The 72,089-nt window shown below is 33.7% G+C and overlaps 2 protein-coding genes across 2 annotated transcripts; both read right to left on the bottom strand.

Annotated features, from left to right (window-relative positions):
- Positions 1–31,914: 31,914 nt before the first annotated feature.
- On the bottom strand, positions 31,915–33,542 carry LOC115992398 (senescence-specific cysteine protease SAG39-like). Its single transcript, XM_031116587.1, has 2 exons — positions 33,027–33,542; positions 31,915–32,680 (listed from the first exon to the last, which is right to left on the bottom strand). The coding sequence occupies exons 1-2, from the start codon at positions 33,460–33,462 to the stop codon at positions 32,088–32,090; spliced, it is 1,029 nt and encodes a 342-aa protein (XP_030972447.1). The 5' UTR covers positions 33,463–33,542; the 3' UTR covers positions 31,915–32,087.
- Positions 33,543–39,037: 5,495 nt separating this feature from the next.
- On the bottom strand, positions 39,038–57,580 carry LOC115992863 (uncharacterized protein YNL011C). Its single transcript, XM_031117096.1, has 14 exons — positions 57,287–57,580; positions 57,091–57,207; positions 56,882–57,014; positions 55,168–55,264; positions 54,620–54,663; positions 47,931–48,087; positions 46,511–46,582; positions 45,679–45,762; positions 42,389–42,490; positions 42,018–42,065; positions 41,611–41,736; positions 40,209–40,301; positions 39,461–39,668; positions 39,038–39,327 (listed from the first exon to the last, which is right to left on the bottom strand). The coding sequence occupies exons 1-13, from the start codon at positions 57,492–57,494 to the stop codon at positions 39,546–39,548; spliced, it is 1,404 nt and encodes a 467-aa protein (XP_030972956.1). The 5' UTR covers positions 57,495–57,580; the 3' UTR covers positions 39,038–39,327; positions 39,461–39,545.
- Positions 57,581–72,089: the final 14,509 nt, after the last annotated feature.

The following is a 72,089-nucleotide window of genomic DNA, read 5'->3' on the forward strand; positions in this document are numbered from 1 at the left end:
CCTTGGGCCCAAGAGGAAGGATTTCTTTAGGGATTTCCTCACTAAATTTCTTAGAACCGGACTCTGAAGATTCATCAATGACAACATTCATAGTTTCCATTCCATTACCTTCTTGGTTCTTTTGTTGTATACTCGATAAGCTTTGCTTGTAGAGGAGTATCCCAAAAATATTCCTTCATCGCTTCGGGAGTCAAACTTTCCCACATTCTCTCTGAATGTTCAATTAGTGTATAAAACACCTTGAACATTTAGACCCCCAATTTACAAATTACCAATTCAAGTTTATTATCAAACAATATATGTGCGGAACATGAACATAAGCTAAAATAGAATTGATAAAACAATCTAAACCAAATAAAATCACATCAGAAATTAAATGGTAAAGATTAAGGGAAGAGAGATGCAAACACAAGGACAACACAGCAATGTGTTATCGAAGAGGAAACCGAAGTCCTCGGCGTAAAACCTCTCCGCTGCCCTCCAAGCGGTCAATAATTGACTAAAGAATGAAGTTGGGATACATGAACAGCAAAAGACCCTCCGAGCCTAATCTATCCAATGTACCTAAGCCCTCCAAGCTTCTTGCTCCAACGAGGTTATGCCGAACCTTTGTCTTATTTCGCTTACCGGATTCCACTATAGCCCATAGCATCAACCAATATCAATTGGTCCTTTCTTAATTGCTTCCCAAGCACCAAATAGCCTTCTCAGAGATATGGGTATGGTGAGAAAAGGTTTTTGCTAATGTACTTCTCAAGAATGTAACAATGGAAAGGGTGAGAGTTGAGGAATTTTAAGAGTGTAAAGATTATGGATAAGTCAATCTTGTTTTTCTCTAGGGTTTTTCTCTCAAAATTCTCTCTGAAAACTCTCTACATTTTGTGGGTATAAGGGGTATTTATACTTGTGTGAGAATGGAATGTGAAGAGTCAATTTTTCAAAATAGAGCTGGCTAGCGACTTGGCCTCACGACTTAACTGAGTCGCGAGTTCAAGTTGTGAGCTAACTAAATGGCTAGTCTTGACTTTTTGTCTTGTAGTGCTACAGCTGGCATGACAATTTAGCTTCTCTGCATGCTTCACTTATGTGCATCCTCTAGCAGCTTGCCAGTCGCAAGCCACCCGCGAGATCCAGTTGCGAGTCCCTGCTTCAATGCACAGTCTTGAGCATTTCTTCACACTCTCTCACACACTACCCTTACATGATTCCCACCTAAATACAAGGTTTCTAAGTGCTGAATTACAAGCAAATTGGCAAGGAATAAAGCCAACAAAATGGTTGATTAAATTCAACCTTACACTCTCTATCCTTGAGAATGAAACATGTACTTCCAAAAATTTTGAAATACTTAACATTTGCTTCCTTCTCTTCCAGAGCTCATAGGGAGTCTTCTTGGTATCGAGTCTAAAGTACACTCTGTTAATTGTATGACATGCAATGTTAACAGCTTCTCCCCACAAGTTTCTAGCCACATCCTTGTTGTAAAACATGGCTCTAGCCATCTCTTGAATAACCCTGTTCTTTCTTTCTAATGCACCATTCTGCTGAGGAGTAATAGAAGCAAAGAATTCTTGAGATATACCTAACCTAGTGCAAAAGGATTCCATGTATGAGTTCTTGAATTCTTTACCATGATCACTTCGAATTCGATCAATCTTTAAACACTTCTCATTCTATAATCTTGTGCACAAGGCTTCAATGTGCTCAAGAGCATCAGAATTGGATCGTAGGAGGATGACCCAGTTGTACCTAGAGAAGTCATCTACCACAACCATGATGTATCTCTTTCCACCAAAAGACTTGGTTCTTGTTGGACCCATGAGATCTAGATGTAGTAGCTCTAATAGTTTAGATGTAACGGTGTCTAAGTGCCCAAATGTTTAGCTTTTGTCTGTTTTCCAAGCTGACATGGTCCATACACCACATTATTCACTCTACTGAGTTTTGGCATCCCCAAGACTGACTCATGCTTAGATACAATTGAAATATGTTTGTAACTAGCATGTCCCATCCTTTGGTGCCATAGATCTTCATTTGGTAAACGAATGTTATTGCACAGAATATCGGTATCAGGAACCAAACCATAACAATTGTCAAGAGTACGAACACCACTTATGAGTTTCTTTCCAGACTCATCCATGACAAGGCATTTCCCTTTTAAGAATAGTACCATAAAGTCTTGATCACATATTTGACTTATGATCAACAGGTTCACTCTCAGGCCTTCTACATATGGAACATTTTCAATGTCTGGCAGTCCAGGTAGAAAGATTATTCCCCTTCCTTTAATCTGTGATTTTCTCCCATCACCAAAAGTGACATTGCCACCTTTCTTAGACTTGAAAACCTTGAAGAGAGATTGGTCTCTAGTCATGTGTCTTGAGCAGCCGTTGTCAAGGTACCACAAACACGTGTCCATAACCTTAAATGCAAACTTCATCATGAAGCACACTTCGTGCTTAGATGAAAGATCAGTGGGAATGGTGTTTTCTCTCATCTGCCTTTTATGAACAAAGCCTTTAACTTTCACTCTTCTCAGACGAACTCCTTTGCACATTTTCATTCTAAGACAGTCTAGTTTCTTTTTTGTCAAGCTGAGATCTTTTCCAATAATCATCATGATAGAATTCAAATAACTTTTAGACCTGCATTTTTTGATACACTCAAATAGGTAGAGATTAGAAAAACAAGATGTATTTGAAAACAAAAATCTTTTCAAGCCGATTGCATCCATGACAACAGGGGTCAATAGATCACACAGCCAAAGTGTGCCTGCTTTGATACCACTTAATAGGCCAGGAATGTATTGACCCCTTGTAATGAATTAACCAATTAATTAGCCAAGTTAATTAATTAATTCAATTTGCATGCAATAAGCGTGGTACCACAAACAAATCACCAACTAAGTTAAAATGCAGTAGAAAGTAAATTGACACGGTGATTTGTTTACGAATAGGGAAAACCTACATGAAAAAAACCCCACCGGGTGATTTTAAGGTCACCACTCCCGAGAATTCACTATTATCACAACAAGCAGTTACAAGTAAAGGAATCCCAGTACCTTATACCAATCGACAGCTGAATCCTTACCCCAATACCCAATTGGACTTGTTCTGTAATGATAATCTCTTCTTTCACTGCACGGCTCCCAGTACATGACTAACCAATTTAATATGCAAATCCCAGTACGCGGCTTACTCAACAACTTGAGAAAGATGTTGGCAACAAAGTTCTTCAGTTCATCAACATGACGAAGATCATGAAGCTCCTTGGTTACAAAACCCTACGGTGTACAAACACAGCAGCTTCTTAAATAGAAAGATGAACTAAGGCATATGTTTCCAGTTCACAATATGCTTGTGAAAAACTTTTGCATTGAGTTGCATCAACTATGACGACCTTTAAAACAATCCTTATATATATTTAGGGTTGTAAGAAAAGAAATCTCAAACATCTATTCACAGATTGGAGTGAAATCAAATCTGAAAAACTGATTTTCATAAACCTCGACAGATACCCTATATATCAAACAACTGTCGAGCCTCAGGCTTAAATAGCTTTTTAAACCCCGATAGATACTAGCTATCGAGTTAGCTCTCGAGTTTTAAAATCCAGCACTTCTTCACTTGATTCTTGGACAGTGCATGGCTTTAACACTTGAACTTGAAACCTTATTTCTTGAATCATTAAACACATCCTAAATCTACCCAATTACAAGTAAAGTGTATTTTGTCAAAGGATTAGCCAATTCTATATTGACATATGTTCCTAACTTGATTCACATATGTCCTAACAACATGTTTTATTTTCTTGTGTGCTTTTAACTTGTTAGATTAGGGTTTTCTGGTTTAAGACACTATGTACATGCATTCACATGCTCATACATGATGCCATAGGTGCTGAGTTGCTGTAAGGTAAGTAAAGGTAGGTCATGTAATGATATGAACATGCATCTTTTGTGATGAATATGTTTGTATGATGTTTGGCTTTGAGTATGGATATTTATATGATCTTAGGATTGCCATTATTAAATTGCTACCTTGATTTATTGCTGCCTTTGTTTGAGATGAATGGTATGATAGGGTTTCACATGCTAGGGTTTTTTTTTTTATGTGCGTATGGGTTTGACTCTCTTTTGTTTAAGGGTAGATATGTATGTGTTTTGGGATGAATGATGCCATGATTGTATGCTTAGATGTATGCTAGTGTGTGTGTGAGTTTAGGACATAAGTATTGAACTTGATTTTATCCAGGTTAAGACGTAAAACACAATGATGGGAGACCAAACTTAGAGTTGGACAATCTTATGTGCCTAACACCTTCCCAAAAACGTACCTAAACTCTGAACCCATATCTCCGGTAGTAAGATCAGTTGCCTTTCCTTGAAAGAACGCTATATATATATGATTCCTAGACCATTGTAAAAAATAGGTGGTGACTCCAAAACTCCCTTGTGTTCACAGGGGGCATGCTTGAAAAAGGTGATTGGTGTACTTCCAACAAGAAGTGTGAAAAACCATATAAAAGAACAAACTTGAGATGTTTTCGATTTTTAAGGACTCTAACTTCAAGTTTTAAGGACTTTACCTTCATGACACAGATACATGCAAGCAATCATGCAAATAAGAAACACATCATAAGGGACATGAAAGAAAATCTAGGATGTTTTCTAGTTTTAAGGACTCTACCTTCTAGTTTTAAGGACTTTACTTGATGTTGGGGGACCACTCAAAGTGAGCAATTTACAACCAAAGGGACTACTCAATCGAGCAATTTACGTTCAAACACAAACAAGCCACTAAAAAATGAGAAATTTACGCTAAATGGACCACTCAAGCGAGCAATTCATGTCTAAACACAAACAGTCATATATGACTCACACAATCACACAAGGTTTGCAAAAACAAACACATAAGACTCATGCAAACATGCAAGAATACAAAACACAAACTCACATAAGCAAAAGAGCACACAATCACACAAGAGTTAAGTGAAATAAGCCCACAAGACTCACATAAACATCAAAGAAACATGAGATCATAAAACATACTAAAAACAATCACACACAACTTACGTGAACAACGAAGATGTATGCAAAAAGTTTAGTAACAAAAAAGATGATCAAACACCAAAGATGCATATGTTCACAACAGATAAGAACAAGGATGGACACAACAACATAGGAGTCACACAAACATAACAATGCATGCAAACACAAAAGATACTAAACAAGATGGGCCTAGAGCCCAAGACAAAACGAGGATGGACCTAAAGCCCGACACATAGAAAGGAGAGGCCTAAGGCCTAAATGAAGTATGAGATGTTCCTAAGACCCAAGATAAAACAAGGACACAAACAAACACACAAACACATGAACAATCACACGAGAAAACTAACATGCAAACAAACACACAAAACAACAAAAATAGACAACAAAAGATGACAAACCAAGGCAATGATTGCAAGCAAACATGAAGACACCAAAGACAAGGATAGACACAACAACTTCTAAAGAAGTAACAAACGCAAAAACCACAGAGAACAAAGATGACACAAAGGACACAAAACTTAATTACGTGGGTTGGCCTACATTATGTGTTGCTAGGCCATATTGGAACAAAGAAGTTATTAAAAGAGCCCTAATCCTTAACCTAAACATACATCATGCACTTAAATAAAATAACACACGAAACATGTTAAAGATCACACTACAATATAAAAGGAAATAAATAAAACACAATAAAATATATATATATATATATATATATTAAAAAGGAAAAGATAACAAATAAACAAACACAAAAGGGAAAATATGACAAATAAACCAAACATGGCAAAAAGAATCATGCAAACATGGAAAATAATCAAACACAATTAATTAACCTAAACAAAGTCAAACAAAATCAAATAACATGTGAAAAATGATTAAATAAATAAAAACAAGATTTTTGCCCTAATTTGGGTTTGGGGTGTGTACGCATACTCAACTATGCATATGCATGGTCAAACCATGTGCATACATACTCGATGATGCGTACGAATCCTCTAGCACAGAACTAAAAAATCACATTTTTATTGAATTAATCATTCAAAGATATTAAAACACAAATCAAACAAGCATATTAGAACCCTAAACACTTGTATAAAAAAAAAAGAACCCTAAACACTAAACTAACTTAAAGAAAATAATACAAAGCATCAACATAAACAGATAAACAAGAAACAAATCAAATAAGTATACTAAACTACATTAAAATAAATAGACAAGTTAAACTTTACATAAAACTAAAGTAACAAAGCAAGAACAACAAGAACAGATTATAACCAACCTATGATCAGATTAAAACATGTCAAAAGAAATATAAACAATAAACAAATCAAATATAACAAATAGAGAAACTATATCAAGAACTCATGTGAATCGTGTTAAGCAATGGAGGAGTTTATGAAAAGAACACTCACCTTGCTTAAGATTATAAGTTTGGAGTTTGTTTAACCGACCCCTTAGTGCCTACATTTTAAAGATTATGTGTGTGTTTGGGAAGCGCGTTTTGCGCTTCCCACGTTTGCGCTTGCGTTTGTATTTTTTTTTTTTTCAAGCCATGATTGTTGACTTTTCCCATGAACAGTGCACATCAATGGGTCCCGTGCACTATTCACGGGACCCACAAACTTAACTTTTCAGCAATTTTTTCATTAAAAATTGGTCACATAGTACTATTCACACATTTAAAAAATATTTTTCTACAGTGTTTTTAGTTTTTAGTTTTCAGCAGTATCCAAACAGACCCTAGATTGATAGAACAAAGGAATTATAGAACACAATAGTTTTTGAGGAATCACAACTCACGAATAAAATTTAATTGAAAAGGGCTTTGAGAAATCAAATTAGAACATTAGTTTTTGCCTTAGAAATAACTAAAGAGAGGTTTTTAATTTTGTAAAAAATGTGCTAAGGTGCTGTATGGGAGTTTTAGAAAAGAGGATTAGGGCTTTAGAGAAGATGGAGGCCAAAAAATAACTCTCTCTAGCTAGGTTTTTGATTGGAGACATAAGGTGAGTATTTATAAGTTAAAATTAGGAATTTCAAGGCTTTTTAATGGTTTTTGGACGTTCCCAAAAGTCTAGGGGCCGTCTCAAATAAAAGAATGATGTTTTGGGCCCCTAAAATTGAAGTTTTGGGCTTCTAGAAATGACCCTGCATTCGCATGGTTGGGGCATGGGTACGCATGCTTGATTCATGCATACGCATGTGTCCCCAAAAACCTTAATCTGACAACTCTGATAGCCCAACATCAAACGGCCATTACTCACTCAATATAAATCCAAATTAGGCATAATTTGTGTCCAAATTGAAGCCCAAGATGTCTAATTTCCAATGAAGCAAGCCCCACTCCAAAATACTTTGTGGACCAAAAGTTATGGTCAAAACAATGAGAAAATGTCATTTTTCAGAATTGTTTTCAACGCAATTTAGGCACTTTTAAGTTGTGATTACTTCCAAACTATAATGAACTCTTTAATTACCCTTGGTTGACATATGTCAAGCTCATCATTGGGATTAGGGACCAAAAATTATTAACGGGGTACAAAATGAGGTGTGTATAATTGACTCACCTATACTTATGTATGAGATAATAAGGAATAACCCTTGAAGAATATTACCCGTATCATGGGTATCATGGGTCGCAAGGACCTTGTGACCAGCAAAAGGCAACTTAGTTTCAAATCTTCCAGATAAGTGGCTGCTATGTAGTACAAGGAAATGAGGAGGAGTTGCTTCAAGCAGTGGCCACCCAACCAGTTTTAGTTGACGTCGATGCTTCTAGTCATGAATTTCAATTATATGAAAGTGGAGTTTTCACGAGACCATGTGGGATTAATCCAAACCATGTCTTCACTACAGTTAGGATGGAACGAGTGAAGGTGGTACCAAGTACTGGACAATGAAAAATTCATGGGGCATCGGTTGGGGTGGGGATGGCTATATGAGAATTCTTAAAGACAACGGTTCTTCAGGAGGTCTTTGTGGCCTTAATCAATAATTTTCCAGGCCATATGTTAACCGACTCGATTGATGGCAAAGAAAATGCCTGTTCTGCTACTTGTAGTGTCAAAATATGAATATTGTAAAAAATAACCTGGCAGCTACTGCTAGTATTAAGTAATGTAATGATAGCTTATAAAAAGCTTCAGATCTCTTTCACTATATGTACGTTAAATTTGTTATGGCTGTGAAAATGTCTGTATTGCTAGTTGTAACGTCAAAATATGAATGTTGTAATAATAAACCTGATTGCTACAGATATTATTGGGTAACGTATTGACAGCTGATAAAAATCTTTAGAATATGGCATATTAAATTGGTCGTGAAACGTAAGTTAGGTTTTTGACAAGATGGCAATCCATTTGATAATTCAATAGTTAGGGGTAAACAAATATGAACATTGCGATGAATAAACTTGACATTTTGACAAGATGAAACTCTAAAAAATCTTCAGCATTTGGCATATTAAAGTGGTGGTGAGACCTAAGTTAGGTCTTTTAACAATATGACAATTTATTTGATAATTCGATAGTTGGGTTTGGAAGGGATTTGAACTCTGAATGTTTTTGTTTGAAATAGTAAGATGTGCTAACCAATAGATCTATAAGGATCTTGATGACCCAAAAATAAAACTTAGGTGCAATTTCGTAGTACCTTAATTGTTATACCTTAAATTCCCTAATTAAATTCAATCACATTGTTGTAGTGATCAATTAAATATAAATAATGTCATCTTTTTCCAAAGACAATAAACTCTCAAGGCAAAATTTGCCAAACAGTGAAAATTTTGAAAAATTTTAGCCGGACAGCACGCGTTGAAACTTATTTAGTTAGTTAGACTGTTTTTGAAAGTCGAGTTTGGCAAACTCGACTTTGGGCTGGAATACAGACACAATAGTGGCGTTTTTTTTAAAAACGCCACTATATGTCACCTATAGTGGCGTTTTCTATAAACGCTGCTATAGCCACTAAAAAAACGCCACTATAATGTTCGTTTTTCAGCCCAAAGTCAAGTTTGTCAAACTCGACTTTCAAAAACAGTCTAACTTACTAAATAACTTTGAACACGTGCCACGCGCCTAATTTTTTCCCACAAATAGTCTGTTTGGCAATTTTTTCCTAAACTCAATCATGTGGTTCATTGATCAATGCAATCACCTTGTTGAATTTATTTAGGAAATTTAAGATACCTAAAGAGCTAAACGGACGTACATAAGTTTTGCTCAAAATAAAAACATAATAGTTAATGAAATGGCAAGAGTTAACGGATAATCAAGAAAAGACAAAGCCCTGATACAAATCCTAACAACAAAAAGAATTCCTTCAAAGATTTGAAGCCAATAATCTAAGAGATATCACTGTTTAATATCTACGTAAATAAATTAATTCAATCAAAACAACCAACATTTAATTAATTATTTTCTACACTAAAACGCTTAATCCAAAAGTATCTTTCAAAGTGATTTCCAAACTTGTTTTCGAAAGATAAAAAGGTTTTTCAAAGTATAATTTTTTTGCAAAAGTGTATCCAAAAAGTGTATAGTTTAGCCTTGTTTGCTGCATTTATTTTTTTCCTAACAAGATTTCTATTATGATTGATTCCTATTTAGGATGCTGCTCTTTACAGCCGTGGAAGCAGTAGAGGGGTCACCCAAATCAAAAATGGCAGCAAGAGCTCCCTTTCAGAGCAACAATTAGTGGACTGTGTGGAAGGCAATCATGGCAGCAATAGTGATTTCCTGGGAAGCACTAGTGCGGCTAACTGCATCATCATCATCATTATCCAAATCAAATTCATGTTTATGTAACTATGCATGACTTACCTCACTGCATTATCATCATCATCTCAACACCTATGCATCAATGCATGTTCAAATGCATGTTTATGTTGTTCATCAAAGCATATATACCCTAATTATCAATCTATAAGTCAAGGCATGTAAAGCATGTTATTCCATTGCCTAAACCTAAAATGTGAAATCTATACTAAGTAGAACCTAAATATACAATTAAAACTAAGCAAAATAGTAGAACAATAAAAACCCTAAAATCTAGGTTTTTGGGCACGAGTATGTATGTGCATACACGAAGTATGTGTACACCTTCCTCAAGTAAGTGTACGCATGCATGAAGCACGCGCATGCATACCTGCCCAGAAACACAGTTTTAACGAAACAACAAAACAACAATGTAAATAGAACCTAGCATGCTTCTAATATGAAAGCTATAAAACCTAATTATAAAGTCGAGATATCAAAGCAATAAATAACAAAAATGAGAGAGACAAGGTTAGACCCTTACCTCAAACACAAGAACTCCTTTGAGCTTTAATTTGACTATTCCCCTCAATCAATCTAATCCAGATGATACCAGAAGATTAGTAAGCATAAAACTCAAGGGTCAAGATCAGAATAGGTCCCAACTAAGTAAACTTTAACTTGATGATGTTTTAGAATTTAAAAAAAAAAAAAAAAAAAAAAAAAAAAAAAAAAACCGTCTTGGTTTCACCATTTTCCAATGAATTCAGTGTGTTTTGGGAGAAGATCCTTTAGGGCCTTTGTAGTGATCAAAGAGAGGTGCAGAGCAGCTCCTAGCAGATGTGGGATTATCTTTGCATGAATTTTACATCAAAAACTTTCCATATAGGTTTTTTCAAACCTTGTGTTCGTGTGCATGCTCGAAGTATGCATAAGCATGCTTACAGCATGTGTGCACAGACGTAGGGTTTCTATATGCTTTTATTTCACCAAAATATCCTTCAAGATAAAGACTTACAAGATTGAGCCTTAAACTAGCCCTAGGCCTCTAAGTGATGTCATCATTGGAGAATAAGGCTTGGATCGTAAATAGTACAAAATGAGGTGTCTATATTATTGTGAGAGACCGAACTCTCTCTCAAAAGGAGTTTAGGTATCAGCACCTCTCTTTTGGGGTTTTGTGGAGTCGTCACTTGTTTTTTATATTACAAAAAATAAGAAAAATTATTAAAAAAATACAAAATCAAATATTTGAATTATCTCAAATTTCATTGATTGAATATGTACAATATTGTTGGGTTATAGATTGATCTTGGTTATTAATTCAATTTCCCAAGTTGATTAATTATGTCAAATTACATGCAAATCATAGAGGCACCAAAAAATCGCCAAATAAAATAATATGCAGCAGAAAATAAATAACATGGTGATTTGTTAATAAATGGAGAAAACCTCTCGCAAGACAAAAACCCTACTAGGTAAATTTCAGGTCACCACTCCCAAGAATCCACTAATCAAGAACAAGTGGTTACAAGTATAAGAAATCTTACCACTACTTAGGACTATCCCAAAATACCAACCTATAGTTGAACCTTTCCACCAATCCCCAATTGGACTTGTTCTTGTAGAAGACTTCTTCGCATGCACAAATTCCAGTACGTGACTAACTCCAAGCAATTGAAAGATTGTTGTTGACTACAAAGTTCTTCACTTCAAAGCACGTTGAAGATCTGCAAGCACTTGGTTACAAAACCCTAAAGCGCACAAAACGTAGTAGCTTCTCACAGAATATATGAGTTCTCTAATTGAGTCTCTATGTACTGATGACTTTAAAATAAGCCTTTTATATGGTCTAGGGTTGTGAAGGATGAAACCATAGCAATCCAAGTCATTATGGGCCAAATTTCAAATCTGAATTTTGAAATCGTAGATCTCAACAAATCGAGTTTGTGTTGAGCTTCTTCATTAAACTACGATAGATGCTAGTATCGAGACTAGTGTCGAGGCTTGCTAAAACTATTTTTCTTCACTTGTTTTTTGGATCAATCTTCATGTCTTTAATGATAACACTTAAAATGGAGACTTTACATACTTCTTGATACATTAAACCCAACTTAGAATTACCTAATTACAAATAAAGTGCAATTGGTCAAAGGATAAGCCAATACATAAAAAAATATGACCCTAACAAATTTGGTAGAAGAATATTACATTGCTTTGATCCTAAATACAATCTAAGTAAAAAGATACAAAGCTATAGTCCTAATACAATCTACCAAAAGAAAACGATGAAACACTACTCTACGAACCAAAACCGATGGTTCAAGGACTAGGTTACAGAATGAGAAGATGTTAGGCACCCATTAGGCCCGAACAAAGTACAGTTTTCTAGACTCTAAATGATCATTAAGCACCCATATGCAAAATGTTAGTGAGATGCAAAAATGTCATGTCAATTTCTAGATCTAGGGTTAAAATGCTATTTGAGAATCCTAGATCTTCAATCTTATTTTGTATAAAAAAGGTTTGATGAAATTTTTTATTAAAAATTTAGATCTGACTTTTCCGGATGAGAAAGAACAAATTCTGAATAGAAAAAATAAATTTTGAATATAAATTCAGATCTACATTATATATATATATATATATATATATATATATATATATGAAAGAATAGATTTCTTATGAAAATGCAGATCTGGTTTTTGTATGTAGCATACATATTAGGTTTTTGTATGAAAATGCAAATGAGATTTTTGTTATGAAAATACAAATCAGATTTTTTACGAAAATACAGATTTGTTTTTTGTATGAAAAATACAAATCAGATTTTTGTATGAAAATACAAATAAGATTTTTTGTATGAAAATACAGATAAGATTTTTATGAAAAATGCAGAACTAGTTTTTGTATGAAAAATATAGGTCATTTTTTTTTAATGAAAAATACATATTTGGTTTTTGTATGAAAAATACATGTCAAATATATATATATATATATATTTTAATGAAAATACATATTAGATTTTTATGAAAAATACAGATTTGGTTTTTGTATGAAAAATATAGGTCAAAATTTTTTGAAAAATACAGCTCATTTTTTATGAAAAACACAGATCGGGTTTTTGTACGAAAATTATAGATCTGGTTTTTGTTTTAAAAATGAAGGAACACTTATACACATAAAATTTCAGATCTATTTTTATTAAAAACAATGAAAAGATCATTTTCATAATGAAACTTCTTGCCTAAGATCTTAAACAAAGGTTTAACCCTAGATCTATGCATGTTAATTGATCAACAAATTAAAACCTAAACTAATCATGTGAACATAAGAAAAGCATGCAATAAACACATCATGAACATGGTTATATAAACGAACAGAAGAAAGAAAGACAGATTTTTGAGAAAGACAGAAGAAATAAATGCATGTTTATGAAAAACAAAAAAAACAAAAAAATACTTGCATGAACGAATTCTACAAGAAGGGATTGCTTTAGAGGTCAGAGAGAATGGATCTCTCTGAGATCTAAAGTATGGTTGCTTAACAGAAAAGAAAATCCTAAAACAAAGCTTCTAGAATTTCTTTAACATTAAGGGAAAGAGGGGTGCTGAATGGTAGGAGGTCTCCTCTATAAAGGTTGTTCGAAAAATAAGAGCCCGTTTGGATAGGCGGTTCACAAAACCTTAATGCGCGTTTTAGACAAAATGTGATTTTATAAACTGTTTGGCTTCACAAAAATCAGCACGTTTGCATTTTCAAAATCCAGATTTTTCATGTTTTCAAAACATTGCAAAGCTCTGCTTTTTCAGAAACGCAGATTGGGTTACCTCTATTTTTTTCTTCAAAAAATCAAAATAGCGCCAAAACATTAAACGGTTTTATTGAAATACCAGCTTTATCCCTTCCCCATGTATATCTCTTCCTCTATTTTTTTTTAGTCAGTCTATACTCCTCCATTTGTATCTGCTACCCTGTTCTCTCAGTCTCCACAGGCTCTCTTCTGCTTTGTTTATGGTCTTCATTCTTCATCTGGCTTGCTAGGTAACAATTCTCCGTTCCTCTTTTGCTGAATTTATGTTATAGATTTGGGCTTTTTGCATGGTGGGTTACACATTGTTAGAAATCTAAATGTTAGAACTTATTTTGACTAAAGGATTTGTTGCTGCTATTGTTTTTGTTTCTAGGTTGTGGATTTATTTGGGTTTTTAGTTGCTTTTGATACATGCCCATTTGGGTTTTGGTTAAAACTGCTTTATATTTGTAGACACAGATGTCATTGAAATCAGAATTTCATTTTTTTTTCTTTTTTGTGTCATTGAGAATAAATGGATAAAGGAGTTTTCTTTATTCTGTTTCTCATTCAAGAATCAAGATTGTGTTTATGGGCATTTAATAAAAATTCAATATTTAACTTTCTTTTGTGATAAAAAGCTTAATGGGTATTCCTTGCTATGTGTGTTGTTGGATGGCCATATAGGAATAAGAAAAAGGTGAAATAAGAGGATATTCACCATAGTTAGTATGTGAAATTTCCCAATAAAGCATGGCTTATGTTGATTCAAGGAGATATAAAAGCCTATATGGAGGTAAGTATGATACCAAATCCATATCCTAATTGGTGGTTAAGGCAATTATTGATGGTATTAGGAACACGGTGACCAAGTGCAAAGCACCCTCCTTCAGTTGGGTTCCTAGAGAGATGAATAGAGCTGCCCATGAACTAACTAGGTGGGCAATATGCTCAAAACTTGATATATATATATATATATATATATATATGTAAGGACTGAAATCAGATCGGACCCAAAATAGGATTGGATTCTAGCCCAAGCGGCCCAAACAATAAATTTGTAGAGCGTGGATGAAAGAACTAGATCTATTCCAGAAGAAAAACGATAAAATTTGGTAATTTAAGACTGTTAGACACAAGTACGATGAGAAAATCTGTCCTCGAAGTAACTCGAGGAGTTTATATTATATTGTCTTGTTCAACAATAAAATTATACAAGAGTTTGCCGTTTTGTTCAAAATTACTTGATTTTTCCTGATCCCCTTTTTTAGTACATCTTCCCATGTTATATACTACAATCTTGGTATCATCCCTACTACACATGTGTAGGTTAGATTCGGGGAACTCCTTCCTGTTCCATCCGGCACCTTCCAAAACCATCAACCAGTAGTTGTAAGGCTGCTTGATCACTGTTCAGGCATCATTTCCACATTAATGCAGCCAGAGAGTTGGTTGAGAGGCATTTAATACAGAGGTAGCAGCTTTTGGAGATATTTGTTTGCCCTTTTCTTTTCTTACCCCTTGTCCAATGTCCAACCCTTAGTTGTGATGTAATTTCGAAGAAAGTCCATGATGATATGGCACTCTTACTGACCTCGCACACTTGTTACCGAGATGGCTTTTCTCCTCGGACATTCATTGGACTTATCTCTTATTATCTCTACTCTTTTCTTTATTCTGTTCCCCTTATAATTTCATCAGAACATCCTCGGATGGTCCAATGTCCTCGGATTGGGTCATAGGCCCAATTAGTACAGCCTTAACAGTACCTCCTAATTAAATGGCCCCCACAATATATATATATGTATATATGCTTTTTTTTTTTTTTTAGTTTGTAGGGAATTTGTTTATGCTAAAATTATATTACCACTAAAAAGAGAATAGTTTTGATTCACTCCAGACTATAACAAATTTGCAGTTCCTATCATGTCTAGAATTCCTTAGCAAGACAGAATTTGAGTAATGTTGATAATACCAACCGGTCCTGAATTAGGAACTATAATTGTAACTAAGGCCATAGAAATAAAAGCTCCATCATGTTAGGAAAACTCTCTGCATAACTTATTAACAAAGAGTCAAAATTTTAAATGAACATGTACATGAATAAATATATAGGTACGTATTGATTCTTTTAGTTTTGATTCACTACATTACCAAGTTCATTCACTCACTATTTAAAATTTTGACTTTTTGTTAACATTACCAAGTTCATGTAATGTCCATGTCCACTCCGAAATGTCCACTGGTGTTTTAGTTTTGATTCTTTTGATGGCAAAAGTCAGCAAGTTTAATAGTGAGTGAATCATTAGTCATAAAGTAGTTGAGAAGCTTGGGAAATCTAAAACAAGTGCTTACTACTTGGTAATAAGATATTAATTGAGAATGCAATTATAATAATTTAAGATTTGAGAACTAAAGGGATTTGTGTACAATTAGGCAGCCACTCCAAAAATCAGGGAGAGCTTGACATTGCATCATGAAAGTTGTCCTAAGGATTGAGGTTACTCAAATACATGTGTCCAATAAAAACTGACAGTAATTGTCAAAATGCAAGTATAAATAGAGACTATATGAGCAGGAGGGACAAAATTCATGTTAAGGTCTTAGATGGATTGGTTTGATTAATGGTGGAAATTGTTGTGATTGTTTAAATGGGATGAGCATAACTTGGACAAACCAGAAAGCAATAGTAGTGAAAAAGGTAGTAGTAGTCAGGCAAACATTGAGAATATGAATGATAAGGAGATGAAGTTTATTTGTGACAAGATTGCTAGGTCCATTTGTGGGTTGTAACCGATGTATTTTCATTATTTCTATTTTGGACAAATTTTTATGTTTCGGTCAGTATCATGCATTAATTGATCAGTATCATGCTCTGTATGATGAAAGCTTGCTTATTTTGTTGACTCATGATTGAGTTTTGTTATCTTATTTGATACCTTATGTAATCATCATGATTAATTTGAGTTAACTGATGGTACTAAAATCAAATTTTGGTTGGATATTTGGTGTGGCTGCTGTTTCTTTACTGGTTGTGTTGTGAAGTTTTTAAAAAACAATTCAGCATTTTGTAAGCCTGCTCTGTTTTGTTTTTAGCATTTTGTGAGCCTGTTCCGTTTTGTTTTTCTTACTTGCAGATTATCTTACTCAGATTTAGATATATATGAGATATGACTAGGTGCTCTACGGATGTAGCTTTGTGCAGCCTTCCAAGGCTTTAAATTCACTGGCAATAGCTCTGTAGCCATACAAGCCAATAAGCTTTGGATCCATATGTCATAATTTAACTTTGATGATAATTATGCTTGAATTTTACTTTGATAATTGTGGTAGCGTTTATTGATCATTAAGAAAAAGATTGTGATGACACTTTGTGGGGCATGCAAAATTTAGACGCTTTACTTCTCTTGCCTGTGCTTGTAGCCCCCATCTTCTAAAGCAAAGTTCGGTTACTTATTAACAGGTTCCAGAAAATTTTCTCAGTTTAAAATTACAAATTTGCACATAGGTTTTAAAAGTATTACAAATCAAAAAGAATTATAGTATTTAGAACTGAGTTTCAGATTAGTAGTTCATAAGCTTCTAATACATTTTTTTTGAAATGATTGAATGATGATGAAATGGATGTGATCTGATTGCTATTGAACTATGATCTCATTAATCTAAAGATATATTGCTGAAGTGGGGTTGGATTGCTGATAGGCAAGCTGCACTTCCACAGTGGATCCAATCCTGTCTCACGAGAGGACAAAACACAGAGAGATTGATTGACATGTTGTGTGAGATAAAATAATTAGATTGCTGCACATCAAGACCAAGTCACAGATAGGGGATAAGTTAACCAAGAAAAGCCTAGGTAACATTCATTCCCCTGCTCATCTTAAGGGGGAGCATCTGAGAATAGAAGACAACAAGTTTAAAAGAATGCTCAATCCTGGTCTAGAAGAGAGAAAAGAGGAAGAAAGAAAGCAAGTCAAGCTAGTTTGAATTTCTTGTAGAACAACAGTAGTTTGCTTGTATAAATCAAAGCTAAAGGTCGTTTAGTATTAGAGAGTTAGTTCAATTATATATACTTTCCATGTACACATTGTTCAATATAGCAATATATATACAGTTTTCATACCCTTAGGAGTATAATAGTTACTGGGCATCCGACCAGCTGAGATGTTGTCCAGGACTAGGATGGGTAGTGGAATCTTAGCTGCTGCTCTTTTTGATTTTTCCCAGGAATTAATTTTCAAAGATGAAGGCAATCCCAATTCCCCTCTCTACCACCTTTGTTGATACACTGCACTGCTGAGCATCATCCTCATATCTGAGTGTGTAAATTCAGATATGCAGAGAGAGTTTGGGCAGGAGGTCTTTATAATGAGGTGTGTTGAACTATGTTATTTGCCAAAATTTTGACCTGGGATATATGTTCTTCATATCTTGTTTGTTGAGGTTGTGTAACTAGGCTTAACGTAATTGTTTGTGGGCATTAGAGTTATTTATGAAGACTTATTTCTGTGGAAAAACATGCAACACAATAAAGGAAACATAGCAGTGATTGGCAATGAACTAAAGTTTTGTTTTCATTATATTTTGTCACTCTTGATCAACGTCAAAATTCAAAAATTAAAAACAAAAATCATATATTTCAACCATGGTATAGAATAGTCTAGTTAAGAGGTGGGTGAGTTTTGAGTTCAACTACAGTGCTTATTCTGTTTTTGCACATGCACTTTTACTAATATTGGGTTAGCTTCATTTTTTGGGAAAACTGTAGGAAATTTTGTGATGTTTTTATAGCAGAAGCAATGGCTCTGACTGCTGCTAGCATGGTCTATCGAGTTTGTATAACAACATGTTTCCCGTTCTCAGTTGGATTGCTATATGAGCTCAACAAGCTTTCTGGGGTGATACAATTGAAAAGTGATTCTAAAACGAAGAGGCTCTGAGTGGGGCAATAAACTTATTATGAGCTGCCATTTGAGCTTCGTTGTTACTCTTCGTTTTTAAGTATCATATAGACATTGCCCAAAATGACAAAATGAGTATTATTTAGAGTTGTATCAGATATTTGTCAACAATGATCGTTATTGGCTCATTGCTACTAAGAGATTTTGGGACAAAACTTTACCATTGGTGGTAGAAGTATAGATCCTTTGATGAGGTTGATAAAAAAAATGACAACCTTGAATACTTACTTTTTTGAAACTATATGGATGGCTTAATAACAACCCCAAGGCAGCAGCATAATCGGTTGGGGGGCCTTTGACTCATGAAGTGGCGGTCACTATTGTTCCTCTTCCTTGGGGCCAAAACTTGTTTATCTTAAAAAAAAATGAATGACTTAATGACAACATTATCTACCTCCACTCAAGTTTCAACTCTTTGTCAATGACTTTGATGAGCTCTACTTATTTCATGATCTTAAATTTACTTTAATACTTGTTTTATTCCCTTGAGTTATACCAATTAGCTCTGCTTATTTTTTTTTAGTAATTATTTTAATATAATTATTTTCCTAATCATTTTAATATCTTCCTCTTGACGGGTTTTTTTTTTCTTTTTCAATTTTAAATTATATAAATTTCTCTCCATGAATTCCAACAACGACAATATCGTTATTTTTATTATTATTAATGTAATTGTCAGGCTTAATTACATATTTTCAATAATAATAAAAAAAAAAAAGCATTGATTAAAGGAAAAATGACAAAATAACTTTAACAAAATAGTTAACTCTTTTTTTGGAATTTACACTCAAAACAACCATTTTTAAAACAACTTATCCAAACGTTTAATGTAGCTTTAAAAATAAAAAATGCATATTTTTACATTTTAACCAAACACTTATTAGTGGTTTTTAAAATGATGTTTTCAAAACGCACATTTTAAAAATGCTCGTTTTTAAAACGCACTTTTGTGAAAAGCCTATCCAAATAGGCCCTAAGTCATATTAGCTTAAAAAATAAGCAAAAAACATAGGGAAAAAAATCCTAAATGAAAGAGTTTTGAATAAGAGTTGAGCTAAATTTTCAAATTTGAACAAGTGTGTAGGTTCTTTTTTTCTTTTTTTTTTTCTTTTTTTTCTTTTTTTTTTTTTTTTTTTTTTTTTTTTTTTTTTTTTTTTTTTTTGTAAAATAGCACACAGGCCCAAGTTAAAGAACAAGGATCTTGGGCCTGATGCTTTATGCTTTAAGGGATTGAGCTTAGTTCACCACAGCTAAATTGGGCTAATTTCAAACCAAGTGGTGCACAAAGTGTGGATCCTACAACACATACATATTAACATACAAGCAAATACGTATTGAGCAACAAGGAACAGTAAAGAATGATATATGAGCAAGAAAAGTAAAATAAAACGTTAGGGATCCTTAGGATGATATGGAATGTCTCATTATTTTCTTAAGTTTTGTGATACATCATGCTCACTAGGACGTGTTACAAGGTCCAAATAAGTTCAAAAATCACAGACTTAGATTGTTGCTCTTTAGGCCTCTAAGACTTGCGAAATTTGAATCCCTTTGGATCCAAGTGTGTTCTCTAGTGGCTGTTTGAGGATCCCAGACGCTGTTTTCCCTCTCTTTTCTCCCCTTTTGAATTCTGACAAAGTTTTCTCAAGCATTTTTACTTCAATTGACTGTGTCTGAATGTCTTTCACTGTTTTCTGCTTACCATTTTATAGTGTCATCCTAGGGTTTATAGGGTACCATTGATTCCCTCCATTTGCTCCTTTGGGTACCAAAACCAATGTTGTGTCAGCAACATTGGTGGCTAGTCCCTTCCTCATTCTTCATTATTTTCTTCTTTTGAGGTTCCTTCTTCAAAAGCCTCTAGCTGACTTTCTCGTTCTGGAGGGGTCCAAAAAGGCTGACCTTTGTTCTTTCCTTCTTTAAGGCTTCTAGATTCCACTTTTTCATACCCACCTTTTGGCTACTTTCCCTTTTATCATTTTTCCCAAGTGAGCTGATTCCTTTCTGCATCATTGGGTGGCTGATAGGGACATATCTGTTCTGGTTCCTTGTGTTTCTTGGCATGCTCCCTTAAACTGTCTTAATCCCAACTTGGCTTTGTTGTATGTCTCGGGGATCCCAGGCTCCTAGGAATCCCCAGGTATCCTGGTTCAATTCTTTTCCTGGGCTCCCCAACGATTTTTCTGACCTTTGAGGGTTGGGCTAGGCTTTTTCTTTCCTTTGTTTCATGAGGTCCAAAACTTGCCCATTCATGGATTTGGGTCCCCTCTTATGGACCCTTAATGGGTTTGGACCTCTCTTCCTTTTTTCTTTATTGGAAGCCCAAATGTTTTACTTTCCTGGACTTCAATCCTTTGTGTTGTTTTGGGTCTTGGTTCAACATTGTGATTTTTTTGGACCTCAACAACAAGTTTCAGTATTTTGACCGTATCTCTCTAGTCCAAATTCGGATTAGGGTTGTCCACGGGTCGGTCCGGGTCGGGTTTGTGCCCAACCCGGAACCGACCCGACCAAATCGGGTGGGCAAACTTTCAACCCGCCATCGACCGTCGGAGAAGTCAGTTCGAACAGGTTAGAACAACAACGAGTGGTGGTCGGGTTCAGTCGGAGTCGAGATCTGGAAAATAAAGAAAATCCGGCTAGAAAATGATGAAAATCGGCCAAATCCTTTGAGTTTTCGCTGAAAATAGCCAAGATCTCGACTAGATTCAGCGAAATCTCGCTGGATCTAACCAAGAACTCAACTAGATCTAGCGAAATCTCGTCGGATCTAGTCAAGATCTAGCCAAAATACATCTCAAAACTCGCTGGAATTATCAAATAACACCGGAATCTGGGTTTTGCTTGCGCGGAATCTAGGTTTTGCTTGCCGGAATCTGGATTTCTCACCGGATCATGGATTTTCGCTGGTCGGTTCGGGTTTTTCAGATTTTGGGGGGGGGGGGAAATCCGCTAACCGACCCGCCGGTTACGGGTTCTGGAGGCGGAGACCCGCCACCGACCGTCACCAGCGTCGGGTCAACCGGTACTCGGGCCGGATCGGATGGTTTTTGCGGGTGGGTCGGGTACCGATTTTCTGTGGACAACCCTAATTCGAATTAAGCTGAAATTTTGATAGCAGAAGGAACATTCAATTCCCTACAACTTTTCCAAAAATAGCCTATTCCGAATTTCAATGTTTACTATACGAAAAGTTCCTTAGAACGTGAATCTGAAAACTACTACTTGATTAGCACGTTTCTAAAGTATTTTCCAAGTCTAAAACTGTATTTGAATGAATTTTAGAGTTATTTTCATGATAAATTTTATCCTAGAGTGATAATTAGGGTTTTTCAAATAATTATTTTGAAGATAATTATCCCAAAAAACTAATTATCTACGGTCTTTAACTATTATCAACTTATTTATTTTAATCCCAAGCAACAAATCTCACTTTAATAAAAATACTTAACCAATCACAAAAATTCATTTAATTAATTTAATTATTAACCAATCAAAATAAATTTTAATTAATCACATGTTCTAACCATCCGATTTGGAAACCGAACATATCATGGTGATCATTAGAATCTCAAGATCAATAATATGTGATGAATGAGTTAATGAATGAAATGCAACCATGATATTTGGGTACCTAGAATGATTATTTGGTCATCTCCCAATGTTAAATTATAGGTGCAAAATTGAGTGTTTACAAGTTTATCTTTTTTAATATATTTACCTCCATAGCCCATGTGCTTGTTTCTATTCTTTCGTAAAATCCATGGGCTCTTTCTATTCATCTCCTTTTTAAAATTATTTTTAAATTGTAAAACCAATTGAATTTTTAATCTGTTTCCTTTTCAGGAACCTTTCCAAAAACAAAAAATCCATTGAATTTTTAATCCTTGTTTTGGGAGTTATAAATTAAAAATTCAAAAAAAAATTAAATTGTCAGTCTTCTCCCTTTCTAGGGATTCTTTTCCAATCTAAAAACTCATCGGATTTTTATTCTTTCCCTTCTAGGAGATATTTTAAAAGATTAAAAAAATTAAAAACCTATGGGATTTTAATCCTTTCTTTTTATGATTTTCTCAAAAACCTATGAGTTTTCACCCAAAAAAAAAAAAAAAAAAAAAAAAAAAAAAAAAAAAAAAAAAAAAAAACCTTTAAGGAATTTATTTTGAGTGTTTTAAAATATGATGTTTTGCTCATGGCTTAAATCCATTAAATGCATGGGCAACCTAAAAGCCAAACATAACCCCTTCCCCCAAAACTAACGTCTTACTTTGTTATTTTTGCATGAAATAAATATGATAACTAATATGGTTTAGTTTAATTTAAACGCGTGAGGTATACTCTTTATCTCTTATTTAAATGAATGGTACACTATTTATCTCTTATTTAAATGAATGGTACACTATTTATCTCTTATTTAAATGAATGGAACTCTTTATCTATTATTTAAATTATTCATGCTATATATGCCATTCATATGTCATCATAGTTTAGATTGCAAATGTCATTTTCGGATAGCTTACATTTTATTTTAGGATAGATTGTATGTCATCTTTATGTGTCATTTTAGAATAGATTACATGTCATTTCCACATATGTCATACTAGATAGATCATGTTGGGTTTTGTGGAACTTAGTTGTGTTTGATCCAGATTATGACTCGACTCAAAATAATATTGTTACAATTGTTAATGGGAGATTTTATGAGACTTAGTCCATGGAGTGGAGAAAACTATACTACACATCCTGTATTTTTTTTTTTTCTCTAAGAATAATGAAATCCCTGCAACTTCGTAGACATAAGCAAGTTACCAAACCATGTAAATATTGTCATGTATGATTGTTTTCTTTGGCGTATATTTTTCTCAATTTTTGCATCTCATATCTGGGAATTTCATGTATATTCCCTTCAGATCATATGTCATCTTCACACATGTCATCTTAGGATAGGATTTATCTCTACTTTATTTCACATATACATGCATATCATTCTTTTTATTTTTTAAAAACCAAATTCTAAATATTTTCAATTATTCTTTAAATGGTGATATTTAAGATTAAATTCGAAACAATGTACTATTATTTTGGATAAGCATTGTGGGGTGCCTAACACTTTCCCCACACATAACCGAACTTCTAAATCTTTGATTTTTGGTTCAAGGCATTTTTTTATTTTCTAGTTTAGCTTAGAAGCCCTAGGGTTTTCTTAGTTAATTTAGGAAATAAAATTAATAGATTTAGAGGCCAATCACACCTTAGAATCTCAATATTTGGTGGTTACTCCTTAAAATGAATATAGGTATAAATATTCATCCCACACATAGCCCACAATAATACTGCATACGTGTCTTACACACATGTTAGCTTTATGCAAACACACACACGCATGTCGCCGAGTAACGTATACCAAAGCCATTGGAATGTATCTCAAAACGCGGTGAGAATTAGGGTACGACAATCCCTTATAGTTTCAAAATTGGATTCAAACCCATGATGTTATTTTTTGTTATTTGGATATAACACCTTCCATCCATGAACTGTGATGAGGTGTCCATTAAATATATGCCAACTTAACCCAAAATGATGTAGTTTTATAGATCTAAATTTTGACACTTTAGTGGGCAAAATATATATTATCACAATGCTCTATTTGTTTTGCAGTAAAAAATTTTCATATTTTAGAGCATTTTCATTTAAAACATTTTCAAGTGTTTGGTTGACATGAAATATTTCAAGCATAAATCACCATAACTGAAGCCTCTCAGCCACCATCGGCAACTCCAGGCACTGAAGCCCAACCATTAGTGTTTTTTTTTTTTTTGGGGGGGGGGGGGGGGGGTGGTGTTGAGAACCACTATTTGTGTTTATAATGTTTTATCATTTTTTTTTTTTTTTTTTGTAAAAACATCATTTTACAAAATTTTACAATGAATTTTATGGTCAACAGAAAACATTTTTAGGTTTGACTAAATTTTACAAAGAAGCAAACACCGTAAAATGCAAAAATATCTTCAAAAAGATTTACAACGAAACAAAAGGAGCTCAAATTTTAAGGGAATTTAAATTAGTAAAGCAACATTAATGGTTTAAATTACAATTTAGTTTTTAACAAACACCTTATCACGATGCATTAAGAAGGCCTTTAATCCAAACAATATAGAACAATAAGTGTACATATCAAAATTTTGAAAGTTTAAGAGGGAAGAGACAGGTTAGTCTATTTTTTATTTTTAATCTCAGACTTCTACTATGTGGGAACAACTCTCTGTTGTAGATCCTCCACTAGTGTGTTCTAAGGACATTGAGCTTTTTGTCAAATATCGGGATCGCCGTAAATTTATGCACTTCATGATGGGTTTACATGAGGATTTTGAGCCTACTAGGGCTTCTTTGCTTAGCCGATCTCCTACTCCTTCTCTTGATGCTGCAATCAAGGAGCTCATTTCTGAGGAGAACCATTGGCCTACTCATCACATGTCATCATCTGATCATGTATTGGCTACTTCATCTCCACAACCTCCCATTGCTACATTCACTGCTCCTTCACGAATAAACATTGGGTGTCCTACCTCTCAACCTTCCAAAGGTACTCGCTGTGAGTTTTGCCATGCCAAAGGCCATGACATCTCAGTTTGTCGCAAACTGCAAAAATTTGTACAAGAGCAGAATAAATCTTCTCTTCCTCAGGCAGCTGCTGTATGTCCTTCAGATTCATCGGTTCCTATAGGTCCATCTTTGGCTTCCTCACTTATTACAGCTAATATTGAGGCAGTAGTTCAATAAGTTTTATACCGCACTTCCACTGCCCTTTTTGTCGCCTCAGGTAAACAAGCTTGGTTTTTTGATACTGCATGTTGTAACCATATAACTCCTAATGAATCCCAATTTTCTAATAAGTCACCCTTAAAACATCCAATCACCATCTACACTGCTGATGGAACTCCTATGCCTGTTAGTCATAAAGGAACAATCATTCTCCTTGTTTATCCTTTAATGACACTTTTCATATCCCAAAGTTATCCCTCAATTTACTTTTTGTTGGTCAACTTTGTGAATTATGCATAGATCTTCTATTTACTAATCATGGTGTTGATGTGCAGGATCCCCGGACGGGTCAAGTGCTTGGAACAGGCTGTAAGGTTGGTCGCATGTTTGAGGTTCATGACTTGAAGATTCCTTCACAAGTTGTTTCTACAGCTACTACCACTGCCACCCCCTCACCTAATCTTTGGCATGCTCGTCTTGGTCATCCATCTTTATCTCGTCTTCAGTTGTTAGCTTCTCAAGGTCATTTAGGTTTAATCCAGTTTCAAAATTTTGATTGTACTTCCTGTCGTTTTGGCAAACAAACAAAATTGCCCTTTAATAATAGTGACTCATTTTCTTCTGCACCTTTTGATCTTATACATTCTGATATTTGGGGTCCAACACCTATTCCCACTAATAGGGGATCTAAATATTTTGTCATATTTGTGGATGATTTTTCTCGATATACTTAGATTTATCTACTTCACCATAGGTATGAACTTGTATCTATTTACCAAACATTTCATAAAATGATTGAAACACAGTTCAATTACACCGTCAAAGTCTTTTAATTAGATAATGCTCAAGAATATAATGATAAATCTTTCCTATCCTTTTTAGACAGTCATGGTACCCTTCCTCGGTGGTCTTTTCCTTACACCTCTCAACAAAATGGTCATGCAAAACAAAAACATCGTCACATTCTTGATGTTGTCCGCACCCTTCTTATTTCTGCCTCTATTCCTGAGCACTTTTAGGGTGAGGTCGCACTCACTACTGTGTACACCATTAATTGTATTCCTTCACCAACTACACACAACAAATCTCCATTCGAGCTTCTCGATGGTCAAACTCCTGACTACTCCTCTCTTCAGGTTTTTTATTGTGCTTGTTTTGTCTCTCTTCCTCTTCATGAACGAACAAAACTCCAGCCTCGTGCTCGTCTCTGTTGTTTCCTTGGTTATGGTGTATCTCAAAAGGGTTTTCACTACTATGATCCCATTTCTTATCACCTTCGTGTCTCCCGTCATGTTGAGTTTTGGGAACATTGTCCTTCCACGAGTCTTTAACAGTTTCCTGTGTCCTCTTCCACATAGTCTTCCAATTTTACTGATCTTTTCCTCCCTCTCTATCCTGAACTTGTGGAGGATTCTTCAACATCGACTACCTCTTTAGAAAACTCATCTCTGGTTCTGTCCCCAAGATATGACCTGCCTGTCTTGGATCCTGTGGCACCACCCTCTCCTGAGCCTCCTATTGGTCCTGAACTTCGTCGTTCCACTCGGGTAAGCATTCCTCCCCCTTATCTCACTGATTATCACTGTTCTTTTGCTCTTGCCACCTTCAATGAACCTCACACCTATCATGAGGCCCATACTGACCTGCTTTGGCAGCAAGCTATGAACAAAGAACTAGATGCCCTTCATAAGAATCACACTTAGGATATGGTTGATTTGCCTCCTAGTCAGTCTGTAGTAAGTTGTAGGTGGGTTTACAAGATCAAGACCAAGGCTGATGGATCTATTAAACGGTAAAAGGCTCGCCTAGTTGCCAAGGGTTTTACTCAGGAGTATGGCATTGACTATGAGGAAACATTTGCTCCTATTACTCACCTTAAATCTATCATATGTCTCATTGTTGTGGCTGCTGTTCGCCGTTGGCCTTTTTATCAAATGGATGTGAAGAATGCTTTCCTTAATGGAGACCTCCAAGAAGAAGTGTACATGCAGCCACCCCCTAGCTATCCACACTCAGGCAGTCAAGTTTGTCGCCTTCACAAAGCTCTTTATGGCCTCAAGCAGGCTCCTCGAGCTTGGTTTGAAAAGTTTAGCTCAGTTGTTGCTCAGCAGGGTTTCACTTCAAGTCCTTATGACACTGCTCTCTTTGTTCGAAGATCCTCTACTAGTATCAATCTTATTCTTCTTTATGTTGATGATGTGATTATTACTGAAGATGATTCTGCAGGTATCCGCTCTCTTTAGCACTTCCTTAGTCAACATTTTGAGATGAAAGATCTGGGCACTCTTAGCTATTTTCTTGGGCTTGAGGTTACCTCATCCTCTGATGGCTACTATCTTTCCCAAACTAAATATGCTTTTGATCTTCACTCCAAAGCCGGTATCACTGACAACAAGATTGTTTCCACTCCCTTGGAATACAATGCAAAGCTCACACCCTTGAATTGTGAACCTATATCTGATGTTACTCGCTATTGCCAGTTGGTTGGTAATCTGATCTATCTCACTACTACTCATTCAGATATTTCACATGTTATGGGTATGGTCAATAAATTCATGGATGCCCCTCGTTCTGTCCATTATGCTGCCATTCTTCGGATTCTTCGATATGTCAAGGGCACACTTTATCAAGGACTCCACTACTCCTCTCGGTCTTCTCTCAAGCTTCATGCTTATTCAGATGTGGATTGGGCAGGTAATTTGACTGATCGATGCTCTATCACAGGTCTTTGTTTCCTGTTGGGTACTTTTCTTGTCTCGTGACGTAGTAAGAAGCAGGATGTGGTTTCCCATTCCAGTACTGAGGCTAAGTATTGTGCCCTTGTCGACACCACCTGCGAGCTTGTCTGGCTTTGTTGGCTCTTGGCTGACATGGATGCTCCACAGCCCATTGCCACTCCTCTCTATTGTCACAATCATAGTGATATCTACATTGCTCATAATAATGTCTTCCATGAACGCACCAAGCACATTGAGATCGACTACCACATCACTCACCAACATCTCAAGAAAGGCAATTTCAAGTTGTTCTCCATCTCCTCTGCTGACCAGCCTGCTGATATCTTCACCAAGACTCACCCGCCTGGTCATCTTCGAGATCTTATATCCAAACTCCAGTTGGCTTCCTCCTTGCCACCTCGAGTTTGAGGGGGGATGTTAGTGTATAGCTTAGATTAGATTAGCCCATCGGGATTGGCCCAGTATACTGTACTTGTAGTTTACTCATATTGCTTGTACTGCACACATACCTAGCCTATATAAGGCTCTCTATTGTACATTATTGTTTTACAAATAATATACAGACTATTCAGTCTCTCTTTCTCTCACTTTATATTGTTAACATACCCTAAATTTTAAGGGTGTAGATTACAACTGAATCTTTTAAGAATTAGGTCCTTGAAGTCGGTTCTCATAAGCCATAAGTGAGGTTTGAATTAATTGCACCCAGGAAAAAAAAATACCAAAAAAACAAAAACAAAAACAAACAAACTCTTTCTAATAAAGTGAAATAAACATGGATATTGTAAATGCCAAACAATTAATTCTTAGTTATGCGACCAGAAATAACAACGAATTGACGAATTGAGCTCAATTAATCAAGTGTAAAAGAACAAATCAAGGATCCACTCTTTCCTCCCTTTCAATTAGATGCCATTTTGCTTGATTTTCGGCATAGAAATGTTGATGGACGTACTATAACAATTTAGCCAAGAAGTCTTCTTGAGAGTGATTGACATGACTGGTTCTATACTTTGTGTACGTACACTGATTTGCCTAGCTTTGATCACTGATTTCTTAGTTCTAAGCAATTACGTGATTAAGGGATCACTTTGGCCAATCAAGTATCAACCTACAATTGTTCAAAATTGCTTCCCCGACCTAAGCAATGAGCAAGTGTGACCACATTTTGGACGAAAGTTGTTGCTTGCAGTGTTAGGATTAGTTCTCTTAAATCCTATTGTATGATGCTATGTATGATATTAAGTATGACATTATGTATGACTTAATATTGTGACTAATAAATTTGTTTTATTATTATCTGAAATAATGGTAACATGAATATTCAGACATCATCATATAGTCCATGAGATGCATAGTATGTGATTTATGTGAAAAGTCACAAAAGATATAAATCACAAGTTCTTTGTAAACTCATAATTATAGTTCGTAGTCGGTGATGAAATGCGAAATTGAGTATTTCATCTGCGAAGACTATAACATATCAACTAAGATTATTTGTCTTGATCATGGAAATGGAGACTTCTAGTTGATATGTTGATATGTTTTAAGAGTTAAGACATATTGAACTGAACCGCTATGAGATTCATTATTCTCTTAATGACTGTCAATTGAATAATAAATCTCACGACTTCTATTTACATAAACTCTTAATCCTAAGAGAATAATGGACCTGATCATGAAGTGTAGGTTGCTTTGATATATCAGGAGTGAGATCTAAAGTAACGGTCAAAATCTCAGTATGTTGGGCAGCCACATTATTGATGGAACATATATTCTCAAGATGGAATTCATAATCTCTTAACGGAGATATAAAATATTCCCTTAAGATAAGTTTAATGGGTACGGTTATTCAGAGTGTTAGGCCTAACCATTTTAGTAAGAAATTACTAAAGTATATATTTATGGAATTGGATTTCATAAATATATGATGCATAACTTAAAATGATTAAACCGGGTACTCAAGGATTAAGATGTAGTAATCTACAAAGTGGCGGTCTTCATTTATGACTTTGTATTACTACGAATATTTTATGAAGGAGTTGCATGTACAATAAAGTCTTGGGATATAATTTATTAATAAAGCCTAGAGTGTAATTATATTTATATAGTGGTATTAAATATAATTAATGGTAATTTTGGACTTGTCAAGAGTTGACAGAAAAACCCAAGGTCCATTGGAGCTAGTGTCTTATTTGTTCCCTTTTGGTCCCACTCCAAGCCACATACTAAAGCCCAATTGGAAAAGCCCAAAAGGCCAGCCCAATTAGATAATCAGTTGTAAGGGGAGAAACATACAAATTTTTTGAAACATACATGAAATGGTGTATGTGAGTGTTGAACACTCATTCATTCTCCTTTGAACAAACTCATAGAAATTGATTGAGAGACCACACTTCTTGGGTGTTAGTGGAATTGGAGTGAAGATTAAAGGTGTTCTCAAGAACTTCCGATCTTTGGTTTTGAATTTCACCACACCAAGGTACACTCTTGTTCTTATATTCTGAAACTTACATAGCACATGTTATCAATTGCGAATGAAGTAAATCCGTTAATTTTCCGCTACGAACATGCATATTTCCATCATGCAGACCATTGTGAGATCTGCAAAAAGCTTTAACCTCTAAAATCTAAACCATAGCAGCCCATTTGTGCTCTTATAGCTATAGTGCTAGTTCACTAAGCTTGACTTCTTCTATTAGATTGGACTTGGACTTCTAATTGGATTGGATATATAGATATATATATATATATATACACAAAACATGGGCAACCACCAACCCAACTAATGGTTCTCGAGTTCTATTATTATTTTTTCTTTTTTCTTTTTTTTATTATTTTTTAAGAATCACTTATGGAACTTCATGCTTTTTTTTTTTGGTTACATTAAAGGTACAACTTTAAGCATAATTTATTTAAAATAGTGTGCTTTGTTAGGTTCTAAATATTTAGGATTAAATGTTTAGATTCTTAATTCGTGTATGTTGGCAAACCGAGAACAAAAATTGCTTAAGATTGTTCAAGTCAAGATTCAAAAACTATCAAAGCTGCAAAAAGAAGTAAGCTACTGTGAAGTTCGACCAATCGAAATTAAGATAAGTTCGACCGATTGAAATTAAAAGCTCTTGGAAGTCTTGTGAGTTACTCATGTGAGATCTATGAGATTTCTGTAATCTTCTAACTCTACAAGCATATACTGGAACGAGATCTACTATCAAACAAGTTGCTACATAAAGATCTACTACTGATGGTGATCTGAAACCTTTGACTGGGATCTCAAAGTCACAAACATGGGAGTTTGTGTTCAGCAAATTCAAGATAGAAGAGTCTATGGAGTTGGAGCTGCACATGATCGTGTTAATAAGTTCCACAAGAGGTAGCATTAGATTTAGGTTTAAATCTATTGTAAACTTTGATTCTATCATAGTGGATTTGTTTACCTTGTAGATAGTTAGGTTAAATCCTCCTCATATTTTTTTACCTTGAAACTATTGATTTCATTGGTTTTCCTAGATCATCATATTACTGTCTTCTTTACTTTTCCATAGTAGGTAATATGATTGCATGAGTTTAATCTAGATTTGAAAAATTAACCTAAGTAACTACTTGGCTAATTCATTAGGTTAAACTAATCTTATTTAAAAGGGATCTAAACAGAACAAACATGCTTCATGGCATAAGCATTCCCGAAGAAAAAAAAAATTAAATAAATAAATAAAGAGCACAAACACGATGGGTAGCTATTGGAATTCACATTTTAATCAATGAGATTTTTTTTTTTTTTTTTTTTTGATTCAATCAATGACAAGTTATTACACTACTTTAAGCATAATCTTAAAAAAAATAATAGGAAACAGAAAGAAAAAGAATGGTATACCATTACTAGATTGCACTACTTAATTTGTCTACATACCAACAGCAATATTGGCATTTACCATCGGACTAAAACAAGTAGCACATGTCCCACTCAGATACGCATCGAGAACTAGTTAAATGCAAGAATAAGATTTATTCACCCTTCACTAATATTCAAGCAGTGGGATAGGAAGGGTCCTTGGCAATACCACATAGACCTTCCTTGGCACGAGTATCTCTTTCCATTCTTATATATCCATCTTCACCCCAACTGGTGCCCCATGAATTCTTTACTAACCAATACTTAGTCCCTTGGGCTGTGATCCCATAACCAACTGCAGTAACACCATGGTCCAACTCTGTTCCACAATCTCCTGTGAATATCCCACTTGAGTAAAACTGCATGGCTGCTCCACTGGCATCAATTGCTACAGAAATCGGTTGATGGGTCACTGCATTGAGCAGTGCCTTCTCATTGTTGACAGGCACATCTTCATAGCCTGTGATCCTGGCGGCAGGGAATTGTTCCTTGTTTCTGTTGCAACTTCCATCCACTTCCTTGTAGGGATAGTTTGCTTCACTTGTTAGGCCTTTGTTTTGCATTATAAATTTAAAGGCCTCATCCATTAGACCACCTTCACATCCATGGTCTTCACCTTTGGTGTCACAATCAACTAATTCTTGCTCTGAAAGAGAAACCAACTTCTTATGTGCAATTTGGTTAATCCCTTCCATGGCTGCAACCGCTGAAAATGCCCAGCAACATCCTAAATTCATGTCATAACAACACAAGGCTAGCTATATTAGAACATGGAATCCATGATATATATGTTCACTCATAAATTAGCACTCATCCTACAAGCTTAAATTATTAACAAATGGCAAAATTAAACATTTAACCATTATTCTAACACTTTATTTTTTAACCTTTTTCTAATAGTAGATAAAGCAAATAGAGTCTGAACTCAGACCACCTGCTCTTATACTACTACTTGTCCTAATAATAAAGTTGAAAAAAAAAAAAAAAAAAACCTTAATTTAATCATTTAATAACTATTCTAACATACACATTATCTAAATAAAGATATTAACGACATGATATGTTAGTGTTACCACATTCTCCTTGGTCCTTAATAGGTGTAACGGCTCCTTTCTTTCTCCAATCAATACTAGGTGGCACTGCAGTCACATTTTCAAACTTAAATGGTGTCGTTGCACTTGCAGGCCAACGATTTTTGAAGGACTGTTTGTACCCATTGCGAGAGGCCCGGAATTCTTTGTGAGTTCGATCTGCAAATGCATTGATGCTCACCTTGTAAGAACGATTTCCAGCACTGTTGAAAGATTCTATGAACTCAACATTGTCCTTGAATATCTCGAAACGCCTTTCCTTCTCTGCATTGTCCTTATAAGTGCGTCCATAAACAGCAATCCATTGCTCATGCCTCTCTATCATGGAAGCGTCATGGAGCGTGCGGGAAGTCACTTGGCAAGCCCATATAAACACCAGTGATAGGAAGAACAATCCCTTTCCAGGTGTCAAAGCCATTCTTTACAGCATGAAAAAACTAGCTTAAATTTGTGTTGACAGTACTTATGGATGTGATTTTAGAAGACAAAAAGTGAACAAGCAGGTACAATCTAGCACAGGGAAAAGTGGGTACGTATATATAGAGGAAAATGTGATTTGTTGGTGGGTTGGATATATATTAACTCATTCACGGGTGTGCCTGAAATTTAGTGATGACTTAGACAACTAGGTTGAGCTCTCTTAAGGCCGCTCTGTTTGGTGTTTTGATCCGGGCAAAGATTGGGTCCATTACTGTTGTATGCTAGACTTACTGAGATATAAACACGTGATAAGCATTTGTCCAATAACTCTCTTCTTTTTTTTCTTTTTCTTTTTCTTTTTTAAGGAAAAGTATCCCAATAAATCAAGTGTACAGAGCACTTCACTTTAATATATTTTAAATATATCAAAGTCATTCTTTTGATTATTCATGGGTTTGCTAGTGCCGCCATTGGGCTCCTAATTTATCTCCGATAGAGAACCAAATTTGCTTTTACTATATATTTTGACTTAATTAGTTGGATGAATTTCAGCTTCCTTCCAAAGAATGTGTCCACTATTCTAGTTTGACTTTCAGCTTGTGCAAATCTATTTCCAGCAAAATGAAATGTTAAATACTTAAAATTAAAGTTATAAATGAAATGCTAAATATAATTGATAACATCAACAATTAAAATATTAAATTAATAAATTTTTTACTTACATTTTTATTTATATTTAAAAGTTGGCATTTTAATTTGTAAAAGTTATGAGAAAAAATTTGTAGTATTCGTTCTTTTTTTTAATAATAATTTAGTATTCTTAATATCACTCGAATTTTTTACTCAAAAAAAAATATATATATATATATATAGATATATATATATATATATATATATATCTCACTCGAATGCAATAGAAAAATTCAAAGAAGTTTAGATTATGAAGTCATTTTTGTCTTGGTTACTTAGTTACTATCCTTAATATCTCTTTGATAATTAACCATGTCATTTGGGGGAAAATGTCATTTAAAATGGTCCACGCTAGAGATTATTTCACTTTTTAATAAACGAAATCAATTTTCAGTCAAAAGCTATCGAGGAAAATAAGAAAACTGATAATTTAGGGGCCGAACCAAGCCCAATGTGGTTAGATTTTTTTTTTTTTTTTTTTTTTTTGAGAATTTGGTCGCCACTAATTTTTTTCTTATTTGACTCTAGTGGGGTTAAATTTAGCCAAGCAAATATCTACATGTTGTGCATTTTTGCGCCAATCATATGGTATGGCAAGCTTCTTGAAAAAAAAAATAGGAATATGTTAAAAATATAAACTATTTTACAATATTTTTTATAAATTATTAATGTGATGAGTAGTTACTAGTAAATGAAAAGGTGTTGTTAGTAATAAACCCAGATAAAATCCAGTAAAACTATATTAACACAATTTGTAAAAAATTGCTGTAAAATAATTTATGACTATAGAGCATTAATAAATAATAATAAAAATTATTAGAGAGATATTTATAAGTACACGTCACAATTGATGTGGTAATAGATCCAAATGTACACGAAAATTACTCAACAAATATTTACTAACACTAAACCCTATATAACAGCGACATGGTCAAAAATGCTCCCAGGTCTTAAGGGCTAAGGCTACGTTGCAGCTTGCTGCATGCCATACAATAACACAAGCGTGGATATTGGCTGTTGTCAGATCCATACCATTTGCTTTCTTTGTCTTTGAAAACGATTGCTGCCTCTCGATCCCTATTTTCGTGTATGTTCGTTTGCCAACGGTATATTAGTTTTTTTCTTTTTAAAGAAAAAAAAAATAGTTTAGGGTAAAATACTATTTTGATCTTTAAATTTTATCAAAATTTTATTTTTCATCCATGATTAAAAAAATTCCTAAACTGCTATTAAGAAGTTCATCTTTTATCCTTAAATTATTGAAAATATTTCACTTTTTTTCTTTGAACTTTAAAACTAATCTTCATTCATCTCTATTTTTGTCTCTAAACTATTTAAAAAAAAAAAAAATTTATAAAATTTAAGGATATATGAAAAAAAAAAAAAAAAATTGAAGGTCTAGGAACAAAAATATGCTTTTAATAAAATTTAAAAACCAAAATAGTAGTTTACCCTTCAACTTATATAACTTTACAATTCTTAAAATAAAATAAAAAAGTTTATAACTTTATATAGTTATGCAAAGGTTTTTAGTCTTACAGCAATTTAAGTATAAGTGTGTATAATAATAATAATAATAACAATAATAATAATAATTTGATAGTTAGGGATGAGAGGATTTGAATACAGCATTTCTCCATTGAAAGTACTAAGATTAGAAAGTGCCAACAAGTTATACTATGAGACTATATATATATATATATATATATATATACACTGGCGGAGCCAGAGGGGGGCGAGGGGGGGCACCTGCCCCCCCTGACTTCTCCTAAAATTTTTTAGTAATAGTAGTCTAATGTAGTTACATTCTAACATGGAGGAAAAAAAATTGAAAAAAAGGACTTTTACTTGGTTGAAAGTCACCGAACCATTGCTTTTGTCTTGTCCTACTACAACTTGAACCTATTTCACTATTTTTTATTTTTTATTTTATATCATTATTTACACCATTTTTAATATTTATGATACTTTTTACAGCATTTTATTCTTGAATGATGTTAGAGATATTACAAATTTTACTACTTATATCTTACAAATTGGCATGTCACCAATCACAAAAAATAATTTCTAACATTTATTTATTATATTTTTTAAGTAACACTAATCACATTCTTACTCCATCAATTTATAAATTTTTTAGTAGCTATGAATTGGTTATTTTTGTTTATTTATTTTAATAATATGAAATATATTCATATTTGCTTACAACTGTTTATTTATTTTGTTATTATTGTTGGTTAATATTTTTTAGATTAATTTCACTTTTAATATCATCTTTTAATTTTGCCCCCTTTAGACTAAAATTCTGCCTCCACCACTGTGTATATATATATATATATATATATATATATAATTAATGTTTGTTAAGGGGTGGTTTTACATGCAAATCAGTGTGCTAACTAAAACTAACTGGATCTGAATCTTCTAAAGTTTTTAAGGTACTCTACCACTATATATACCATATAGAGTTATTTTAATCTTAACCTTTTATTTTATAATAAATGGCTTAAATTATGAAATATCATTAATTCAATTTTTTTTTAATCCTTAAAATATGAGTGACACATTAGCTATTATGAAAAACAAATTGATGCATCAGATTTTAAATCATTAATTAATTTTAGATTTACAAAAATATATATATAAAAACCGCAAATCTTTATCGTTGTCTCTCTCCTCTATTCTCACCGCGGTCATCATGGTATTTCACAATCTCGTATAAGGCAACGAATCACATCTACGTTTTCTATTACGGCATTATAACGAATAGAGATTGCAAAGCAAAATTTGCAAACCCAAATGAAGATTGCAAAACAAAACTGCTTTGGGTTACAATGGTAAAAGTACTGGATCATTGAAAAGATGAAGTTTAAAGTAGAGAACTAAAACATTATCAACCACAAAGCAACCAAGGACGTTGTGGGGAACCAAACTACGTTGCTACAATTTAGCTTTGAAAACCTTGGAGAGAAAAATTAGACTTTGAGAGAGTTTCTAGAGCTTCCGTCATTAGAAATATGAAAGCTAGTTGATAACATAGTTGTCAAAATGTAAATCGTATCATGAATCAATTTTTAATTTTTCTGTAACGTATATCGTACACTTAATAAAATTTATAAAAAATCATAAATATACATATATAAAGGGTATATTCATTATAAATTTTGAATATATTCAACTAATGACTAATTTTTTCATCACTTATGTAATAATATTTAAAAAGCTAACTAAATAAATCAAACTAGCATGTGTTTCTAACATACACATCCAAATTACTTAAATTCAAAAGTGATAATATATTGCAAATAACCCAAAAATAATAATTTATTTTCATCATACTACCTAATCAACCTCATCTAAGTCAATTCTATCATCATGTTTATAATTTTGCAAACTTATTTCTTCATTAAAATTTTCTTCATCATCATTCGTCATTAACATTTACTATCTCTTCTTGTTCTTTTTATTTTATAAAATTTTTATAAAAAATTTTTTTGGCATTCTAGTTTCTTGGACTTATAAGAATAATAATAAAAATAAAAATTTATGTTGTCAATTAATATTTTATTCATAGTATATAAAATAAATTTGTAAATATTAAAGTGAAGGATAAGTGCATACTGTGTAATCCAATTGTAAGAGAGAGAAGAAAAAAAAATTATGAATATGTTATTTTAGTTGACTGAATTAAGTAAACTAATAATTTTATGTTAAAAACAAGTCTAACAACTTGTTAGATTCAAATAAAAGTACAAATTTTAACAAAAAGTCTCATTTTAAAGTATTTGTCTATGTATCGTACGATACATACGATTTTACAATATGATACGATATGATTCATACAATACAAATTTGTTTATGTATCATACGATTCATGAACACTTATGATATGCCAATACGATACGGAACTTTTTACACACAATACGATACTGACAACTATGGTTGATAATGAACAAAGATTGAAAGGTCTAGACCTGGTTTCTAGGTCTGTTTTTTTTAAAAATAATAATAAAATTAAATTATAATTTAAAATATGATATGTCAATTTGTTTTTCATTATAGGTGATGTGTCACTCATGCTTTAAGGATATTTTTAATAAATTAATGATGTGGCATCATCTATACCATTTATTATATATAAAATGAATGGTTGAAATTAAAAAAACTCAATGTAGTAAAATACTCTAAAAACTCCAGAAAATCTAGATCCATGTTTAAGCCATTGCATTAACTCTTTTGGTGTACAATTGTACAAGCTTGTGGTTGTGATTCTAATAAAAAAAAAAAAAAAAAAGCTTGTGATTGTGATAGTGACTTTGCAGGAACCGAAAGGAATTACATCATATAACAATAATGATCAATATCTTTTAGAATTTTTAGGGAACTCTTCCATGTAGAGTTTATTAAATCATTGATTGCTCTGTTCCTCAAAAAAATTATTAAAAAAAAAATCAGTGATTGCTCTTTTAGAATAAATGGTCCAAATAATGTTATGTCATTAATCCACGAACAAAATTCCTAAAATAATGGTTTTTAAAAACTATAAATATACGTTCTTAATGTCTATAAGTATATGTTATAATTGATAAGGGAGTTGCTATAAGTTCCTCTACAATTATCTTTGAAATTCCGCTTAAGCTTAATGTTGGTGACCTTTGATTTTCTTGAGTTGTTTTTAAAAACCAAAATTTTAAGGATTTTGTTAATGAATTGAAGACATTGTATAATCCGGACCATTTATTATAAACGAAATGACACGACAAAAGAAATCGTATGAGATAGTGAATTCCCTATGAGCTGTGAAGGATTCAGCAAAACCTACATAGAAGCACGCAGGCCAGAGGTTTAACAGCTTTCAACAGCTAGTCAGAATGAGAATGTGCTATAAGGAATTAATTTGTTTTGACATATTGAAAAGATAAATAAAAAGTTAGCAAGTGGAATATTCATACATGAAGGAAATCAAACTACAGGAACACACATATATACTGAAAAATGTTACAGCATCTAGAAAATCTGCCTGCGAGGTATCAACCGTCAAAGATATTTTGATGAGTTTAAAGTTGCCACCTATAAATTAAATTGAGGTATCCATAATGTTACATAACATCCCATGAACATGTTTGAATTGAAGTTCATATAACAGCCAACACAAGAAGCGAGGCAAATTCACCTGCAACCACCAAAAAAAAAAAACCTTCGACTTTATATAGTATGAATGGTTACAGCAACACATTTGTGAGAATAAAAGAGTATATGATAAAGAGATGCACTAGCAAAAAAAATTGTATTTTTGTAACTTGTACCTCAGGAAGAATGATCCAACAATTAGAAGGCTTCAATAATCAAATCATAACCTATGACTCTTGCTCCTGAGAATCATTTGCATGGTCAATTAAGCTCTTTAACATTTGTGCTCATGTGGGTGGCTACCACATCGGCAAGAGATTGTATTAGTGACTTTGGGTCAAATATTACACCAACTTTTGGATCATGTATAGAATCAACATTTATCTGCAAAATAAATAAATAATTTGTTACAACCAATGTCCACAGATAATGCATATTGTCATCATCAAGTCAAGTACATTTATTCAAGAATCAAAATAATAGATCAATTTTGGCTTAGGATACTTGGAGTTTTTCTGAATACAGGGCACTAGAAAATAATGACATAATAGAGAATCCTTCCTGGCTGCTGCCAATGTTCAAGCTGTCAAAAGTCTAGCCTCATCAACCTTTCTTGTAACAACAGCAATATTCAAAACTAGCACTTTGATTGGAGGTGCCAAATCAGCCCCCGTTGGGAAACTTTAGCTACCCCGGGGTAGTTTAAAAGCTTTCAGAAGTATGCCCTCATCATAGTAATATCTGAATAAAACTTTAATATCTTACCCTAAAAAGCATATTGCCTTAATTTTATTTTCAAATGAATACTGCTCGATTTGGAAATGAAATGTGGAACATCATAAATGGTAGTTTCATATAAGCACATTTTTCTAGAGCTTTTTGTATGGTATACCACTCAAAACAATCAGTAACACGCACACATACCACATCAAAGATTCCTTGGGCAGCCAAGCATTGATCATCTACAGGAATTTCACCGTCTTTGGGCACCAAAAGTGTATTGATATACTGACTTGGCTGCACAAACATATAAACTTGAATAAATTACATATTTTCTTCATTTGTCATCTTCAATTCTTTCTAGGTAACAAGCAAGATTTTTTCATACTACATAGTACAGGCCTTATCACGAAAGATAAATTTCGAAAACCCCATTCATGCTGCAAAGAATGAGAATACTTTTGCTATGAAAACATCACCATTCTCCCATTTCAAAAATATGAAGGGAATAGAAAAGGTGGGGAGGGAGAGATGGTGAGGAAGAAACCATTCAGCCATTTGCCACAAAGACCTATGGATCCACCAATTTGGGGGAACATGAATGGTCATCAATTTATGTCAAGGGAATGAAGGTTGCAAAATGGAGAAAAGAATGGTTAATGAGTGCACCTCAGTTTTTCAGACCCCACGAAAACCTAAAGAGTCACCTCTACACATGTAGTGTAGAGGGAAAGAGAAGATTATGGAGAAAGCAAGTGTGATGATGCCTAAAGAGGAAAGGATAAAAATGATGCTCCCAGACTTTGTTCAGGTGTAAAGGACTGGGTAGACGTAAGGCTTGGGGAGAGAGAGTTTAGAGTACAGAGACCACCTGATGCAGGGAGTGCCAAAATCATCCAAGAATTTATTTTTTAATTTGCAGATAACTTTTTTTTGAATTTGGTGTTAATGTTGAGGGTTTTAAGGGATTTAATTAGATGTTTTCCAAATTGGTGTTATCCCTAAATCTTATTTAACTAGTACTCCCTATAATCGTGAAAAGGCAGTATGATTTGCAATAAGAATTATTATGATGAGAATACGTCTCCTTTTTTTTTTGATAGGTAAAGAATATGTCTCCTCTTCTGTTCTCTTTGTTTGGTGGTGATGCCAAATGCCCTTAGGTGGTAATGCCTAGGGTTCAGGCAGATTCTAGGAGGTGAGGTCTAGAGTTTGTTCTGTTTATCTTTTGTTCTTTCCTTCATCCTTATTTTCCTACCCTTGTTCTGCATCACCACCCCAATCAGAGAGAAAAACAAGATAAATGAAGATCACCCCTGTTAACTAGCTGTTTGTGTTCTGTGTTTGAGGAAATCAAAAAGGGTAAGGAACCAAAGAAAATTTAATATTAGCACAGCATTTCCAATGACAACAATAACTTATCAGTCAGCTTCATCCTAAAGGAGGACACAGTTTTAAGTTAACTTATAAACAGTTCAACCCTAATCATGGAAACATTATAAATTGCATGCCCAAAATTACTATTTATGGCATCCATTTGAATGAGGATCACCTAGTCACTTGGCAGTCAGAAAAACTATTTCAAAACATAAAAGTATCTACTCACATGGTTTTTTAGACAATTCTGAGGATCCCCATATGTTCGATTTAGAGCATCTGTAATGGCAGTTACAAAGCAAGAAGCAGAGAAGCCACTCGTTTCTCGGTCATGTGTACTATTCAGCAGAAGCACCTAATATTGGATGAACCATTAAGTACAAAACATATATTAAAACATGCAAAATAAATAAAGTAGATGTCAATGTCAAAATTCTGTAAAAATAAGCATATATATTCAGATGGACTTATAAAAAATAAAATAAAAAAACAATCATACATATACAGATGTACAAAGCAAGACATAGTAAATTCAAAAGACCTAGCCAAATGGATTCAAGAAACCATTTAAAACGTTTACTCGATAATCGCATGTATCAATAACTACTTGCACTTGATAGTGTGATGGAAAGGTACCTTGCGGCAGGACCTTGAAGAAATGATCTCCCCAATGCCTAGTAATACCTAGAAGCGGTAAATGATCAATGAGAAATATAAAAGACAAGTTTCCCTTTTCTTTCTTTCTCTTTTTTTTTTTTTTTTTTTTTTTTTTTTTTTTGCTGAAAAGAAAAAATAATAATAATAATTGTTGCTAGTTAACAAATATCACAAATTGTAGAGTGCTTCTTACAAGATGGACTAGAAAGCTAAATTCCAGTGAGTGAGCTTCTTTTAGTTTTAAACCGGTATGCATATAATTCTTAACATCAAGTCAGTAAATTAGAACTTGACTCTGATAATTTCCATTTCACTCAAGCAGTTTGCTAGCTAACGGTCAAGAATTTTACCAATGATGGACAAATGGAAGTACCAAGGGATCCCATAGCATAAACAATGCAGTCCACTTTACTCAACTGGTCCAGGACAGCTGGATTTGCTGTGGGGAAGACCTAGTCAATATCAAAAGAGAAATGATCATGGGTTCTGGATATCAAGAATTAGTACACATATCTTAAATATATACTTTCCATACAGAATCAAAATAGGCTGATGTGTTAGAACTACAGAAAGGCACATCTTGTATTTTTCCCATAAGCCAAGGAGTCAATTTTTTTAATAACTCAAGTCCTCAAGAAAATATAACAAATTTGAAAAGCTCCCATTTTTACTGATGGCTAATGCTAAATCAGTTTAAAGAAAGGTTTTTATTTTAGCCTAGACTTTTTTCATATTGGTAAATTATGCACGCCGTCAGTGGATCTTGAATCATGACTGTACTCTCCACCTTGTTTTCATGGGAAGAAGGTTCATTTTAAACTAGAGATCATAGGCTTATATCTTGGCCTAGATTAATGCTTGTCAGACAACATTCTAATATTAAAGAGAAAATTACTGGAAACTTGTAGTAGAAAGAAATTAATATAACATACTAAAGCTAAAATTTATATATACTTTATCTCTATATAACTAGAGATATATGAAAAAAAAAAATATATATATATATATATATATATATATATAAACAATCAAATATTGATGAAAACAGAAGTATTAGTCCCATAGGACTCGCATATCTCAGGAAGCACAAATTGGACTTCCTGACACCATAACATGCTGTTGAAGAATCAAAAATGTAAAACATGACTAACCCAACATCCCTATGACAGACATGTTTCACTCAATTAGCAAAGGAATAGAATTATATTATGGCACCAATGCCAAAAAACTTTTTTCTTTTTTCTGATGATAAGTAAAACTGATCCAGACCCACACACAGGAGTCAAGATGGGGCAGGGGCAGGATTTTTTTTTTTTTTGATAGATAATGAAAAATTTTATTAAGAAAAAAATAGCCAACCCGAGTACATTGGAGATATACTATGGGGGCAAAAATCAAGAACCAAAATTACAATGATCAAGTAACAGAGGAAGAGAAAAACAAGAAAAATGCGACAAGGCCACACTCCAAACAAGGAGAGTGTGTAAGAAAAATGACTTAATCTCTAGTAAGGACCGTTCACATCCCTCAAAACAGCGAGCATTTCTTTCCCTCCAAATACACCACATCAAACAGTGCAGCACAAATCTCCAAAGATCTATATTGTGATGCCACCCAAATTTACCTTGCCAAGATTCAAACACCTCAATAACCTTAAGTGGCATAACCCAATTCAGCCCAAAAAACAAAACACCAACGACCACAACTCAGAAGCTAAAGGACAATGAAGCAAAAGATGATCCACCGACTCTCCACACTTGTTATACATGTAACACCAATCAAGGACAACAATACGCCATTTAAGAAGGTTATCAATTGTAAGAATCTTACCGAAAGAAGCTGACCATGAAAAGAAAGCCACCCTTGGAGGAACCTTTGATTGCCACACCGACCTCCAAGGGAAAGAGAGGGAAGGAGGGTAGAAAGAAAGATAAAAACTACTAACCTCAAACCCTCCACTCTTAGCTAGCTTCCAACAAACCTTATCAGGGCCAACCCCCCGCACTTCCAAAGAATAAACAATTTCCATGAACCGATCAAAAGATTCTTCCTCCCAATCTTGCGGAGATTGACGAAATTGAAAATTCCAATGTAGCTGCCCGCCAAAGTAGCCCATAACCTCCGCCACTAAAGAATCCCTTGCCCTACTAAGAATGTGAAGTTCTAGAAAAGCCTCTTTGAGGGAACAATCCCCACACCACACGTGCTTCCAAAACTTCACTCTAGTACCATCACCCACATCATACCTTAACCGTTTAGAGAAGTTCAACCAGCCACTTCTAATAAACCTCCATAGACTAACACCATACGGACTAGTCACCTTTTTCATGCACCACCCACCTCAAACATTCCCATATTTTGCCTCTATGACCCTCCTCCATAGCGCATCTGTCTCTAAACCATACCTCCACAACCACTTGCCCAACAAAGCAGTGTTAAAACTTCTCAATCGTCTGATACCTAGCCCCCCAACCTGCATTGGCTTGCAAACCTTAGCCCATTTCATCAAGTGAAATTTAGAATCACCATTAATACCACTCCAAAGAAAATTTCTTTGTAGTTTCCCCATACGATTAGCAACCTTCCCAGGTATAGGAAGAATGGAAAGGAAATAAGTAGGTAAGGAGGATAGGGTACTTTTAATAAGAGTGACCCTACCGCCCTTAGATAAATAAAGCCTCTTCCAACCTGCTAGTCTTCGTTCCATCTTCTCTAAAATAGGATTCCATAATGATACCTCCTTGAATTTGGCGCCCAAAGGAAGTCCCAAATATTTCAAAGGAAGAGAAGAGTGCCTACAACCCAACAACCCCACTAGCACATCCAAATTATGTACCTCTCCAACTGGAACCAACTTTGATTTCCCCAAATCAATTTTTAACCCTGAAACCTCCTCAAATCTATTCAAAATCTCCCTTAAAGTAACTAACTAATTAGGATCAGCATCACAAAAAATAAGAGTGTCATCCGCAAAAAGGAGATGAGACACCATCATTGAAGCACTAGTAGTAGAACTTACAGAGAAGCCCGTAAATTGTCCAACAGGTACAACCATATCCAACATATGACTCAAATCCTCCATAACAATATCAAAGAGCAACAGATATAGAGAATCCCCTTGCCTAATCCCCCTAGAGCTTTCAAAAAAACCCAAAGGACTCCCATTAATTAGTATGGAAAATTTAACAGTAGAAATGCAATACCAAATCCATTTTCTCCACTTATCAGAAAACCCACAGTGCCGCAACATGTGCATAAAGGATAAGTTTTTTTTATAATACAATAGTTACAGTGGTGTTGTGGGGATTTGAATCCTGGATGTCTCCATTGGAAACACCAAGAGGTACTAGTTGAACTACAAGGCTTTTCATTCCTTTTTCTATCCTTTTAAAATAAAATAAAAATATTTGCAGTATGACACGAATGAATAAACATTTTTTTGGCATGCAAATACAACTCATGCACCAATTCAGGATTGAGGCCATGACCTCACCCTCCACCCCTTGGTTTATGGGTGAAAAGATATATTGTTTGATACAAAGACCATTGGCTTTATACATGACTGAATAATGAGATATACAATTGAGTTATCATGACAATATCCCTAATACTATATAAAAACATATAATGCAAAATTCACCTCATGCAGCAAATTACTGCCCTCACTTGACATGTAGAAAACCCGCTTTATTCTTGAAGGAAGCGCTGGAACTGAAGATCTTTCCTATCATAAGTATCAGGCATTTGAATATAGAAGAAACTGTGTAAATAATTACCAGAAAATGAGAAACTTTGTCTACTATAAATGTATCAAAAAAGTACCAGCATAGTGCCAAAACTCATTTAACAAGTCAACATCATATTCATAGGAACTCTTCCTCTATACCAACACCCTTTTATTTCCTTCATAAATGAAACACTTTACAAAGACATCAGGGGGACACCATAGAATTAGTATACAAGAGAGGAGAACCAATAACAAAACCCTAAGGACTATATCTGAGGACACTTTGAAGGAAAAAGGATTTGAAAAACACAATTGAAATCAAGTACCCATCCCCATTCTATTGTTTACTTTGACCTTTACTGGAAATTTGGCATTCACTATTAACAGTCCAGAATAATAATTTAGTCCAAATTAAGGGATTAAAAATAAATGATAAATGACAAGGCTTGTCACTTCCAAATTCAAATGAACAAAAAGAACCTTGTCATCTTCAGGATGCCATTGTGACCTCAACCACACTATTGTTGCCATGACCGCACAAATATTGCTAACAATCCACCATCACCAGTCCACCACTCTCGTGACCACCATTGCAACAATTCCCACCAACATAAGTTTTCAATTACTCACCAAATGCTTTCAATAATACTCATCTTGAAAACTCTCCAGATGGATGATGCTATTGACATTATTTGACAATAATTAGCATAATTAGGCTTCTTATCATGAAACAGTAGCAGCATACCTTATTAATAGGCTCCATGGAACCACAAGTTGGATGAGAAATTTCATTCTGACCTCTTATTATAGTCCCATCCTAAGGTTAAGTTGCACAGAAGAGAACCATCAGAAAAAATCATAACACAAAACTCCCCTATTGAATATCTAAAACTAGCATCATTTCTGCAGACTATGGTTGCATAATTAGTTAAGTTAAAAATGAGTTAATACAACATCACAGAAAAGGATTGAATCGTTTCAATAACACATTGATAGCCAAAATAAACATCTCCCAAAAGATAAGAATATAAAATTTCAGCAAAACAATGAAACTCAAATATAAAATGCAGCAGCAAGAGAAAACATAATATAAATGAACCATGGATTCAGATACATTCACAAGATTATGACAATTCATATCCCTTAATAGGAGCTTGATTTATCATTTCCAATAATTCCAAAGAGTCTAATCCTAAAATTAAGAAACTTTTATCAATCATTAGCTACCCAACTTAATACATCTTCATCCAAATTGATTATTTGCTATTTGGGTCCTCTTTAGATAAATCATTAGTGGACCACGTGCAAAATAGAACTAATAGAAAGCATAACAGATTAACATGCCATATATAAACTACATGCGCATCACAAACTAAGCATCAGATATTTACCATCCTAGACAGAGGACAAAACCCCTAGAAACTTTTGGAGTAAATTGGGAACTCAGAATGTAAAATCACTCCTCGACAAGAGAGAATTTTCTTGGACAATGGAAAATAACTTGGCATGTGTATGTCTATTGCCATGCTCGTGCATCGCTTATAAGTTGTGCTAAAACTCATCTTGCCCACAAATATTGTTTTCCATAGATGAACTGACATTAGAGTTGTCATATGCTATGCATGCCTTCTACAAAAAACTAAGATAGAGCTTAATGGACAATAAATCAAACCATCTCAGCTGATGTCAATTTTTACTCTTTTGGATCTCAGGGCAAAACAGTTTATTATGACAACTTTGGCAGACCAAGGTAATAGAAAAATACACAATGTCATTTTAGACTTTGAGCAGGATGGCTGGAAGTTTGGGCTTGACCAAAAAAGGTTGGAAGTCAGACCAATGGTCAGATGAAGGTGGTGGATCAAAAGCTAAAACTTTGACAATGCCAGGGCAAATGGAGGAATTGAAATCTTAATTACAATGTTCCTGTTGGGATGAAATTACCACATAGATAGGATCCAGCAAGATGCCATACCCTGCTTACCAATGATCAATATTGGGCATCATCACTATTAGTACAATTAATGAACTCTCAACTAAACTTTTCATGATAGGCATAAACTTAGCCTCCAAAATAAATGGTAAACTAAAATACAAAATGAAAAAAATATATGCCCACAAGCATACATATACATATCAAAATATAGATCAAGTCATCATCATACCCATAATTCACATCCTAATGTAAGCCTGTCATTGGTCGAAATCACTGGGAGGACCAGACTTTCTGAAGGAATATGTGAAACACGTGAGAACAAAAATATTGCAGCATCTAAAGACTGAAAAAATAAACGTGCTCCTGCAAAGAAGAAATTCCCAATGCTGCAAAATTATGAGTGTCAGTTAAGTAAATGGTAATATCAGAAAAGAAATTAATAAGAATAAGAATTAACTAAGATGTAATAATTATTTACTAGTAAAATTGGATTAACCACTAGTGATTGAGCAAAATAAATAAATAAATGAATTGTGTTTAAGGGCTTGAATGCTCACAATCACAACAACAAATGACAATTCAATACCCAAACAAAGTAATTTGTCTTATATTCATGATGGCCCATGGGAAAAAAAAGGTGGGGTGTTTATCTTGTTGACAAATTCTATGTATGGTATGTGTGGAAAGCTATATATGGTATAATCTTGGGTGTGAAGGTGAAGGAAATATTCAGAGAAGGAAACTGAGTAATGAGAGATTATTAGATTTCCTATTTCTGTTATTGTATTCCTATTATAAGTTTTAGGGTTTCTCTATTTAATCAGAGTTGTACACAGTGGAATAAGTAAGTAATAATGCAATTATTTTATTCCTCTCTTCTCTAGATACTAGTTTCTTTTGTTTCTTCATGGTATCAGAGCTTCTCTGGTCCTAAGGGAAGTATTTCTCGAGTTGTTGGGCACTAGTCCTCTTGGTCTTTTCTGGCGAAGGGGTAGTTTTCTGGCAGCCAGAGGCATCGGATTCCAGCAGGGCACTGTCCATGAAAAACAGTGATGTCATCCATCTGGTTTGTTTTCTGTCTCCTGCCCAGCTTTACCACATGTAATTATTCTTAAAATAAAAAAAATAAAATAAAAAAGGAAGAAAAAAAATCGTACTGTATAAGCTCTGTACGTGTCTCTTTATTTGAATATTGCTCTATGATTTGATTTGTGCTACTCAGTTTTTTATTGTATTAAGCCCGGTTATGGAGCTATTTTATTTGGATGGCTGATTCGGAAAAGTCAGAAGTTAGTAAGACTTCCAAAACTCACACTAGAGGGGTAGAGAGTCAGGTGACCTCCCTGAGTGACAATCCAACTCTCCAGATTACAACTCAAAAGTTGGACGGGCTAAACTACCTAACACGGTCCCAATCTGCATTAATGTTTATTCGGAGTAAAGGGAAAATGGGCTATTTGAATGGGAAAATTACAGAGCCCTTAGAGACTGATCCCACATATGACAAATGGGAGGCAGAGAACTCTACAGTCATGTCTTGGTTGGTGCATTCTATGAAACCAGAGATCAGTCAGGGATATTTATTTCTTCGTACTGCAAAGGAGATTTGGAATGCAGCAGCTCAAGCCTACTCCAAAATGGGAAATAAAGCACAAGTTTATGATTTGAAGCGTCATATTCGAGCAACTTCTCAAAGTGATTGGTCTGTTGCAACTTACTAACATAACCTTCGTGGTTTGTGGCAAGAATTAGATCACTATCAAACTTTCAAAGCTAAATGTACACAGGATGCGATAGACTTTCAGAAACTTGTTGAAGATGAACGTATTTATGAATTCTTGGGAGGACTACAAGCTGAATATGATCAAGTTCGAGTCCAAATCTTGGGAAAGGATCCTCTTCCCTCACTCAATAGGTGTTCTCATATGTTCAGAATGAAGAAAGTCATCGGAGTGTTATGTTATATTCATCTACTCAAGAACAATCTGCATTGGCCACTACTTTTCAACGTGCTGCCAAAGGAGATTCTAAGAATTGGGACAAAGGTCATTGGAATGAGAATGCTCTAGATGACAAGGACAAATTATTTTGTGATCATTGTAATAGGCCACGCCATACTCGAGAGACATGTTGGAGGCTCCATGGCCGTCCTACAAGAGGACGAGGGGACCATTCTTGTGGATTCTCTCATCCACGTGCAAACCACACTACTTCCACAGAGGACATACCTCCAGCACCTACTTCAGCTCCTACTCATGAGAGGGCACTAAACACCGAGGAGTTGGCACAGCTACGTCAGTTTATGGCTCGATTGGAAACACCTACTAATGCATCCTCATCCATTGCCCATTCAGGTAATTTAGCTACAGCCCTTAATGCATCGTCAACAGAGAATGATGATCCTAGGGTAATTGACCCTGGAACTACAACTCATATGACTAGTAAATCCTCTTCTTTTTCCTCCTATAACCTTTGTTCCAGCAAGGACAAAATTAGAGTAGCCAATGGTTCTTTATCACCTATCTGTGGTAAAGGTTCAATTGTTGTGACTCCATCCATGGCTTTATCTTCTGTGCTTCATGTTCCTAACCTAGCTACAAATTTATTATCTATTGCTCGTATAACCCTTGAGTTAAATTGTTCAGCCATTTTTTACTCATCCTACTGTTGTTTTCAGACCTAACCACGAGGCGGATGATTGGCAATGGTAGCCTTAAGGATGGTCTCTACTATCTCGACAAACAGCCCAAAGCACAAGGATGGCTCAAAAGGCTTATCATACAGTGCAATCAGATGACTCAGCAGCTCAGATTTGGTTATGGCATCAGAGACTAGGACATCCCTCTTTTACATTGTTACAAAAAGTGTTTCCTTCTTTATGTCAGCATAATAATGTCTCCATATTTCAATGTGAGACATATGAACTAGCTAAACACCATCGAATGTCTTTTCCTCTTAGTAGTAATAGAAGTTCTGCACCTTTTTCACTTATTCATACTGATGTTTGGGGGCCCTCTAGGGTTGTTTCTCTAAATGGGTGTCGTTGGTTTATTTCCTTTATTGATGATTTTTCACGAACTACATGGATATATTTGTTAAAAAACAAAAGTGATGTGTTTACTGTCTTTCAACTGTTTCACAAAATGGTTCAAACGCAATTCAACACCTCAATAAAACAATTTGTCCGGACAATGGGGGGGGAATATATGTCTAGTACTCTTCAAAAATATTTTCATACACATGGTATTATTCATCAAACCACTTGTGCTTACACCCCTCTACAAAATGGGGTTGCTGAAAGAAAAAATCGACATCTCCTAGAAGTCACACGGGCTCTTCTCCTTACTGCCAGTGTTCCAAAGTCCTACTGGGGAGATGCCTTGCTCACTGCAACTTATCTCATCAATAGAATGCCATCTCGCGTCCTTGACTTCAAGAGACCACTTGAGGTACTTTTTTCATCTGTACCATCCTCTACTTTTATCATCCCTCCTCATGTCTTTGGCTGTATCTATTTTGTCCATCTTCATGGTCAATCTAGAAGTAAATTAGACCCTCGTGCCCTCAAATGTGTCTTTATAGGTTACTCTCCCACTCAAAAGGGATATAAATGTTATCACCCTCCTTCTCGAAAACACTTTGTGTCAATGGATGTAACCTTCTTTGAGACACAATTTTACTTCTCCTCACCTCAAACTCCTCCTCAGGGGGAGTATAATGGTGATGAGGAGTTTTCTGTGTCCTTACCTGTTCTTAGTACCTCCACTAATGTTGACTCAAAAACTGATTTCATTGATGTTGAAGTGCAAGAGGCTAATAATGAGCTGTCATCCACTGATGATAAGCTAGATGAGACACCTGTTAAAAAACTAAGGGTCTATTCAAGGCGCCAGAAAAGTAAGACTACTCCTAAAGCTCCCGAGCAATCATCTGAACCCGACTCAGGTAATTCTGCTCCTGTTCTCTCTATAACCACCATAAATGATATTGATCTTCCTATTGCACAACGCAAAGGAGTTAGATCATCCACTCATCATCCCATATCAAATTTTCTTTCATATCAACATATCTCACCAATATTTGACTCTTTCCTATCCAAGTTATCTTCTGTGTCTATCCCTCAAACCTTCCAGGAAGCATTAGGAGACCCAAAATGGAAAGAAGCAATGCAAGAAGAGATGAGAGCTCTTAAGAAAAATGATACATGGGATTTTGTTGACTTGCCGAATGGAAAAAGGGCAGTTGGATGCAAGTGGGTGTTTACAATTAAGCATAAAGCAGATGGGTCACTGGAAAGATACAAAGCTAGATTGGTTGCAAAAGGTTTCACACAAACCTATGGGATTGATAATAAGGAGACATTCGCACCAGTAGCAAAGATGAACTCTATACGAGTTCTTATCTCATTGGCAACAAATCAAGATTGGCCTCTACACCAATTGGATGTAAAGAATGCTTTCCTCCATGGAGATCTTGAAGAAGAAGTATACATGGAACTCCCCCCTGGCCTTAAGCTACCAGCTTCTAATGGGAAATTGTGCAAACTAAAGAAAGCCTTGTATGGACTGAAATAATCTCCTAAAGCATGGTTTGAAAGGTTTTCCCGAGCTGTGCAAAAATTTGGCTACAATCAAAGTCAGGCTGATCATACATTATTCATTAAGCATTCACTACAAGGAAAAGTAACAGCTCTTATTGTCTATGTGGATGATATGGTGCTAACTGGAAATGATGAGGAAGAGATACAGAGACTAAAGCAATCCTTGGCACAAGAATTTGAAATAAAGGACTTGGGAAATCTGAAGTACTTTCTAGGCATTGAGGGGGCAAGATCAATGCAGGGAATATTTCTTTCTCAACAGAAATACATACTCGATCTTCTCAAAGAAACAGGAATGTTAGGGTGCAAAGCTATTGATAATCCAATAGAGCAAAATGTCAAGTTGGGAGAAGACCACAACAGCCCCCTAGTAGAAAAAGGGAGATACCAGCGACTAGTTGGCAGACTAATCTACTTATCACACACTAGATTAGATATCGCTCATGCAGTAAGTGTGGTAAGTCAGTTTATGCATTCGCCACGAGAAACACATATGAAAGCTATTCATAGAATTCTCCGTTACTTGAAATCCTCACCAGGTAAAGGAGTAACATATGCTCGACATGATCACTTGAAGATAGAAGCATATACAGACGCTGATTGGGCAGGTTCAATCATAGACCGACGCTCCACCTCTAGATATTGTCTATTTGTTGAAGGTAACTTGGTTACTTGGTAGAGTAAGAAACAATCAGTGGTTGCAAGATCCAATGTAGAGGTTGAGTTTAGAGCAATGGCTCATGGGATATGTGAGATATTATGGATGAAGATATTATTGAGGGAGCTTGGATATGACAGTAAGGATCCCATCAATCTGTTTTGTGACAATAAAGCAGCAATTAATATTGCTCATAATCCAATTCAACGCGATCGAACGAAACATATTGAAATTGATAAAACTTTATCAAGGAGAAACTGCGTAAAGGCATCATTTGTACTCCATATGTAAGAACTGGAGATCAGCTCGCAAACATCTTGACAAAGGGGGCAGCAACTAATCACTTCCATAGAATTCTGGACAAGCTAGGCATGAGAGATATCTACGCCTCAGCTTGAGAGGGAGTGTTGACAAATTCTATGTATGGTATGTGTGGAAAGCTATATATGATATAACCTTGGGCGTGAAAGTGAAGGAAATATTCAGAGAAGGAAACTGAGTAATGAGAGATTATTTGATTTCCTATTTCTGTTATTGTATTCCTATTATAAGTTTTAAGGTTTCTCTATTTAATCAGAGTTGTACACAGTGGAATAAGTAAGTAATAATACAATTATTTTATTCCTCTCTTCTCTAGCTACTAGTTTCTTTTGTTTCTTCATATCTAATGGTTGAAAAGTTTTAACCTCATAATTCTAATGTATAAAATGTGTGAATACGGTAAGAAAATGAGTTGAAGCCAAATTAATTTGAAAAGATTGCTTAAAAGCTAAAGTTATTTAGGGACAACCTTTAAAGATTGATCAATGCCATTTCTGGAATCTTCTTGTAATAGTGAACCAAATGCAAATGTGTACACAGGTTACATCCCCTACAAGTTGGACTAATATAGAGATTAACATCTGAGTTTCTGTGTTGGAGTACATTGACGTTGCAAATTGGCCTTCTCCTACACTGTTAATTTCTATAAGCCTAATCCTTAAGGAAGAGGTTTAAAACTCTTGTAAATTTATTCCACACCAAGATTTCACCAGTCATTGCTTATGTCCAGAACTTAGAAACTTGCTTTTAGCAAGTACTTCAAGACCAAAATCTCTTAATCCGTGTTTAACAATAGTTATATGATTTAATTCACCATTTCCCAACAGCTTAAGCTTTTGAAACTAGTGGTAATCTATCATGGTATCAAAGCAAGTGATCATGAGTTCGAACCTTGTCTCCACTCTACCTTCCCATTTACCATTGTTATGGGGGAATCTAGCCCCATGCGTGGGGGGAAGTGTTAGAATAATATTTAAATTATTAATTCATTCTTTCCTAATAGCTTAAGCTTTTGGAATTAGTGGTAATTTATCAATCCAAAACCTCCAAAAAGGAAATCATAAACTCCAAGATTATACAGCAATTGAGAGACACTACATGAAACAAAAAGCTTTAATAGATAAGCATAAACTACTTGTAATGGTTATTAGGAAGCCTACAATTACAAGGTTCACTCAAATATGATATTCAAATCCCTGAAATAGAGCACCATACTTGTGGACCATCAAAATTTTCACCATCACAACTCAAAACAATAGTCATCAAAATTTTAGAAGCCATTACTATGACACAAAAAATAAGAAACAACAGTAAGATCTAACTCAAATGACCAAAGTACCTGCCATTGCTAAAACAAAATGATTCATCAGACCGCCGGAGAATCTGTATTCAAAATTCATAAAAGTTATATAAATTTTCATGCCAAGCATCAAGATCAAGCAGTTCAAACTTCAAAAGATCAATCAAAATTAGGAAGGAATAAAATTGACATATGAAATCATAGAAGCAGTGATGAGGGGATTAAAAAAAAATGAAATTGTCCAAGCAATATTAAGAAAGCAAATAATAAAAAATATTTATGTGAAGATAAGAATAATTTCAATACATCCTTCACAGAGTTTATCATATTAAGTATTCAATCTTTGATTGCCACACATATTATCTAAAAAATTTAGCTATACTGCATAACGTGATATAATAAACAATATGGAAAGAATATACTGTTGAAGAGTACAATAAAAAAATTAAATTAATTGGAAGCTAAAGTAAAAGTCTATGAAAAACATTTAGGGCCAGAAAAGGAAAGAAAAAAGCTGGCATATGTCTCTTCGACAAGAACACTTAAGTTTATTTACAGATAATCAAGCACTGAAGCCAGATATTCACCTGGTTCTGAAAGTAAGCCAGGAAAGCTCGAATTGTTTCCCTGTAGGGCTTTGATACACCATTCCACAGAAGATGTTGTCCTTCCACAATATCGTACCTGTCAAATTCTCAACTCAGCATACCATTACTCAATACCCCCATCACAGTAACACCTAGCAAGTAAATGAGATAAACTCAGAATACATAAATATTAACAAGAAAGCACAAGTTTTTTTTTTTTTTTTTTTGGTTACTAAATAACTAGACAGCAAAAGTCAAAAGTAGGCAATAGGTTAATGCTACCTGAAGAAGAAATAGCAGCAATACGACTTGTACACAATCAAAATAACCTTTTTTTATAAATAATATACAATTATTAAGAACTGAAAGGCATTTCCAACTATGAGAACATATGAAGTACATATACTTGTAAATTTATATGTTCATATGACCCTTTTTGCAGGATCAGGATCCTCACCATTAGCTTTTGAAACTGAGAGTGTCCATTAAAAATAAAATAAAAATAGTACATTCACGAATTTAAAGATGGATATGGTGCCACGTTATTCATAATCAGTTAGCATTCTTTATTTGCTGAAATGAGATTTTGAACGACATAGCAACATGTACACTATTAGATTTATGAAAAAGTAAATCTCCACCCTCTCCATTTCAAAACAAATGAAAGGGAATCATTTTCCTGGTGTACATAATGCCTAATTATCCAAATTAAAAAAAGAGCTAGCCACATCAACACCCCCTCCTCCCTAAAAGAAAAGGGAGCTTTTACAAATCTTTAGAGTTTAGAAAGAAGTCTTAATTGTTCTTCAAAGATTATCTTGAGAATGTATGTTGAAAATTTGGACTAGCAGAAGCATATTCACACAAAAATTTTAAAAAATAAAATAAAATAAAACATTCACATAAGACACAAAAGGTAGATTTGGTTTGGCCAAATCCAAGTTCACATCCACACACAATGCCAGCCAATATCTACAATGAAGGATATGGATTACAACCTCTCAATCAAACCTCACAGACCAAACTCGCAGCCTCTCACAAACGGCACTCACAAACAGTAACAAAACTACTCACAATAAGAAATCCAATAAGCAAACCACACCTAAACAAGAATTTGAGACAATTTTCAACGATATATATTAATATATATACATATATATATAAAAGATATTTATAAATTATGACTTACTTTAGTATTAGATTATTAATATTTTGGAAATAATTTCAAACAAAATCTGTTAAATTTCTTGAAACTTTTGATGATAGAACTTTAATTGGAGTAATGTTTTTAAAAATTCCTGAAATTTTGATGATAGAATTTCACTTAGAATAAATTGTGTCAATAATTTTAATGTAATCATAATGCACCACATGACACAATTATATTTTAAAACACATACAAAGAAAAAAATTGAGAGGGCATCCACTTGTTCCTAACCATGATTCTAGTTATATTGTGTGACTCGATCCATGTGAAATACTTAATGCTACCATCACCCATTTGAAAACAAAATTCATAATCAGCAGAATGATTGCAGAACTCATGACTCTATTACAGAGTTCCATCACCCATGACTCACTTCAATTTTCTGTCTAATTCTTTGTAATTGTTTAAGATTATTTGTGTTCATCGGTCGCGAACATGAAGTAATCTTTTTCTTCAATCAAATTTCATTACTTATAATAAAATATAATATAAAAATAAAAACATAACCATTCTGATTTGGCCAACGGGGCATCAAGTGGTAAACGATGACCAAGCAATCTTCGGACAGCAAGAGCCTCAGCACTGCTTTGATCCGACAACCTCAAACACCTCGACCTTATGTCTCCAACAGCCGGACCACCTAATACCATAATATAGAATTGTTGAGCAAAAACCAAAAATTCATTCATTAAAATAATTATAAAAAAAGAAATTACCGAGGACACGAACAATCTCAGCGGTGCTTCCTCCGTCATCGGAAACAGGAAGAACATGGGCGACACGAGTCGTGAAATTCTTAAGCTCCTCCACCAAACCGTTAAACGCAGTCCCACCTGTACAAAATCCAAAATTGTTGTTGTTGTTGTAAATAAAAACATATAGAGGGAGAGAGAGATTGAGAGAAGGTAAAACCAGAAAAGACGAGCAAAGAAGGCTGGTTAGGGTTTGAGTTAGAGGAGCAACGGCAATGGTTGAGTGAGGAAGAACGAAGAGTAGCCATTGGAGAAAGAGATCCGAAAGGAAAATGGCAGAGAGAGAGAGGGGAGGTCTTAGCCGTAGTACTACTACTACACAAATGGAAAGAGGGAGAGGTTGAGGGACCCAACCAACAGTCCGCCATATTCCCGCGTCTTTCCTTCCCCACCCTACCCTCTAAAATTCTTTGGGCGAAGCTTCCCCCCTAATCCACTGCCACCACTCACACTTTTTTTCCAAATTCCTTATAATAATCTATATAATCTAAATTCCATATTTTTATCAATCAATCATCATCAATCAATCAATTATCAATATTCATCATCAATCAATCAATCAATCAATATATTACTAAAAACTGAAGCGTAGCATTTAATATTACTATACTCCCATTAAGCAACATCAGCAACCATCTCATTATCACTTTTTTTTCAATTTTTTATATAATTTTTTAACATTTAAAATGAATTAAAAACTCTAATATATTACAATCAAAATATCATACTCCCTCCGTTCCACTTTGTTTGTCCTCTATTCCATTTTGGAATGTCCCAAAATATTGTTCTGTTTCTAAAAATAAAAGTCATTAATTTACTAATGTTCCTATTATACCCCTATTAATTTACTAATTCAATTTTTTGATAAATTTATTTAAGGGTAGTTTTGGAAACTTATACATTTTTAAAAGTTAGACAAGACAATGAATTATGTTCCCTTAAAAAATTTGACTTTTCAAATAGGACAAACAAAGTGGAACGGATGGAGTATTTAATTTATCTTATTTTTAATTATTCTCATTTATTATTAAATTTTCAATTCCATTTTAACTTTTCATATTCCCATTACTCTCTACCTTAACTTTCTTCAACCTTTGTCATTCCATTTCAACTTTTCATATCCCACTACTCTCAATATTAATATTATTCTATCTTTTATCTTCCTTTATTTTTTACTCTTCTTATTTTTATCCTCATACTATAAAATTGTCATTCTCCCTCTTATTCCATACATAATTTCTATTTTTCCACACACAAAAGTCTCTCTCTCTCTCTCTCTCTCTCTCTCTCTCTCTCTCTCTCTCTCTCTCTATATATATATATATATATTTTTTTTTTCCTTCAATTTTTGGTATATATATATTTTTTAATTTTAGTATAATAAGTTAACCATCAAAACATACTGATGCAGTATTGAAAGCTCCACAGTTATTGAAAGAGAATCTCCAAATTTAATTTTTAGAAGACATTAAGACAAGGTGAATTTTATTCTTTTTAACTTCCATAGAAAAAAAATATTACACACATTATTTCAACCCTTACGGAAAAGAAGGTTTATATGTAGCATGCAAAACGTGTTTAATTGATTTAGAGATGTAAAAATTAGTCAACCAACTATGGTAAAATTAAGATTTCAAATTTTAAATAAAACAATTCTACAATAATAAAAAATTATTTTGTGATAAATATGATTATGAAATGCATTACTTTTCATTAAATTAGTTCAAATTACAAAATAATAATAATAATAATGAGATCACCATAAAAAATAATCACGCGCAACGCGCGGGTCTGTTACTAGTAATAACTAATAGCCGAAACGTTTGACTTTTTGTTGACCACTTCTCATTGCACCATATGGTTACATAAATTTATGCCACATGCCTACATTTAAAAACCTAACAGTTGTATCTTTTCATTTGGTGGATTAAACAAACCGTTTCAATACAATTTTACTACCGTTACTATATCTTTTAACTCTCTCTTTGTGTATTTACATTCACTTCTTATTTCTCCCAGTTTCTTTTCTGCCAGAGGAGTATAGAAAGAAGAAAACAACATTATTGGCGCTATATTCCCTTGATGAAAAGGTTAGAAACTAATTTGGTCAACCGTGATTGAGAAATTGCTCTAAGTATTGATCATGGTGTTATACTATTCTTTTTTTTTAGAAGCTAGTGTTATACTATTTGGTTACATACTTTTTGCCTTACTTTGTGTGCCAAAGTTACACAACATATATATTGTTATTTGTGCACCGTTTGACTTTGTAAAATGAGTTTAAATTTGCATTTTTTTGGCTTAATGGCTTTGATTATTTATTTAAGCATATTTGGTTGTTGGAGTTATTGTTTTGTATTTCCTCATCTCCATTTGAATTTTAACATTTGGGTTTGAATCGGGTAGTTGCAATGGAGATTTGGTTTAAAGCAGTACAGGTTGTTTTAATATTTTCTTATGGCCATAATATAGAGCGAGATTGTATTATAATTTATGAAATGGCCATGACTTCAACACTATAATCAAGAAGTAGGTACCTCTTTATATTGATACTTTAATTGTTGGCCATTGTAAAAAATTGAATCCTGCGCATTTGCTTTATGTTAATATTTTGCTATGAGAATGGTATTGTGTATTGTTATTGGTTGAAACGTTGTCTTCAATATTAATATATACCCTATCAACTATTCTGTGTTGTTGGCAGTTTTATTACTTGTGTTCTAATTTGTATAAGATTGTATTACCATGCTTGGAATGGCCAGACTTTGGTGGTAAAATCAAGGTAAAACGGCAATTAAAATCAAACATGTGGCATTTAATGTGTGTTTGGCATATTTGCACTTCACAATTTATTCTTCTTTTTGTTTCATCGTTGACTACTGTAATAAAAATATTTTTATGTTTTAGTTGAAATTTATTTTGAGTTTGAATTAGATTTTCACACCATATTAATTTATAGTTTATACATAACTGGTTCTTAGTCCAATTATATTTTTTGGCTTTTTATGTGCAATAGTGTATGGGCACAAAATTCTTCCCATGACACAACCAAGTTTATTGGGTTTTACAAATAGCAATTTTGAAGAAAATCCACAAATTTCTTGTGTTTCTAAGAAAGATGAAAAAGAAGAAGTTGAGAAAAAATTACCAAATGAATATAAACTACTATTCATACCAAAATGTTTATGACTCTTCAATATGCATATTTTCATTCAATATGCATATTTTCAGTCAATAGACACATTTTTATTCAATAGACACATTTTCATTCAATATGTACATTTTTATTTAATAGACACATTTTCGTTAAATAGACACCTTTAATATATATCTAATATAAAGAGTTATGACCTTCCAATAAACACATTTCGATATATCTAATATGAAAGATTATGACTTTTTTTTCCCTAAAATCATCCAGTAATTATTCCCGTGCATCGCACGGGTTAGCGACTAGTAATAACTAATAGCCGAAATGTTTGACTTTTTGTTGACCTCTTCTCATTATGTCACATGGCTACATAAATTAATGCCACGTCTATGATTAAAAACACAACAATTGTATCTTTTCATTTAAACGTTCACCTTTTTAAAAAAATGCCTATCATTATAAACTAGAGACACAACTCTTGAGCAGTAGTTATAAATAAAACATCACTTCTTTTTTATATTTTTCTCACTGAACGTTCTTCTTTCCCTTCTCTCTCCCTCTATCCGAAATTTAGTATTTGCAACAGGACTTCTCTTTTTGATAACACCAGCCAGCAAAGTTCCAAAACAAGTTTAAAGGTCAGAGACCTCTCCTCAAATGTATGTTAAATAAAAAGTGGGTTAACGTAGCACAGTTTTTGTATCATAAACTCAAAGGATTTGCGTGAGTTCTAAATATATGTTATTGTGTGATTTATATTCATATTTGCGTTAATATTACTTTCGGTGGTGATATTGATTTTGATGTTGGATTACATAGTAACATAACTGGTTTATTCTTTTCTAATATTATCCCTTTTTCAAACAACAACTATAGACAACCTTACAATGCAACAATAAAATGAATACAGTAAATAGAGTTTGTATGAAAGACAAATTGTCAAAAGTTGTTATATATTGTTGCTATTTAGTCTTTGATATAGAGAAGTATATATGAAACTATCAAATTGGTTTTGAGTTGCTATTTGGTGGATTCTTTAGGCGACTTATATGTATTTATTTATTGCGTGAAACCCCCTGATTGATTTATTGGCTATATTTATTTGATGAGAATACATGTCTAAGTTGGAAGCCATTAATTCTTTTATTCCGTGAAACCGCGAATGGTTTGATGACCCAAGCCTTGTACCGGTTCGTGTTAATGGTGGAAAAGAAAGAAACAGGTTTCATTATAAACTGTGGCGGCTCCAAGATTTTTTTCTAGGGGGGTCAATAATGGCGGAGCTAGAAATTTATTGGCAGGGGGTAGGCACAAGAAAAAATATAAGATGATTTTTTTTTTTTTTTGGGTTTTTCTATAGATACAACTTCCATGTTATACAATACAGCTATATTATATAATAGTCTAAAAAATTATTAACAGTTTAAAGATCGTTAAGACAACAATCATTGGATGCATAAACAAATAGAATCAAATAACTAATTATATATTTTTATCAAATTAATAATAACTTATTATATTTATAAGTTATATAAATTGAATAAAAAAATAGAATAAATAAGAATAGTAACACATTTAGGAGTAGGGTTAGGAGTAAGTGTGAAACTAAGAAAAATAATACTCCACTAATAAATTTTGCTTTTGAAGTGTATGGTTTTATAAATATACACGCAGTCACTCTCTTGAAATTGGAGTAAGTAGTAAAGGGTTTTTTGGACTTGAAAATGTGTATAGCACTTATCAAACTACTTGATTGGACATAGAGAAAAACTAAGAATCATATTCAAACTTATTTCAATTGAGCTTAACAGAAAGTTTAAAGTTTGGGTGTTCAAATTTTCATTGTAGGGGTTAAATTTTTTTTTTTTTTTGGGAACAAGTTAGGGGGTTCATTTGAACCCTCTTGGCTGGTCTTGGAGCCGCCCTTTTTTATAAAAGGTATGATTCTTGACTTATGTGCAAGATTGTAATGGCAGGAGTTAAAGGCATGCAAACTATGAGTAATATATATATATATATATATATGTGGTTGATATCATCACATGGATGTAAATGATAGTTAAACATGTCATTAATGCTAATACCATAGCTTTGGCCTTTTATGTGCAAAGGTGTATGGGTTTGATGAATAAAGAAATTTTGGTCAATATAATAGAGTCAAATATGTTGTATCTATTTTACTGGACTCAATTTTGGCATGGCTGCCACTTTTGTTATTGGTTAGCCTTTTTACCAATTCATCAAGGGACTCATTATTAATTGATAATTAAAATAGCATTATGAGAGCTATTGTTAATAATTTCAAAAAATTGGAGCATAAGCCCAATATTTGGATGCGTCAAGTTTGAAAAAAATATATATTAAAAAAAAAAGGCAAATTGCACACGGATGGGGCTTGTATAATATGAAAGTGAAACATTAAACTTTTTGTTGACCACTCCTTATTGTACCATGTGGCTATATAAATTTATGTATGTATAGATTGAAAAACACCATATAGTTGTGCCTTTTCATTTTTTAATAGGCACATTTTTGGTCAATAAACATATTTTTATTCAATATGCACATTTTAGGTCAATAGACACATTTTCATTCAATAGGAACATTTTCAGTCAATAAGCACATTTTGGTATATCCAATATGAAGGGTTATAACTTTTTAATAGGCAACTTTTGGTATATCTAATTTGAATGGTTATGACTTTTCAACAGGCACTTTTTGGTGTATATATTATAACCTATCTTATAAGTAAAGAAAATTTAGAAAATATATAACATGTGATTGAGTTTTTTTAAATCTCTTTTGATTTTTGAACCTTTTTTTTTTTTTTTGGCTGAATATACCCGCTGTAAAGTTGAATTATATATTAAAGGTGCATGGTTCTTCTTTCTTTCATAAAAAAATAAAATAATGTAGTACAACAGGAAAAAAGTAATCAAGACGCACTAGTATAAAGTGGAAGAATTTTGATTCATCAGATGCTATGTGGCACTTCAAACTGTTTGATAGGATAAGACTGTTTAAATTTGTGCTAGGTAGGCGTACGACTTACTTTTCCAATATTACGTATTATAAACACATTAAAATTACTATATATAGGGTTATAGTAATTTTTTTGTGCAAACATATTAAATATAACAATTAAATATATTATTATAGAGTCTATTATAGTGCGTTTTCAATAGATATGCTGCATAGTATAACACAAGGGAGTCAATACCATACTCAAGACCATTTCAATTTGATTAAAAAAATGAAATATTTCGATACTGATTAATACCGGTGTCCGATTTCGGTTTGCCTCTAATTTTTATATATTCATTATTCAAAATCTATATAATTTGTAGCAAATATTTAAAATGATAATTTACATATATGTTTAACCTTCTGATTAAAGAGTCAACTCATTAATAATAAATAAAGAGTTGTGCTAGAACCACATAAATGGGCATAATTTTATACTACAACTCACCACATGACAAGTTATAATTGGCAAAGATGTGTCAGTGGGCCATGTGAGAATATACTTTTACCAATCACAACTCACCATGTGACATAAAGTTGTGCCCATTTATGTGGTCCTAGCATAATTCATAAATAAAAGAAAATACATAGATAATACTTTTGATGATTTTTTTTTTTTTTTGGGATGAATAATAAAAATTACCTAAAATAAATAAATAAAAATTAAATAAAAAAAGGGTTCAAGTGGGTCAAGGCACACTTCCACACTTTTAACAAAAGGTAAAGTCTCTTCTTTGATGAAAATTAAAAGCAATAGTCAAAGAAAGTTCAAAGAAATATTAGTCAATAAGAACAACACGTAGACTATCATGAGAAATCAACAGGTGGACTATCATGCATCAATCAATTCAAACCAATACAACAGGTGGACAATCTTGCAAAACCAATAAATTGCCAAAAACATGAGAAAACAACAGGTGGACCATCATCTATACATCAAGTAAGACCATTACAACAGGTGGACAACATGCATCCATCAAATATAACCAATACACACGTAGACAAAACCATTAACGTCAAACTCAGAATATTTAACACCACCTATTCCTTCGTTAACTATTTTGTAAGGTCATTTATCTATTCCCAACAGATAAATAATAAATAAAGTGTTAAGCTCATTAATAATAAATAAAGAGTTGTACTAGAACCACATAAATGGGTACAATTTTGTACTACAATTCATCACATGACGAGTTATAATTGGCAAAGATGGTCAATGGGCCATGTGAGAACATACTTTTGCCAATCACAACTCACCATGTGACATAAAGTTGTGCCCATTTATGTGGTCCTAGCATAATTCATAAATAAAAGAACATACATAGATAATACTTTTGATGATTTTTTTTTTTTTTTTGGATGAATAATACATAGATAATACTTAATAGATTTCATGGTGATAATTATATTAATAATAGTAGTAATAATAAGTTTGTAGTTGTAGACAGATCACTTGTTACACTTCCACACTTTTAACAAAAGGTAAAGTCTCTTCTTTGATGAAAAGTAAAAGCAAAAGGCAAAGAAAGTTCAAAGAAACATTAGTCAGTAAAAACAACACGTAGACTATCATGAGAAATCAACAGGTGGACTATCATGCATCCATCAATTGAAACCAATACAACAGGTGGACAATCATGCAAATCCAGTAAATTGCCAAAAACATGAAAAAACAACAGGTGGACCATCATTTATACATCAAGTAAGACCAATACAACAGGTGGACAACATGCATCCATCAAATATAACCAATACACACGTAGACAAAACCATTAACATCAAATTCTCAAAATATTTAACACCACCTATTCCTTCGTTAACTATTTTGTAAGGTCACTTGTCTATTCCCAACAGATAGCAGAACACCTTCCTAATGGTGATTGCATTATTGTAAGAAAAGTTGAAATAATTTGTAACATAAGCTTCAACATATTAAAAGAGTTTTTGTTTCCTTTTCCTCTTTTGTCGATCTGCAATAGGTGTGAGTTGTACATCACTTGCATCATTTGTAGGATTAGCATCTTTTTCACTTGGTAAGTTGTTGTCAGAATCATTTGTAGCATCGCTCATATAATACTGTTAAAAGAATATGGTGTAAATTTTATTCTGATATGAATAAGTAACATTAAAAAAATCTAATTTTTTTTATTTAAATTTAATATAAAAGTACTCACATCAGTTATTTGATCAAGTTTAACTGAATTGTCAATCTGCATAATAGGATCAAAAACTCTCTTTACTGTGTAGATCTCCCATCCTTGTTTGAGGTTATAATCATTGAGTTCCAATTGGAAGACAAATGTCTTCAGGTACCTTGTAGAAATAGTAGGACATAAATTGTAAGATCAATTATACTAAAGAATATATTAAGTACTATTTGTGAATTTCAAATTCTCACATGTGAACATTTATTTATAAGTTCTTTTGCTGATATATGGAGTAATTTTTCAGCCATAGAATCAAATAAAATGAATGTTGTCAATCCTGTGTCATCTTCAACTTTCAATTCAATTCTATACCTGAAAGAAGGCATGGTAGATATAATTTTAATTAATTTTTTTTCACTTTTCTTTATATATATATATATATATATATATATATATACTTTTATATTATACATATCTTGGGATTGGGAAGCCTGTCAGTTTGTTACAACGATCACACCACAAATGTTCACCTTTTGGTTTAACCTTTCTATGACATGTTTCGCATGACATAAAGTACCAACCAAAAGCTGTTTCAATTTTTGTAATCTTTCCATGGCAAGTGAAGATAGTCTCCTGGAATTTCAAATTTATTGAATGATTTATTTGTAAAATTTAACATGCCATTGTCAATTTCATTTTAGGATTTTTCTTTTGAAAAACTTATCCCTTACCCTTATTTTCAGAGTTCCAGACCATGTTTAATATTTCAATTATGGTTCTTCTGCTATTGTTCATCTCTTCTTCAATTGTTCTCTGTGGCTTAAATTGTCTTGGTAGCTCTTCTATAAGATGATCATTTTTCACTTCCCTATGATTGTAACAGAAAGAAGTTAGTATAAGCTTGCGTATACTGTAAAATATTATATAACATATATTGCTAAAAATATATAGATTACTTACTGATCCATAAACGCAGAAGTCTCTGGAATCTCCAAATTTATATAATTTTTTGTTCTGCTTGTAGATGATAAGTTATATTCCCCTACATTTATATGGATAAATTTTTTAAAATGCACATATAATTTATTAATGTAGTTATAAATATGCAAATAAAAGAAACAATGTACTGACCTTTAAAAGTTTTCACAATTAGACATGTAGCAACTATAATAAAAGGTCCCGGATTCCTTTTGAAGAGGTTATCATCAATTTCATTTGCAACTGGTCCCCAAAGGGTAAGCTTTATTTTATTTCCTCTGTTCAAATATTGTTATTAATGTAAATTTATATTATATATATTTAATGTATTGGAACTTGTAAGAATTAAGACGTACTGTATAGTCATCACAGTTATGTTTCTCATTGCAACTTTTGATCCTTTAATGGTAGGATGTTCAATTGGACCGACAGCAACCACTTTTGCAATAATATCTATGCATCATAAAAATTCTAATGTTAGTTATTTTCATTTATGATAATGATATAATGTACTTGTTGAAGTGTACTAGGCAAAGGTTAGCCTGGGTCCATTTGTTCTCATTTGTGGGTTCAAATCCTATTACATTAATCTCACTTTATCTCCCCTACTGGTGCTGCTTCCTTCGATCAAGAGTTAGGGGCAGCGCTACTAGACCGCCCAACATGATCACGAACGAAGACAGAGAATTGCGTAGATAGAAGGATGAAACGAACCAACCCACTTGTCCTGATCGAGAAGGATGAAACGAACCAACCCACTTGTCCTGGTCGAAACGATTGAAGAAAGAATCTGTTGGTCAACAACCAACCACAACACAACTCACTCTAATTCTTCACTACTCGTACAGGAAGGAGTCTCTTTTTGTCTGGAGGGAATTTTAATGCTTAAGTCTCCACACATGAGATTTTGGATTCTATTCTATGCCATTTTTCCAAAAAAGTTCGTTTTTAAGTTCAAATTGGTTCGGTGGCTCTTTGATTTTCTTAGGCAAGAGGGCGGCTACCATACCAGATACGTAAGGCGTTTTGGCCGGAAATTCAAGCAAGCGTACTTTTCGTTGAGAAGGGTCTATTCTCGTGCAAGTATAACACATCAAAAACTTTGATAACCACCTTGAACTCATCTAGGAGATATAGATACAGCGGAAAGAGAATATCTATTGACAAGCACAGTTATCGGTCGGTGGATCAGAGAATACATCTCCAGTTTTGGTAGTCGTTCTCGGAATAGATGATTGATTCAAGCCGCCATCCCAAGCTTGCACTTCACTTCACTGGCTTACTAATGTAACCTTCCGAGTACTCGTGCCCGTAAAGACTCTATCTCTACAGCCGCCCTAAGCCTCTGATCTCAAAGTCACCATCGCTTGCACTTTTACAAGGATACTTTTATTACCTAACCTACGAACCTCTAACTCTAACATGCGAGTGGCCCTAGCTAATAAAGTTGCGAGCCCCTTGAATGATATGGGCAAAGGTGGCATAGGGAAGGAGAAAAGCAAGGAAAAATATGTTGCCATTATCTCATACAACCTCACAGAGTTGCCAAGCTGCTTGGTTTTGATCAAGATGTACCTGGCCCTTTGCCAAAAGTTGGTACAAAAATGACCAGACGTACCTGGTTGCGATCAGATGTAGGAGAGAAGCTCGTTTAGGAGCCACCGCATACGTTTACTCTTGAATTGATTCGTGAGATTTGTGATCGCTCTTTCCCCCCGCCTCGCTGGTCCTCCAAATCTCCTTGAGTATTAAAAGAAAAGTTGTTTGATCATTCAATGGATAAAGTTGATTTCTCTCTTTTCAAATCAAGGTCTTCTTCGAAAGAACCAGAGTTAGTCGAGTAGCTCGAGCAGGAGTTTATTAAAAGCTGAAAAGCGAAAGATTGGGGCCCTTTACAAAAAGTCTGGGAAACCAGAAACGGAATACCTAGCTAGGTCGCAAGGCAAGCGAGGACGGAACCCCACTCCAACTCACCAAGGAAAAGGTAAGTACTTTTATATCGTTTCTTCTGGAGTGATATAGATCAGTGCCGAAAAGATAGCCCTTCATTTCTTACCGCTCCATACGTGGTGCCAATTGTTGATTGGCCCAATTTTGGATTGTCCCAACTAGGGTAAAAAGTCCCAGTCAAGACTCAGATGACTAGCTCTTCTGGCTCTTTCTCGCTTGCAACTGTTAGTAGTAGCTCTCCCACAACCCCGTTTTCACGGTTTAGGCTACTCCCATTTCGCTCGCCGCTACTACGAGAATCGCTTTTGCTTTATTTTCCTCTAGCTACTAAAGGCCACTCAATCGGAAGGGAAAGAGCTTATTTAGATTTCCGAATCATTATAGTCTTTCTTGAGGCTATTTGTTCTAAGAACTCGAGCGTCAGGTTGCCTCGGAGGTTGGATACTCCATACTGAAGTTCAATCAGAGCCACCTTAGCGGTTATATCAACCACTTATTTCTGTTGAGAAGCTAAGGCCATCTTCACTTTGTTTAAGTTTATTAATAAAATTCAAAACAGGACAAACAAACATGAAACTTGACAACTTGTAGTTGTAATGGAACAAAATTCCACCTCAACACTAGCATTTTCTTTTTATTTTTAAGAAACAAACACAAAACAACACTAGCACTTTTTTTTTTTTTTTTTGGAGAGAGTTTCAACCAATGGTGTTTGCTCCTGATGATAGCTCTTTATCATCAAACTAAGATACTAATCAGTTTTTGGTGTAGGCGAAAATTGAACCAGATCTCTTATTCAACCATTAAAAACTTTACCAGTTGAGCTAACTAAAACCCACGACAGCACTAGCAGTAACACTTGATTTTAGGGTTTCATATAGTTTTTTACTATTACAAATTTTACTTATATATATATATATATATATATATATATATATATATATATTTTGATGGATACTTATATTTAATAATTGGATGTGACATGAAATAAATGTCTATTTTTTTTTTTAATCAATACAACATAGCATTTGAATTAGCAACTTCTTTGTCATAATTAGAGGTGTGCATCAAACTTGTCAACCGAGCAAAACCAACCCAGCTTGACATCTTGACTTTCATGTTGGTTTTTATGGATTGGTAGGCTGGGTTAAGGTGGAAATTTTATTTTCAGACTTGGGTTGGGTTGGGTTGAGTTCAAGTTGATAATTTTATCGACCCTACTTAGCCAACAACATCAAACTAATTGACATCTTGACTTTCATGTTGGTTTTTATGGATTGGTAGGCTGGGTTAAGGTGGAAATTTTATTTTCAGACTTGGGTTGGGTTGGGTTGAGTTCAAGTTGATAATTTTATCGACCCACTTAGCCCAACCTAATCTACCATGTATATAAGTTTATTCAATTGCCTTTTAATTTAACTAGCATATAACCCATGCAGACGCATGGAAACATTTAAAATTACACACAATTTTTATTATAAAAATATAAATAATTAGTCAAATTATTAAAAAAAAAAAAAAATAACATATAACACATCCATATGTGTGGATACATTTAAGATTAAACACAATTTTTATCATAAAAATATAAATAATTTTTTTTAAGAGAGAGAGTTTCAACCTATGACGTCCGCTCCTAATGATAGTTTTTTATCAACAGACCAAGATACTAATTAGTTTTTGGTGTAGGCGGAGATTGAACCCCAGATCTTTTATTCAACCATCAGAGACTTTACCAGTTGAGCTAATTAGAACCCATAATTAATCAATTTATTTAGTTGAAAAAGTAGATATAATTAGTCACATATTAAAATTCTTACCTAAATTTAATACTACCTATGGTCTTCTTTTTATAATTTTTAATAAAATAGAACGTATGGTGATCTTTGTTATGTGGAAATTTTTATTGAGCATTTGTGATTGGTTTTTTTATATAAATTTTATAGTTCATTAATATTAGATATAAATTAGTATTAAAAGACCAATTGATCTCTCATTTCAAAATAGATTGTAGAGAGTCAATTGGTCTTTTAATATTACGTTTTGTTAGACTTAACAGAGAAAATGATGAAATGAGGTAAAGTATTACACATGATTTAGTTTATGGAGACGATTGTGCATTCTTGTAGTTTAAGGGGAGTTAGTGTAAAATAGAATATAATCTAGGGTGGAAAAAAAATGATTTTCCCTTCTTCTTTTTTTTATTAAATGATCATATTTATGAGCTAGGCTTCACTTAGATACCGTCCAAAGTTTTTTATGAATTAATAAATATCTGAATTACTCTTTTTTTTTTTTTTTTTGGTAATTGATAACACGCCAATTTGTAAAGCTTATAGAGTAAAATTTACCATATCTTTCTAATTCATTGTCTCTTTTTGTCACGCTTGTTTATTTTTAGGTACACAAAGATGAAATCTTATATTTTGATTTATAAATATATATTAATTATTTTCTTTTTAAATTTTATTGTTTATGTCCACAACAAACTAAATAACTTTGGTATATTAATTATTGTTTAGGAAGATGATAAATTTATCAAATCAAGATACTAATTAACTTTTGGTGTAGGCGGAGATCATATCCCAAATATTTCATTCAACAATAATAAGGCGGAGCTAGGGAGGGGCTGGGAGGCCATGACTTTTTACAATTCCCATTAGACTTGTCAAAAACCAAAAACATTCAATTACAACTTACAACTTGCCCCTGAAATTTTTAGAATTTGACATCTCAAAAACTAAAATATATAATTTATTTTTAATAGTAAATAGATAGAGTAGAATTTAGTCCTTCAACATTTATAATTGATTCTCAAATATTCAAACTAGTAAAAAAAAAAAAAGTACAGAAAAACCCAAAACATTTTAGAAAAAGAAAAACCCAAAAACAAAATATTGTCTTGGCCCATTAATCAGGGCATGGCCCTTTGAATACTTACAAAACTCCCAAATCCAAATCAACAATTTCTCAGAGGAAAAAAAAAAGGGGCAAATCAACAAAGAAAAGAGTACAAATAAAAAATAAAACTTAAAATAGTTTTGTTTCTTATTGGTTAAACAATTGTTTAATTGTTTGGGTTTGTCCACTTCGTTTTTTTTTTTTTTTTTTTTTTTAATTAGTTATATAACTAGTTTATAAAATTCAAATACTTACCTTTAAAGTATGAGTAATTTATGGACAAACCATCTATTATATGCATATTTTAAGAGAAAAAATTTTCAAAATTCAGAAGCTTTTATTTACTTAATCATTGGTGCCAAAATATGAAACTTTAGGTGTTGAACTCCCTACGAGAGTTCAAAAATATGAAACTTTTATGAGTACATGATCGATCCTTGATTAATTCATAATCAAATTCAAATGATTTTAGTACATCGAAAGAACATAGTTACACAGGGCATAATATTGTTGAGTTAAAGTTAATATATGGAACTAAGTATTTGTTTTGACTTAATTTTTATTTATTTATGACTTTTGTTATGATTACTTAGCCCCACTAGATATATTTTTTGGCTCTGCCGCTAGACGATAAGAAATTTTACTAATTGAGCTAATTAGAACCTATATTCTACAAATTAAGGTTTAGTTTTTTTTAGACAATCATATTTTTGTGATGATGATATAATGGATTGAGTAGCTTTTTTTTTAAAGCTATTTTATTTTAGTTGTTAATGGAATGTGATTTTTGTTTGTTGAATGATTAATCTATA

Source organism: Quercus lobata, chromosome 5 (genome assembly GCF_001633185.2).
Source record: "Quercus lobata isolate SW786 chromosome 5, ValleyOak3.0 Primary Assembly, whole genome shotgun sequence".
In the NCBI taxonomy this organism is placed as follows: domain Eukaryota; kingdom Viridiplantae; phylum Streptophyta; class Magnoliopsida; order Fagales; family Fagaceae; genus Quercus; species Quercus lobata.

What these genes read in the sequence shown, in the direction of transcription:
- LOC115992863 (XM_031117096.1), bottom strand. Translation starts at nt 57,494, where the DNA reads ATGGCGGACTGTTGGTTGGGTCCCTCAACCTCTCCCTCTTTCCATTTG. An exon ending in CATTAGGATGTGAATTATGG is followed by an intron (nt 46,583 to 47,930) that starts GTATGATGATGA and finishes ACTTAACCTTAG; the next exon opens with GATGGGACTATAATAAGAGG. An exon ending in CCCAAGGAATCTTTGATGTG is followed by an intron (nt 39,669 to 40,208) that starts GTATGTGTGCGT and finishes TTTATTTTGCAG; the next exon opens with ATAAATGTTGATTCTATACA.
- LOC115992398 (XM_031116587.1), bottom strand. Translation starts at nt 33,462, where the DNA reads ATGGCTTTGACACCTGGAAAGGGATTGTTCTTCCTATCACTGGTGTTT. An exon ending in TAAGGACCAAGGAGAATGTG is followed by an intron (nt 32,681 to 33,026) that starts GTAACACTAACA and finishes ACATGAATTTAG; the next exon opens with GATGTTGCTGGGCATTTTCA.